At 37.9% G+C, this 61127-nt stretch overlaps 1 protein-coding gene across 2 annotated transcripts; it reads left to right on the top strand.

The window, feature by feature from the left end:
• The first annotated feature begins 18155 nt into the window (after positions 1 to 18155).
• ICE1 (interactor of little elongation complex ELL subunit 1) lies at positions 18156 to 54317 on the top strand. Of its 2 annotated transcripts, XM_041408271.1 has the most exons (20): positions 18156 to 18809; positions 19557 to 19615; positions 21195 to 21229; positions 21674 to 21692; positions 22445 to 22556; positions 23602 to 23678; positions 25485 to 25522; positions 27310 to 27392; positions 27649 to 27688; positions 27777 to 27833; positions 30119 to 30208; positions 36462 to 36814; positions 37957 to 41281; positions 41861 to 42399; positions 44120 to 44288; positions 47231 to 47391; positions 50027 to 50217; positions 51375 to 51481; positions 52398 to 52496; positions 53422 to 54317. In XM_041408271.1, exons 1-20 carry the CDS (start codon positions 18726 to 18728, stop codon positions 53601 to 53603), a joined length of 5820 nt encoding a protein of 1939 aa, XP_041264205.1. In that variant the 5' UTR covers positions 18156 to 18725; the 3' UTR covers positions 53604 to 54317. The 2 variants fall into 2 exon arrangements, with proteins under 2 accessions (XP_041264205.1, XP_041264204.1); XM_041408270.1 differs by having other exon boundaries at positions 37957 to 42399.
• The last annotated feature ends 6810 nt before the right edge of the window (positions 54318 to 61127 follow it).

Here is a 61127-nt window from a genome sequence, read left to right as displayed (position 1 = left end):
GGCACCCAGAGAGACGGAGACAACAGTTGACTCCATTCTACAGGCAAATGCTCATGGAAGCACAAGTACCTACAGCACAGACACCTACAATGACAGACTGGGCAGAAATCAGGAGGAAGACATTGAAAGAAAGACATTTCCTTATGATTGGCACAGGAGACATTGCAATACCAGTGAATTATGATGCACAGGGTCAAAATCCAAGATGGGAATGATTAGATCATGATTAGGTCATCAAATATCTAATCAAAGCAATCAGAGATAATGGACTAGGATCTTCATATTTAAACAGCTTTTAAAAAGAACCTTCAACATATATGATTTGACACCATATGATATCAGGTCCCTTGTGTCAATTATTCTCACAGATATGCAAGCCCTCGTATGGGACACAAGACGGAGAAGAGCTCTTTGTGAGCTGAGAGCCAGGTATCAAGGTGGGCCAAATGCAGCTATCACCATGACACAGTTGGCAGGTGATCCTCCTGATTACAATCAGCTCAACAAGCAAGAGTTCCATGAGGGGTGTTGAGCAACATCAAGGAAGGAGCATGAAAAGCAATTATGCAGACTGCACCAGCAGGAGTTCATGAAACCATTTATACAGATAGCAGGCAAGGTCCTTCAGAACCTTTCTCTTCATTCACTGACCATCTCACACAAGCAGTGGACAGGCAAGTAACTGAGGAAACAGTGAAACCAAATATCCTTCAAAGCCTTGCATTTGCCAATGCAAATCCAGAATGTAAATGCGTCATCAGTGCAATGCCAGGCCAGCCCTCTATGGCAGAGATGGTGGAAGCATGCAGCAAGGTGGGAACACCTCAACATGTTGCATCCATCTGGGGAGAACAGATGGAGAAAATCATCAAAGCACAAAATGAGAATTTCAAAGAAGTTCTCTCAACGCTTCAAAAGCATAACAACTCAGAAGGACAATGCTACAAGTGCAGGGCTCCATGTTTTGGTTGACACTTTTTCAGGAGCAATTTTTGCATCATTGCACACAGGAGAAACTGCACAACATGCCTGTAGACATTTTTTACAAGTATTTGCATCATTAGGGTTGCCACAAGAAATAAAAACATATATAGGTAAAGTGCTTGACAAATTTCTGAAAAAGTGGGGTGTCATGCGGTTGAACAAAGCTTTACAAAGTCGCTGTGACTTGGGCTTCATGGCACACATGTCTTAGCCCTCAATAACCTGAACTCACAAGAGTTTTTAAATTCCAGATTTATAACCCTCCTCTTTTAGGTCATGTTTGCCCTTTCCCATGCATCCCCATGCATCTTCTCTGAACTCTGAGGTGCTCATCACTTGAGATATAATGAAGCAGAATCTGGAATTCCATAACCACAATCTCCTTCTTGGCCTAATCAAGTACAATTTTTACAAAAACATATAATTTGCATTATTATTTAATACTTGGTTAAAAAATTTTAAATTTTAAAATTTTAGATTTTTGAAGGAAATGGTTTTAGTAACTAGTTTGTGTACAGTATGTTAAAACAGTTTTAAAACATTTTGTTGTTGTCAAGGAATGGGAATGTGACATAAAGAAAAGGAAATACAAAATTTTCATAAATTTACTTGCCTAATTCTGCCTTGTATTTAGAGTCTGAAGCATTAAAACTTAAGACCTTTTTTAGAATAAGTGTACATTAGGGAGTGTTTCAACTGTAAAGAGCACAGAGCTAATGGTGACAAGGCTGAGTGCATATGGGTAAGAGTCAGGGGGAAGGCAGACATCCTGATGGAAGTCTGTAACAGACTACCCAACCAGGATGAAGAAGCAGATGAAGTATTCTATAAAAGGCTTGCTGATGATTCATGATCCCTAGACCTTGTTCTTGCCAGACTTGCCAAGTACTTGTTGGAAACTCAACACAGCACAGAGAAGGCTTTCTAGGAATTCCATGGATTGTGTGGAAGAGAATTCCCTGACACAGCTGGTAAGCAAGCCTGTAAGGGCCCTGACAGGCCAGTGTACTTCTAGATGTGCTGTTTACAAACAGAGAAGGGCTCATGGGAAATAGGGTGGTTGTAGGCTGTGTTGGGCACAGTAACCACAAAAATGAGATGAGTTTTCAATTCTTGGTGAAGTAATGAAGGGGGTGAGCAAAACCTGTACCTTGGAATTCCACTGGGCAGACTTTGGCCTGATCAGGACACTGGTTCAGAGAGCCACCTAGGAAACAATCATTAAGAACAAAGGAGTCATAGAGAGGCTGGACACATTTTAAGAAGAAAATCTTATAGGAGCAGCAGCATGCTGTCCCTATGTGGCAAAAGAAGTGTTGGTGGGGGAAAAAAGGCCTGGCTGAGCAGAATTTACACAGGAACTCGGGGGGAAAAAGTTTATGATCTTTGGAAGAAAGGGCAGGCAACTCAGGAAGAGTACAAGGATGTCATTTGATGTAGAGAGGAAATTAGAAAGGAGAAAGTTCAGCTAGAATTCCATATAGCCACTGCTGTTAAAGATCATAAAAAGTGTTTATTACAAATACATTAAAAACAAAAGGATAGCCAAGGAAAATCTCCATCCTTTATTGAACATGGGGGCAAACATTGGAATCAAGAAAGAGAAAAAGGCTGAAGTACTTAAGGCCTTCTTTGCATCAGTCTTTAACAGTAAGACCAATTATCCTCAAGGCAACCAGCCCTCCTTAGCTGGTAGACAGGAATGGGGAGCAGAACAGTATTGCATACAGGCAAAACCTTATAAAATCAGGCCTTGGTCAGCTGAATTAACAGCTAACCTGTTAATTCCCCATGAGAAAGAATCATAAGAATGAAAATCAGTTTGCATAAAGTTATAGATGGATAATGAGATGACAGGCTCTTGTAATTAAGGGATGAATATTGTGTGAATATTAAGAGAAGCTTTATTGATGTATAGTTATGTTATTGTAGCTTAGATGTCCTCTGTTCTCCCCATAGTTCCCTTCCCACCCTGCCCTGTGTTGTTGCCATCAGACAGCCTGGGTTGCCTAGGACAGGTAGAGAGAAGACATGCACATGTGCCCCTTATATGGGGCAGTTGGGAATAGAAATGCGTGTTGCTGGGGGGGCTTGGCATGACAACACCTGACCCTCCAATCAAGTTACAGGAAAGCAGTCTCCACCAATAAACGGCAAAGAAGAGCTGACTGAGAGACTTTGGGAAGGGCCAGGGTTGGCTGATGCAACCCCCAGGGGTATAAAAGACTGAGCATCCATCTTGAAGATGAACTGGCCAGTGGTAGACAGCCACATGGGCAGTTCCCAGCGCTGCAATTTTTCCTTGTTTAATAATTTTGTAGAATTTTTGTTAAGGTTTAATAAACCTTTTAAAATTTTTGAAGTGAGCATTTTTCTCACACATAACAATCTATTCTTGTGAGAAAAACATGTTATACCTATGAAAAAAAAAAAGAGTCTATTCCATGAGAATCCACAAACAAAATTGTAAACACCTGTGTAAAGAGAGAGTCTTAGCACGTACATACACAAGCACCTTCTAACCAATGAACTCAGTGGCAAGAAATTTACTAACCAATTTGAATGAAACATGATGACTTGGAAAACTGGATAAAAATAGGCTGTAACATTAAAGGGGACTTTTTGCTGCTGAAACTTGGAAGTGTCATGCCCGTCTTTATTTGCCAGTATTGTTATAGAATAGCCCTGCTATAATTATGCTTCCAGAAGGAAGTAGTTAGTGACCAGCTGAACAACTTACACACTCATAAGTCTATGAGTTCAGATGGACTGCATGAGAGGGTACTGAGGGAGCTGGCAGAAAAGCTTGCCAAGCTGCTCTCTATCATTTATAACCACAACTGATTAACCAGGGAGGTCCCAGATGACTGGAGGCTGGCCAATGGCCCATACACAAGCAGTGTTGGAAGGAAGATCCAAAGAACCACAGGCCTGACCTTGGTGTCCAGGAAGGTTATGAAACAGATCATCTTCAGTGCAATCAAGGTGAGACTCTCCCTCCCCGCTTGAAACTGGCACCTCTGATACTGAAGAGCCATCAACCTCCCCCCTGCCCAGACAAAGGAGGGGAAGACATCCTTTCTCATGGTCATTAGCAGTTTATATTGTTGACTGAGGCTCTAGCAGTGAGGAGTAGGAGGAGCCCTTCAATCCAGGACCGATAGATTCAGATGAGACTGATCCATTCCCTCCTGACCCTCATGATAAGTGGCTGCAACTAAAGAAAAAGACTATTAAGGAGAGGGACGCCCAAACTTTGCTCCGGTGCAGGAAATCTCGGCATTTGAAAAAGGACTGTTTCAAAAAGGGGGAGGCCAGATCCAAAATTCCCGGTATTTTCCCTTGGTGCCATAATCAGTGTCGGTCCAAGTATGATTTTGAAGGGCATCCAGTATCGGGAAACCAGAGCCAGAGCGCAGCACCACACAAAGATACAGATGCCCCAGCCGATCCCTCAGAGTGGACCAAGCCTCAGCCCAGCTGCCGCCCCAAGCAGCCTTCACCAGACCACAAGCAGCCCTGGCTGGACCATCACCGATCAGCTGAAATGAATGGGCAGGAGATCTTTCTCCTTTTTAATGCTTTTATTAAAAAGAATCAGCTCAGGTGGGGAGAAACTGACAGGTTGCATCCATGCCACAGTCGCTCCCAGGAGTGGCACGGAGGAGGAGGGTGATGCAGCTTTGTCCGCTGGTCTGCAGGCAGAGCTGGGGACTCCACCCTCACAAGAGATTAGGAGATTCTGTCTTTTTGGTCCAACACCTTGCGTCCTCTCCCTAGTCAACATCTTTTCAGGTTAGGGTGAGAAGCAAAAAGGATCCAAGCAGGCACTGGACTACGCGCCCATCCTTAGACATCACCTAGGTCCCCTAGTTCTATGTTGGCTCATTGTTTTTAGGGGTTTTCCTGGAAAGTTGTAAAATTTGGTGCAATGCATTTCTTATCTGCATACTAGCTCTGATGCCACTCCTCTGCCCTGCTGTTTGCAGGGTTCCGGTGTCACTCCCTGGCAAGCACCAGGGGGACAATGGCTAATAACCAGCAATTAACAGGCAATTGAAGAAGAACTCTTAACATGAAGCTAACTTAATAGCAACTGGTCCAACCGGTTTTAACTCTGCAACCTTAAAAAAAAATAGATAACTTTTTATTCATAACATCAGCCACCCCAGGCAGCACAGGAATGGACCTGGCAACCTCCAACACAGTAACTTTGCTTGATTCATCTGTTCATTTGCTTCCCACAGGAGTTTTTGGACCACCTAGACAGTGTATGAAAACTTTGTTTGTTCTCTGTAATATATGTTATAATATAATTAATGATAAAGGAAATTAAAAACCACAGCATTTTGTGTACTATAGCCAGTGTCAGTCAACAAGCAGTAATAGGCTCAAACACTAGAAGGATGACTGTCTCCAGAGATGTATATTTCAAGGGATTTTTTCATCTGACAAGACCCCAGCAGGAGGCATTTGATAGGCATCATAAATAAGATAATATTCAACGCCAGAATTTTATCCCAGAAGATTTTCATCTGGCAGGATTTCAGCAATTGTTCACCAGTTTCAAGAAACACGGCAGCAAGAAAGAAAAAAACTATGATAATATGCTGAAGAAGGGCCCCTTCCAGAGCCCAAAAGACTGTATAAAACAAACCCCTTAGAAATGACATTTGGAGACCCATGGGGACTTTGGTGTGATAGAGGCCAAATCCTGGGTTTCCCCGACTCTGATGACCTGGCTCAGAGTCGAATTGCTTGTGGCTTTTTCCATTTATACTTTAATTATTTAATAAATTTCTTTAATTATTGTGATAAATATTAGCATAAATTTGTGCTCATATATATATATGTAATAAATTATGCTTGTAGAATATCTGTTACAAAAAGCATCAAGGTTTAGAAATCTTACACAGGGGTTGTGTAAGAGGGAAAGAGATTACCTCACTGGATTGTGAAAACAGGTGGTCACTGAAAATAGAGGTCCTAATTAGCAAGTGAAGGAGCTAGCTCCTAGAGAAACTCTGGGCGAGTCTTGGAACACCCAAGCCATCATCGGCCGAGTACAGCCCTGGACTCACATTTGAATGACTAGTTCCCTGTAAGTTGGAATTTTCATGTATCTGTTCCCGGACTCTATATTGTTTTCCCAAAGACAGCTTTGTCCGACCAGGAGACAGGATTTGTCCAACACAGGACAGAGGACAGAGAACTACATGAATATTTAGGGAAAAGAATAGAACAAAAGAAACTTTGCTCTGGGCAAGAAAAACAGTATACAGCCAAGGCTCACCAAATCGACTTTGTGAACTTGATAGGTCTGATGTGACAGAGGGTCAGATCTCTGTTCACCCAGTGTCCCAGGCTTGGCCCTTTGATTGTGGCTGTCAGAGATTGTATTTCAATTCATGAAATAAAATCTATCTTCTTTTAATCTTAATTTGGCTTTATCAAATTATTAATTCAGCCTTATTTGGTTGCTATCTATAACAATTATTAAATTGGAGTATTCATTTATAACATTCTCCCTGGAGCTATTGACTCTGACTCATGTCATGGACTCCTCAGCCACCCTGTGTAGTCCTGGCTGGGAGCAATATAGCCCAACTCATATTTTTTTCCATCAGCACCCCTATCTACATCCCTGATAAGTGAGAAGAGGGAGGGGGGTTTCGGTTCTACAGGGGTCCTGCAGATTTTTTGCTTCAACAGGTCTCAGCGTCCCATGTGCCAATGCAAAGTTACTCTGCAAGGCAGAGACACTTCTAACAGGACTCATTGATATGGGAGCCGGTGTGACAGTTATCTCAAAAAGCCAATGGCGCAGTGACTGGCCATTAACTCTCGGCATGGTGCGAAAACCTGCAAAGCCAACACTTGTAGCAAATAACAGGGCCTGGTGGGTGGATAGCTACAGTTAAACTTCTTGTGCTGTTTGTCCCCCTGGTTTTGTGGGGGAAGGATGTGTTAATGCAGTGGGGAATCTTTATGCGTTCAGATTTTGTATAGGAGTCACTGGGACACCCACACAATGGTCCCTGGCTAAACTGCCCCAGGCATTTGCAAGCATCGGAAGGAGCAGCAGCTACCAAAGAGACACTTGATACAGGCCCAAAGCCCTGAGGTGTCCCTGTCTCTCTGGGTGCCCCTCAAGAACCCCAGCCAGCCCCAACTCAGCAGACAGCTGGGGGGGCAGCCCCGACATGGCCGACAGTGGGGGGGGGGGGGAGGGGGGACACTCTCTTGTGCCCCGAGGGTACCAAAGGCAGCTAGGCTAGTTGCCTTTGCAGCAGAGGAGACGCTCGAGACATCGGCAGAGCCGACTCTTAGCAAGGGTTAATCTAAGGTTTTATTTGGAGCTCCTGGGAGCTCCTGTAACCTCAGGGGACCTCCTGCTGAAAGCTCTGGGAGAGGTGCCAAAGTTACATTTAAAGGGAGGGTGGAAACCAAAAGGAGATACCTTTGCTGACCGATAAAGAAACTTAAGGGATGGTGCTGTGTCCAGTGCCCCATGTGTGGAAACGCGAATCTCGACTCCATGTTTCAGAAGGCTGGTTTATTATATTATGATATATATTATATTAAAATATATATTTTTTAATATAAAATATATTTTACTACACTAAAAACTATACTAAAAACTATTACTAGAAGAATAGAGAGAAAATAATTCATCAGAAAGCTAGAAAGAACAAGAAGGAATGCATAACCAAGACTTCTGACTCGCAGAGCAGCAGCTCAATCTGTGATTGGCCATCAATTAGAAACAACCAACATGCCCCAATCACAGATGCACCTGTTGCATTCCACAGCAGCAGACAGTTATTGTTTACATTTCTTTCCTGAGGCACTCAGCTCCTCAGGAGGGAAAAATCCTAGCAAAGGATTTTTCATAAAATACCATGGCTACAGGATGGAGACTAAGGGAATGGACATATGGGATAGTGTATGGCATAGCACTTGGGGGGGTTGACCCCTGGCCTCTGAGTAATCACTCGACGACCAGGTACGAAAGTTCTAGATAGATGGGATGGTATGCTGAGTGACAGAGAGCCAGGGTGGGGATTTGGGGATGATCTCAGCAAAGGAGAGGGATTACACAGGTAGAGGGAGTGTCTACAATCCGGGGTAAGCCATTTGGGAAAAATAAGGGGATACAAAGACAAAACCATTACAAAGTATAAAAACACACTACAAAACTGAGGGACAACTAGCCCTGGTCAAACTCGTTAAAGTACTAGTAGCTTGGACTTTTTTTTAACAATGTATTTTGTTGTGAATTTTTTGGTACAGCTATTTAATACTGTGTAACTAAATCTGTTTTTGTTTTAGCCTTCAGTGTTTATATCCCATTACTCTTATTAAGCTAAACTTAAAATCTATTATTATAGATACATATTATAATATTGGCTTTTCACAAATATTAAAATAGATTTGAGAGGAATAGCAGATTTGTCTTTACAAACAAGCTGTGGGTCTGCTGGTAGATTTTTTGGTACAGCTATTTAATACTGTGTAACTAAATCTGTTTTTGTTTTAGCCTTCAGTGTTTATATCCCATTACTCTTATTAAGCTAAACTTAAAATCTATTATTATAGATACATATTATAATATTGGCTTTTCACAAATATTAAAATAGATTTGAGAGGAATAGCAGATTTGTCTTTACAAACAAGCTGTGGGTCTGCTGGTAGATAAAACTAGCACTGGGAGATAAAAGACACAATGGGAAAGATTCCACTGGTTGATGAATAGAAAAAGATATTTGTCTTTACAAATAAGCTTTAAGTTTGCTGATAAATGAAATTAGACATTGAAAGATGAAAGAAACCATGGGGGAAAAAAACCCCTAAATACTGTAAGAATTAAAAATTAAAAGGGAAGCTTATACATTAGAGGGAAATCTTCGGTATCAAGTGTATCGGGAAGTCTGTACCTCTCAAGTACCTCAGCCGATGGGGAAAGAGAAAAGGGAAATGCGGCCAGAAAATTAGGATAAAAAGGAGGCTGCGTCCTCCAAAACTTTTAGAGATCCCAGGGGAATGCCCCACAGTCTCTCCCTTTATTTGAATAAAGCCAAAAAGGACTCCTCTGTCTCCTTTTTGGACATAAACTTCTGGTGCTTGTGGATTAATTTTCCTAACAGATTTTATATGTGTGATGTTAAAGTACTTTGTTATAAAGATATAGTTTGTATTTCTCTGTTAATTAAGCTTAGACATAGTAGTAAAATAGCTATGCTTGTGTTAAAATGCCTGGTGGATAGGATAACATCCAATGAACACAGGACGGAGGACACCTGCTACAGATATGCCAACTATCAGGACTCACCATCTGAAGAAAGCATGGACCAAGGCCCAAACTGAAAGCAATAAGGAATAGGAGCTAAAACCACAGCCAAGAAATATAGCCATGATATTTTCTGAAAAATCCTTTTGCCAGGATTTTTTCTCCTGAGAAGCTGAGGAGCCTCAGGAAAGAAATGGAAACAATAATTATCTGCTGCTGTAGAATGCAACAGGTGCATCTGTGATTGGATCCTTTTCTTTCTATTCTTTTAGTATAGTTTTAATATTGCATTTTAATATAATATATATCATAATATAATAAATCAGTCTTCTGAAACATGGAGTCAAGATTCAGATCTCTTCACTTGTCCCGGGAGCCCCCGTCGGTTCAAACATAAAGAAACACGCATGCTCTAAAGAGGTGGACCTGAGGAGGGGCCATGTAAAATAGTTTCTGGAAAATGTAAATTAGTTTATGGATATGCATAAGGGTCCATGTATATGCAACAGGCAGATGTAAAGGAAAAGGTCATTAAGGGGTATCCCCAAAGGTAACAGTGTGATCTTGGCTGAGTGCCAAGATGCACCTGGCCATAATAACCTTTGCTTTATGGTCCTTGTCACCTACTGTCCTTTAATAAACTTTTAAAATTTTCACAGGAGAGTGAATGTGTTTTTCACACTATCCTATCAGCAATCTTTAAAAGCTGCTGCAAGGGGTGCAGCCCTCCTTGCCTGGCACCAACCAGTGTTGAGATTTACCTTCTAATTTTAATAAATTGTGATTTGTGATTTTTAACAGGATTGTAACTAGAAAAATTCAAAGGTGTTGGTATAAAGGTGGTGGGGTTCTTTTATATATTAGTAATATAGTAATATACCTACATAGTTCACCAAGAAGAATTACATAAGTTTTAAATTCAAGATTCTTTAGCTCACATTCAAGACAAACTTGAACTTTTTCTGCAGTAGTTGTTTGCGATTTAGCCATAATTAGTACATGAAACTTCACTGCCAGCTTTACCAGTTCCTTGTCTTTTACTCCACAGTTGTAGCAAAGTATTTTTGTTGTAAATTTTTCAGAACAGTTTTTGTTTACCTTGCTGTTTAACTGTTATATGAAAAATTTTCAGTAACCTTTTTGTAATAATAGAGTTTAAATAAGTTAATTCTCATTAAGATTGATTTTTGTTTAGTCTCAGTGATGTTAACTGTAAGTTCCTTTAGATATATTTTATTAAGGTTAGATTTTAGTGAAGCTGATTAAGTTTTGTTGAAGTAAATCTATTTGAATTATAAGATAGAATTCCTTTGCTATACAAGTGAATGACATAAAATCTGAATGAGTTTTTGTTAAAATTTGCTCATTTAATTTACAAGATAGCACTATTTTGTTATAGAAATAAGAACCATTTTTGCTATTGTATTTTTTATAAGTAGTACTGAACAATGAGTAACAATTTTATGAATTATTTAATGCTTTCTTTTTTACTTTTTTGTTTTAATGTCATATATGCATAAATGTCTAGGAAAACATAACTTCAATTTCTTAAGACAGTTTTTACTGATATATTATTAACCCTGATTATGTTTTAATTTTATAATTTGAATTCACTGACTTTTTATAACAAGCATTACTTTATTCTTTTGCTATATGTCTATGGCACGATTGTCTAACTGACAATAAATGAGAAAGTCAGCTACTTTACAAACCTTCTCTTACTGTTGTATAGCTATTTATAAGACATATATTATTTTTCTAACTACTATTACTAAGAGGTTTCTAAAATATATTAAAAAGACTCTTCCAGTTAAAAGCCTGAACCCTGGCCAAGTCCTGGCCTTAACTAGTAGAGAAATTCTTCTGCACCAAAATTATATTCAAGTAATTTTGACTTACCAAATTTGGACCTATAGTACCTAAACTTCATTTTAAGGTGAACTTGGAAATCTTACCTGGGAATGATTTTCCAAGCCCTCACTTTAAAAAATAAAGCTTGCCAATTACTGCAGACTCTAAGTAATAGTACAATATTTAAGAAATTGATAATGTATTGTTTTAAATCACCATTTTATTTTTCACATACTACTAATTCTATCTATTATCTGATTTATTTTTTACTTAGTATAAGTTTATTGTTTTATTACATATTCTTATGCCTTTATGTTACCTTCATGTTCATAATGAGAAACACACATGTTATTAAAAACCAAAAAAATAAGGGGGGAATATAGCTCATCCAAAATGTTACACTAATATTTACACTAACTTTTTGAAAGCAAACCACATCATATCAAATACCCTCCTGAAACACCCTTGGTGGAACCCCAAGAATTAGAATTCCTGGGTTCTGTGAAATTGGATTTTTGTGTTAATTTTAAATACATGGGAAGGGATCTGTAGCAGGCCCAGGGCCTGCAATGGCTCCTTGGTGGTCAGGAGTCTAAGCTAGGAAATGCCAAGTTATGATGACTGGACCTCAGAAGCCCCTCTCTTCTGCCTTAGGACTTGTGCTTATCTCACTGTAAGCCACTTTCCTTTGACCCTTACTGTTGGACAATTTCCAAAACCCCTGTAAGCTATATAATCCCCTACTCCTGCCCAGTTCAGTAGAAGAGCTGTCACTGAGAACCTTCATGGAAGACCGCAATAAAGAATTCTTCGGAACCTCACACAGCACTGCTCTCTCTCCCGGCATCTGCTGCGGCACCTAGCAAGCTAAAGAGCTGAAATCACAAAGAGCTGATAATCACTAAGAGCTGATATCATTTGAGCTTGCAAAGGTTGCCTGCGGCTAGGAGCTGCTTGGGAACTCAGACATGCTGTGCTGAGCACTATTGAGCTATCCTGGCCAAGGCAACCCACTGGCCATAGCCCGGCTGGAAGCCACCAATAGGAATCTGTTTAAAAATGTTTCTCCCTATCACCCTATGTATAAGAATCAAACCTTTTGGCACAATTACACTTCTGGCACCCTTTCTAAATCCAGTAATATGGCTGCCATCAGGAATGTCTTTCGTTTGTAAAGATCAAGCCTGAGCCTTTTAGTGGCTGGAGTTTTTAACTAAAAGATTCTTTTTAGGATATGTGGTAGGATAGGATATAGGTATGTATGTGGTAATTCTGATAATGATTGTATTAATCATGATACCTTTCTATCATGGCAGGTTCCAGCCGGGCTGCACCCGGTGGGGTGCTGTGGCCAGGATAACTCAGTGGAGGCACAGAACAGCGTCCGAACTCCCAAGCAGGTCCCAGCTGCAGGCAGCCAAGCAAGCTTAAGTGATTTAAGCTCCTAGTGATTATCAGCTCTCTGTGATATCAGCTCTTTTGCTTGCTAGATGCCACAGCAGCAGACACAGGGAGAGAGAGGAGAAGGCTGTTTGAAGATTCTGCAAGATTCTTTATTAGGGTCTTCCACGAAGGTTCTCAGTGACAGCTCTTCTGCCAAACCAGGCAGAATTAGGGGTTTTTATACCCTACAGGGGTTTTGGAAATTGTCCAATAGTAAGGGTCAATGGAAAGTGACCTATAGGCTTACAGAGAGATAAGCAGGGTCCAAAAGGCGGAAGAGAGGGGCTTCTAGGGCCCAGTCATCATGACTTGGGATTTCCTAGCTCAGGCTTCTGACCGCCAAGGAGGCTTTGCAGGCCCTGGGCCTGCTACACCTTTCAGTGTGTGCAGAGATTAATTAATAAGGTCATTAAAAGAGTAATTTTTGTCAAAAGGAAAGGGGAGGATGTTCGGATATTAGGGGACAAAACACAGATGATGGACTTTGGACCTGGTTAACATAAGAGATTTGATAACAGGATGCCTTGACAAAAGCAAACAGAACTTTGAAAATTAGACCTAGATTGCAAGAAGATGAAATCAGACAGGTTTACCAGAAAAAGAAAATCCCATTAAACTTTGCAAGCAAGAGATATTGTTATATGCATAAGTTTGTGTATGTGATTGCAACCTAATCATTGTAGTACACATTACTAGTCTCCCTAAAATAGTATCTAAGCATTTGTATCTCACAAATCAGATTCTGATAATTTAATCAGTCCATCGCCAACACAGGACAACCAAGGGCTCAGGCCCAGCCAGCATGGGTTTAGGAAAGGCATACTTGACCAAATTCATCTTTTATGACCAGATAGCCCACCTAGCGGATGGGAGAAAGGCTGTGGAGGTGTCTACCTGGACTTCAGCAAAGCCTTTGATACTGTCTCCCAACAAATTCTCCTGTAGAAGCTGGCAGCCCACGGCTTGGACAGATGCAGTCTTTGCTGGGTTAAGAACTGACTGGATGGCTGGGCCAAGAGAGATGCGGTGAGTGGTGCACATCCAGTTGGTGGGTGGTCACTAGAGGGGTTCCCTGAGGCTCAGTATTGGGCCCAGCCCTGTTTATTAATGGTCTGGATGAGGGAATCAAATGCACTCAAAATTGTCCACTCATGGACAACACTAAGTTGTTGGGCAGGAGTGTATGATCTGTTGGACAGTGGAAAGGCTCTGCAGAGGGATTTGGACAGGTTGGATTGATGGGCCAAGGCCAACTGTATGAGGTTCAAGAAGGCAAACTACCAGGTCCAGCATTTGGATCACAGCAACCCCATGGAACTCTACAGGCTGGGGGAAGAGTGGCTGGAAAGCTGCCTAGGAGTAAAGGATGTGGGGGTGTAAGTCAACAGCTGGCTGTAAATGCATTTTTCAATGTGCCCAGATAGCCAAGAAGGCCAATGGTATCGTGACCTGTATTAGCAATAGTATGACCAGCAGGACTAGGGAAGTGATTGCCATCCTGGACTTGGAACTGTTGAGTACTTGTGTACTGTGTCCAATTCTGAGCACCTCAATTCAAGAAAGCCATTGAGGTGCTGGAGTGTGTCAGAGAAGAGCAAAAAAGGTGCTGAAGAGTTTAGAGCATAGTCCATGGAGGAGCAGCTGAGGGAGCTGGGTTGTTCAGTGTGAAAAAAAGGCTTAGGGGGACCTTTATTGTGCTCTACAACTGCCTGAAAGGAAGTTGTAGCAAGGTGGGGTCAGCGTTTTTTCTCCCAGGCAACTAGCAACAGGACAAGAGGACATAGCCTTGGGCTGTGCCAGGGGAGGATTAGATTGGACATAAGAAGAATTTTTTCATGGAAAGGGTTGTTGAGGATCAGAATAGGCTGCACAAGGAGGCAGTAGTATCATCAATCCCTGGAGGCATTCAAGCAAATATTGGATCTGGCACTTAATGCCATGGCCTAGTTGACAAGGTGGGGATTTGTAAAAACTGGACTTGATGATCTTGGAGGTCTTTTCTGACTTAAATGATTCTGTGAAGTCTAAACAACCAGAAAATTTGGACATCTTTAATGTTAAACCAAAATTTTGGTAACATTTTCACTTTAAGCATGAATAGTTACAAGAAACATTGAATTCTTCTGAAAACATCTTATCTATTAATTTCTTTCAGATATAGCATTGTTTCTTTCTGCAGAACCTTGTCCTTAAGAAACTCACCTAATATAGTGCCTTGTTACCTGACCTGACTACAGCCCCAAATTCTCAAATCTAAAACAAGTAGTACTCAGCTCCATTCCCTTGGAAGGGCACTTCACATGGGAAATTTACTCAGCCCAGATGGTAAATTCATTCCAGTGACACTGACACACAAATTCTATTGTTATTCTAAAAGGCATTTTATTATACTGTTGTAAGACTCTCAAAGTAGAAAGAGAAAGCCTGAAATACTATGTTTCATCAGAGCACTTATGCAGGAGTTACAAGTTTCAATGTCTTCATCAAAGTCCAGGTAACTGTGCAACTGTATACATTACTGTTCATCAGAAGGAAGATTTAACATGGTCTTCAGAACTAGAAATGAATATCCATTCCCCTAAGGAACATGCACAAACTACAAGGAAGACAATAGTGAAAAAGCAACTGGATAAATTGTAAGCCAGAGGAAGTTTCAAGTAGACTAGAAGTGTAAGCTGACAAAAATAGGGCAGGAGATCTTTCTCCTTTTCAATGCCTTTATTAAAGAGATTCAGCTCAGGTGGGGAGAAATTGACGGGTCGCGCCCACGCCACCGCTGTCCCCAAGAGTGGCACGGAGGAGGAGGAGGGTGATGCAGCTCTGTCCGCTGGTCTGCAGGCAGAGCTGGGGACTGCGTCCTCACGGAAGAGTGGCAGATTCCTACTTTTCGGTCCAACACTTCGGGTCCCCTCCTTAGTGAACATCCTTTTAGGTCAGGGTGAGAAGCAAAAAGGATCCAAGCAGGCACTGGACTTCACGCCCATCCTTAGACATCACCTAGGGTCCCCTAATTCTATATTGGCTCGTTGTTTTTAGGGGTTTTCTAGGAAAACTTTAGCGCGGTGCATTTCTCATTTGCATACGTGGTCCCAGGCCACTCCTATTCTCCTGGGCTGCGTGTCCAGGTGTAGCTCCGGGGCAAGCATTGGGAGAACAATGGCTAAATCACCAACCATTAACGGGCAATTAAAGAACTCTTTACAATTAAGCTAATTTAACAGCAACTGGTCCCACCGTTTTTTTTTTCTCTGTAACCTTAAATAAAAATAGGTATATTTTTATTCATAACATAAGCAGCAGCATGTAGTGAATAAAGTCCAACACGATAAGCTGAATAGAAAAAAAAAATCACAAACTAATGTCGTTATAGAGCCCCACTTGGCACAAAGCACCAGGACTCCATCAGAAGGCTGTATAGATCTATTTATTAAAGCAACATGTTGCCTTTATAGTTTTACAAGATATTTACATTTGCTTAACAAACACATACACTGCCCATTAGTCATAAAAAGGAAACAATAGGTGAAAAGGAGCCATGTCACTCTGTGAGCCAACCAAAGTCCCTATCTTTTTATTTTTTCTCTTTCTTCACATTGTCATGGTGATAGCCTTGGTATCTTCCTTAAGAGATACAGGAGGCTTTCCTTATCTTCAGGAAGCCTTCGCTGGCTCACAAGAACAGAAATGTCTTTCCTACAAACTAATTTGCACTTTGTGCAACCATCTGTCCTGTCTGCTGAGTGATAAATACTGAGTGATTTCTATGTACCTCAAATGGTGACACAGCGTGGCACAATACAGTGTGAAAAGGACATACTACATGACTGGCTCTTCGCAGATATTAAAAGGAATACTATATGTGTTACGTTGTATTCATTAGTAGTACTGTATTTTTTTTAAGTAGTGTGGTAAATTTAGTTTAGGTTATAACATAATGTTAAAATAGAAACTATGCAATGTAAGATACTTTTTTAACTAGCTCAAGAAAGGGATGAGATAATCAAGAAATTCTTTGCACTGAGATAACAGCAGCAAGACACCTAAATCCCCAAGAGAAAAATTATTGCCTCCTTATCAGAAAAGACAAACTTCCTTCCACCACCTTCCCGACTTTGCGGAGCCAACAGGATTAAGGGGGAGAAGTTGATAATAACCAGAGAACACTCTTTGTTTGAAAAGAATTTATGCACCATGTATGAGATATATGAATACGCAACAGGCTATTGCTTTTAAGAGTTTTGTTAGTGTGTGTGCTTTCGGAGCTTAATTGCCCAGGAGGCACCTGGACTGTCCATATGTCTTTGTTTTTATTGTCCTTTATTGTCCTAACTCTGTCCAAATTCTTATTACTCTAATTTTTATTACTGTTTTTATAACCATTTTATTACTATTAAACTTTAAAAAACTTAAAACAAGCGATTAACATTTTCCACAACAGTAAGCAATTACTACTTTAACTTCTGTGTCTCTAAGTGATTGAAAGCATGGTCTGAAACACATAAGCAACCTGGTCTAACAGAACGTGTCCCTGCCCATGGCAGAGGCCTTGGAACTATATGATTTTTAAGGTCCCTCTTAAGTCAAACCATTCTGTAATTCTATAAAGTCTTTCCCAAGCATACTTGCTATGGAAAGACGTAGTGTAAGTGGTAAATGCAGGCAGTCATGACAAGCAATGCTAAATATTAAAAGTGTTTACAAATGCTTGGATGAAATAAAAAGCTTGATCTCTTCCCATAAGTATTATGTTTCCACAAGATGCTGTCTGAGTGAACTGGTATGCTCCCGTTTGAAAAACTAGGTGGGGGTGTGTGTGTCAGGGAATGGCAACAGCTACACATGCCCTTGTCTAGAAGGCAGCTCTAGCTTGGCAGCATGGGAGCAGAGAGAAGGCAGCAAGGGTGATTAGCTTCTGAGAGATAACACACAGAATATAAATTTTCAGTTCTCCTGAAGTTCCTAGATAGAGTTTAAAAACTAACTAGCAAAAAACCAAAAAAAACCCCAAAACAACAACTACAACAACAAAAACAACAACAACAAAAACAAACAAACAAAACAAAAAAAAAACAAACCCAAAAAACAAAAAAAAAACCACCCCACACCAAACCAAAAAAAACCCCAAAAACAAACAAACAAACAAAACAAAACAGGAAAAAAACACCCAAAAACCCCAAAACGAAAAGAATGTAAAAGTATGCACAAGATGATAAACGTGGCTAGAACCAGCGGATACATAGATTATGAGAAATATGGTGGGATTTTTTGGCAAAGTTATGTAACAAGAAGCAACAACGCAGGCCCAAAAAAAAATGTTCAAGGTAAGGTCATCTGTAATACTCAGTGAGTACGAGCATTAGAGACCCCTTTAGATGACCGTCTAGCACTATAAAAGGACTTCCAACAGGAGGCGGACGCGTGCAAATTAGTTCTGCGACAGTGAACTGTATTAGCTAGGAAGTAAGTTTTAATGAATATGTATGATCATGATAGAATTAATGCCCTGTTGTAGTTTCATGACACACATCCGATTAGAGGAGCTATCTTCCCAAAGTGTCCAAAGCTGTAATAAAGAATGCAGGCTTTCAAATATTTCAAATTGTGCTACTTTATTTTCCGGCCGATTTCGATATCACCTTAGGCTCGTTGCGGATCACCGAGACCACTGTCCGGTGATACGGCTGCAGGGGAGCTCGGCTTTGCCCGGCCTGGCCTCGTGGCCGCACTGTCACTGAACAGCTCCACTCGCGCGCGCAGCCCCACCTTTCCCCCCCACGCGCCGCTCCATCGGCGGCTCCGTCCCTCCCCTCGCGCCAGGTGAAAGAAGCTGCCCTATTCCGCACCTGCGCCAGGCCCACAGTAGTTCCCTTCCCAGAAGTGCCCGCACCTAAAAGAAGATAAAATAATAGTAGTGGTAGAAGAGCGTGGCTGAGGCCGTGCCTTTCAGTGGGCTAGGTCGCTCTCCACCAGTTGCTTTCAACGCTCAGTCTCTGCAGGGACCACTTTTTGCCGTCTTTTCTCCTGCTAATAGTCAGGCAGCAAAGGACAGCATTCTAGAGGAGACGAAGGCGAGCTGGGTCCTTGTAAGGCAGTGGCGCGGTGTGTGACGCATTGGAGCGGCGCGCCGCTCCCGGGGCCGGACGGAGGCGTGGGCACGATGATGCCCGGAGAGACGCCGCTACCGCCGGCTGGAACTGCGGCCGCCGGCAGGGCCTGCGCCAACTGTGGTGTTCTCCAGCAGGTAGGCATGGACCACCATCTCTGTGGCGCTGGAGTGGGGTTTTTGCTCACGGACGAGGTAGTGGATCAGCGCCGGGCCGCTGGAGGGAAGTGTCGGGTATCACAGTCACCACTCCCTGTGCCGTCGGGAACGGGGATACCGTGCGTGCTAAACGGGATCTAAAACCAGCAGCAGTGTCGAGCTCTAGCTAGGCGAAGTGTGGAAAAGTAGCTCGTGTCTCTGCGACGTGCCTAGTGGGATATGTCAGGGAATTTCTAATTGTGTGCTCTTGGCTTTGCTCCGGTGCAGTGTAAGGATTTAGAATTTAATTCCTTAACGGCATCTTAAGCGAGTGTATATTTTTATGGTATTACGCTTGGATAATTTTTGTTTTTCCTTTAAATGAAGAGAAGGTCCTGTTGACAGTTCATAGGACACACTTAGAATGAGTATGGATGAGAAACTGGAAAATCTGTAGACTCAAGTGAGCTAATGTTTATTGCTGATATTCTGCCAAAGGTCAATTGGATTTTGATAGAAAAAGTTTTAGGGATTTAGTGTAGAATCTACTGCAAAGGCAAAGTTTGAAGAGCTTTTGTAGCAAGGCCTCACTTAAAGATGCATACTTACTTGTGGAGCCTGCATTCTCTGCGTGAATGAAGACAGTTTATTGTATTTTCTATAAAATTAACCATTGGATTAGGGGTTATTTACAGTACTGATTTTTGGGGTGTAAATTCTTTACTGACTTGGGACTCTTCCTTACAGAATATGAATGACTATGTAGCTGCATTAATTGCACTGAAGCAAAAAATAATTGATGGAGAGTAAGTACAATTGCACGCGTTTTTGTTTGTTTGGGTTTTATACTTTAGTACTTACAGCAATTCAGGAGATATGATTTTTGGAATGTGGATATTTGTTTATGCACTATACTTAATGCTTCTCAAAATAAAAATTCTTCACAAACATGTCCTAAATCTCGACTGTAAGACTAATTTATTCCATAAAACATTTGTGTATAATGACAGTAAACAGGGCTATTGTGTACCTGTAATATTATTAGAAGTACTGGCTGAAGCGACTCTTTGAAGAGATTTATTTATTTAAGGCAGAAACAGATAATTGATGATATGTATTTATATTTATTTTGTTCATTTAGTTGTGCTTGTTTATTTCATTTTTCTGTGGAGAAGAATGTGGGAACTAAAAGCTGAGTACAGATATGAACTTTCTCATCAGAATTTAGTCTGATCATTAAGTTCTGAAATTCTGATGGGATTAAATATCAGAATGTGAAAAGTGAAGCTGAACATTGTTCAGAATGGTATGATTATAAAATCCTTCTTACAGTTTGGTTTCTTTTCTGTGCTTGCTTCCAATTCTTCTCAAAACCCATCAACATATTTTATGGAATAATATATCAAGATATGTTATGTATACCTCCATACTGTGGTCTAATATCTATGCAATGTCTCCTAATTATAGTGGTTTGTTTCTTATATATCCTTTCCTAGACACATGTCAATCTCGCTTTAGTGAATCTAAATGACAGTCCTGCGTTCTATTTCCAGAGTATTTCAGCTAGCACACACTGGGTCTCATAACTAGGATCCTTTTTTCAAAGCTGCTTTATTCTGTTGTGATTTCTTTTCTGACCTCTAAATTTTGTGTCCATCTTCTTTCTTCCAATGCATATATTTATTGTGCAAATTGCTTCTTCTTTAACTACTTGCAGCTCAGGCTTTCTTTTTTGCTTTGTTGGATTTCTCTTGACTATTGCAATAGAAAGTAATGCAACCCTCTCTGTATTAGGGTAACTCCCATGGTATTACTCTTTCTTGTCCTTTCTTTTCTCTGTTCATAAAAAACATAACATTTGAGGAAAGAAAGGAGTAGCTTTCCTTGATGCTGTCCCATGGTCCTCTTGCATCAGGGTAAGTGTTACCCTTTATGGCTGCTAGGAGAATAATATAAAGATTAAAACCTTTTAGGGTCTTTCAAACTATTTCTCTGAGATCTGTGTTCTTTTTTAGGAAAACATCCTTTCAAGTTTGGAAACGTGTTTTTATATATATCTATATGTATATATGAATATATATCCTCTAGTATATATATATGTGTATTATTTCCTTTGTCTGAGCAATACATTTTTTTTAAAGTTGCAATTGGTTAATGGCTACAACTTCATATAATTGCCAGTTGGTTTTTTTTTCTACTTAAAGCAGTTTAAGATTTGAATGGCTTAATGAAATCAAAGGCTTATATTGACTACTATCAGAAAATGTAAACCAATCTTACACTTTCTCTGTTTATCTGTAAAGCAAAAGGAAAGATACCCTAACATACAATTGTCAAAATCAGGCGAGAAAATGAGTAATGTCTGGGTTTTTTCTTTTCTTACAGTCGTTTGCTGACAGAGTATCAACAGAAATGCACTGATATCCTTTAGTTTTCTCTTTGTGTTCTTACAGGATTAGTATACCTAAAACTAAATAAAAGGGCTTGAGGCTTTCCATTTAGGTTATGAGATGATGTCTCTAATAAGGAACAAACTGGGTGGGTTTTGTAAAGAAAATAGGCCTTCGGAATTAAAACTATCCACTTAAGATCTGCCTGTTTCTGGTATATGGTTTAAGGTGGTCTGTTTGAAATCTGAGTTGCTGAGAATTACTCAATCTTTTTCATGTAACAGGATAAGCTCTTCTTACTAATTTCAAATGTATTGAAATGCATGTATCAAACAGTTCTGAAAGTCTTCGGGAGTTTTTTTTTTCTGTAAGGAAGTCTTTACTGGATGTTTCTTTGCAAGTGGCAGTTGGATTGAAATATACTTAAGGACATTTGATAAACTGTTTTTAATATCTACCTTAACAAGAGATTACAGCTTCAATTTGCTGAAAGGTAAGTTGGATTTATATTCTTTAGTAAAGATGTATTGCTATATTCTCTGTGTTGTGGTTAGTTTTAGGAGTCTGACAGTGTCAACGCAACAGCCATGGGTCTGAGCTGCACTTTTAGTATGGTACTTTTACTATGCTTCCTAGGCCATAGTTAGCAAAGGTATGATGAGGACAGAAATCTGTCCTTCCTTTACAATACATGTGTGGGATTCTTTCCTGGCCCTGGGCTAGTGAGAGTCCAAGTAGAGATGTGAAGCACATCTTTTGGTGGTGGTTAAGTGTATGGCTATTTGGGGTGTCCATATTTGTGTGAAGCATTTTGATTTAAGAGTTGTGTCTGTGCCCTTCCTTACTCTGTGATTATAGAGGAAGAGGCAGCATATAATTTTTATGGACTCCAACCTGCCTGCTGAAAAACACTGCATTTGGACTCTGCTCTTACTTTGCAGCACCATGTATGCAGAGACATTTATTACTGCCACTTTAGTGTAGGCAGCATACTTCTGTGGCACATGCCATCTGCTTGCATCTAGCTTTGGGTTCAGTGTAGTGTTTTTAAATCAGAGCTTGGATTTTCTTTAAATAGCTGGAAAAATGAGAACACTGAAACTCTTAAGGTTTTTAGGTATTCTCACAGCATTTTTTCCATAGGATGAAAGCAAAATACTGAGATGCTTGATTGAAGAATCAAAATACTGAGTTTCAAAGCATCCATGTTTTTGGCAACTTTTTTAATTGCACATCTAATTTCAGAGAGATCTCGGCTCTTCGTTGCCAAGTGGAGAAGATGTTACAGAAAATTCTGCCTCTGGAAAAATGCCAGGAAGAGTTGGGTTCCTTGAAGGCAGAGTTGGAAGAAAAAAAGGTGTGCTTATTTAAATAACTTGCACTTTTTCTGTTAAGGAAATGCATATTCCTAATGCTTATCTTAATGAAGTTGACTTGTAATGAGCTCTGTTCTTATTTCCAGCTCACTGGGACAGGTAGCTGTGGTGAAGTTAGGTGAAATTAATTAAATTACTTCAGGTTTCTGAGAGGCAATAAGTTTAGGTTGTAGTAGTTTTTAAAATTTTTGATCAGATAATTTGGTTATTTCCTCAATAAGGAAGGAATGAGAAACATTCAGACTCCTTTGGCTTTCTGCTCTGATCTTGTCAGATTATTGAATATAACTTGTACTAGTGAAAAGGTGCCAAGAGACAGGGTCTGTGCAGAATAGTGTTGTGCTTCTGTTACCTTTTTGAACATACGTTTTACATCATTAGCTTCTGAAGTTTATTCCTCATTTCTCTCCCATCACTTAGCTGAGATTTAGTCTACAGGAAAGAAGGTTTAGAGTGTTCAAATTACTTACATGTATGTATTTTCTAGATATTATTATAATTTCTAAAGAAAATACCCCACTTTCTTTCTTGTAGCTCTTTTATAATGGTATAAGAAAGATACTAACAATTGTCTTGTTGCTGTACCTAGTTAGTGTTCTGTGTTAGAATGGTTTTATAACTCCCCTTCCCTCAGCAAGCATTAGTAGCTGGATGTCCTGATGGCACTTGCTCAGAAAAAAATAGGATTACATGTATGGTGTATAATAGTTAAGATCTTGACTTCAGCTTCAAGTTCCTATCCAGCTAGGTGTTGAAGGCATGTACTCAAAAGATAGACATAAAGAGATTCATGTGTTTGTTTGTTATAACTTTTGCCTTTAAAGAAGGAAGATAACCTGACTTTCCAACTCACTTCTTTTCTTATTGAATATACTTAAACTTTTTTGGCCAGGCATTGTTTTCATTAGAAGATAAGGTGTCTGCGTGTTTTTTTTTTTTTTTTTTTTTTTTTTTTTTTTTTTTTTTTTTTTTTTTTTTTTTTTCCCCTCAGTATGGACATATTTTAACTGTGCTTTCCTTCTTCAGAGTTCTCTCAAGATTTATCAGGAGAGTCAACTGGAATATGATAAAATTAAAGAAGAAATATTAAACAGTGATGCTGTGTAAGTGATGCTTCTTTTTTTCTCAACCTTTCTTTCCCTCTCTTGCCTCTTCCGAAATTGATAATGTACCTTATCTAGTTATGCTTTCCATTTTGCTAAAATTTTTGTACTTGTGAACAAGGAGTATGTACTTTTGTACTTAGAACAAGGAGTTGATGGAAGAATGTTCCTAAGTTTTGTAGCAAGCTCTCTTAAGTGCATTGTTACTTTATTTATTGTCTTGTGAAGTGGCTTTATGTGGTTGTTTAATGAAAGTCTTCAAGAACAGGATGAAATTGAAAAAAAGCTGTAGTTTCTCCAGTTCTAAGTAGTTCTTAGTCTCAGCTTTTTGTTATTGCCATCCATTTCAGTTTTGCTGTTAAGTCTCTGATGGCAGTATAAGAATAATATTGCCAAAGTGGTCTGTACTAAAATGAGTCCTTAAAATAATCCTTTTAATGTAACAGCTCAGCAGTTCAGTCTGGCATGTCTGGAAATTAGCAGGAGGAATTTGGCACCAAAAGTGCAAAAGTAATTTTTGCTGCTGTAATACAGAGTATTCTGAAGCTGTGGCTTGGTAATTCCCAAAGTTTGTTTTTCCACTAAGCAGTCAGTTAAAGGTTTCCTTGACTGGAGCATATGTGTGTGTTAACTCTTACAGCTCTTGATGCATACTCTAATGGTCTTGTCTAATTACTCTTTAATTCTCTAATATTTTTAACCTTTAAATCACCTATATCAGTGAACTGTGACTTCTCAATATTGTGTGGGAAGGTACTCAAGCTCTCAAAAGAGAACCAGCTAATATATAGCAAGGTGTTACCTCCCCTTATTTTTTTCTGTGAAGGTATTTTATGACGAATTTTGCTGAAATTCTCACCTATGGCTTGACTGTCAAAGTCATCTATAGGAAAGTAAGTATGAACCTCTTCAGGCTGAGAAGGCACAGAATCCTTGGTCTATTACTTCATACTGTAAATACTTTGACTACTGAACGTGCAAAAGGTGCATTCATGAGTGGGTATTTGAATATATTCTGGTTAATGTCTGAGTGGTAATTAAAGCCTGAACATCTAGAAAGGCTTAGATGGCAAATCTCAATCTATTACACAGGTTTTAATATGGGGAATAGATGAACTGTGTTCTGCTTTATGAAAATGATCAGTGATCATTGGTAGAATTGTCTACTTATCTCAACAGTTTAAAAACAGTTTCTGGGATATTGGAATTTAATAGAAGAAAAGAATAGAAATGTTTATTTTTCTATTTATTATTTTCCAGTTCTTTGTGTTTTACATATAAGGTAGGGTTGGAAATGTTGAAGTCAAAATTTTTCAGATGCTTCATGTTTTTTTTCCTTTGGTTTTACTTTAGTCTAAAGCATCTGGATGTTCTGAACAAAAAGGTGTGAGACATAAGTCATCCTGAGGGCTATTCCTGATTATCTCATTGCTTAGATGTTATTCATTGTAGGCAAAGCTTGATTATTTTTAAGGAGTAAAGCTAACTTGTCTGCATTACATCACAGAAATGGAAAAAACAGAAACCAGTTTTCTGCAGTTGTATTTCTAATTCCAAGTTGTTGCTAAAGGTATATTTAGTGGATTGACTCTCTTAAAAGCAAACTCTGCCTCTGTAACTGATACAGCTGTGTGAGAATGCCACATGCCACCAATTTAATTTTTTTAACTTCAGGGACTTATTGGTCTCACAGGTCCTGGGTATAGGAAGTGTGTTTTCTTTGAATGGCTAGAATTTTTTTTCTGACTTTTCATGCAACATAGTTCTATTTTAAAAAATGATCTATTAATGTGTTCTTTTTAACAGGAGAAAGAAACTGGAAACTAAAGTGAAAAAACTTGAAGGTAACTTTCCACATTGAGTAGGACAACAGTACAGTAACATAATCTCTTTTTTCCTTTTCTGTCCAGAGGAATTGTGACTTTAACTTTGATGCCCAAGGAGCAAGGCAGGCCAGTAATATGTGGGGTGCTTAGTCTCTGATTTATATCATCCCTCCTGCAGAATATTTTCTGCTGAATGTCTTAGGCACATGACTCAGATGAATTTGGAAGGGAACTTCTAGTCATGAAATCTTCAAAGGATGGAGTGTTATCAGCCTCTGTAGGCAACTTGGTTCAGTAACATGTTGGAAACTCCCATGTTTCAGTTTACACCTAATGTCTACCGTACAGCAGTCTCATTCCATCTTCTTGATACCTCCTTGTACAGGAAAGTTGTTCTTTCTATGATTTGTTATGTTTTCTCCTCTGGCTGATTAGGTCTAGTTCTGTTTTCATAGGGCATGTGCTCCAGTGTTCTAATAATCCTGGCAGGATTCTTCATGTTTATGTTCGTATTTAAGTATTTGGTGTTCCTGATGCATGTTTCCTGGCTTTTAAATAGTCTGGCACTTGTATTTTAGTTGGTTAGTTTGTTTGTTTGCTTGCTTTTTTTTTTACATGGAGAAAGAGAACTGACTTCATGGCACTGTGTTTTTCTTGTTTGCGAGGATGAATGTACGTAAGACTTTTTGAGACTTTACTTGCTGTGTCATCAATTGGCAAGGCAGATAGTTGCATTCATATCACACATATTTTAACTGTGCTTACCATAGTTCAAAATACAGTGAACTGAGTGACATATCTTAGTGTTAGAAATCCCCTGAATCTTGCTGTAAAGTAGAGGTACAAGGTGTTTATTTTGATGAGAATTTTGGAGTCCCATTGCAGGACAGCCAGTCTTTTTACACACTTGCCTCCAAAATCTCAAATTCTGGCAGAACTAGAACAAAATACTGAGAGAGAGCCTGTGTTGGGTCCAATTTCAGTGACTGTTTTATCTGTTTTGGTTTTTTCTATGTTCATTTAATATCTCAAACATTGTACCTTTTGGCAGTGTGAAATTTTGCCATGATTGTTTTTTTGTTAGCCTACCACTCAAGGTTCCTTTTTAAAACCTTTTAATAGGCTCTCTTCTGATTTGATCAGCAGGAATATTCCATTTATTTTCTTTCCTATCCATATATAAGTCATCAAGCTGAACTCTTAGGAGTTCTCTCAGCTGACTCTGTCACCTGAGAATTTTCCTAGGAACCTTGCATTCAGTTCTCACCTACCCTGTACCCTCTATTTCCACCCATCTGCACTCTTGCCAGGTGTCTGTTAGACATGAAGAGATAAGGTCCTCTTCTCTATTAGTCTTGAGTGCTGTATGTATCTTTCTAATGCAGCTGGCATTAGGATGTGGTGTTTTCATCTTTGAACCAGAGCTCTTATAAGACAATAAAACATGTAAAAAACCCTTGCAACTCAATTTTATCTCCTTTTTTCACTTGGTGTATATTGTTCTACAGTACAATATCATTGTAATATGACCCACTCTTCATTCTTGCATATAATTGAGAAAACTAATAAATGTATTGCTGTGGCTCAAAACAGTAATTATACAGTAGAAGGCAAGATACTTGTATTCATAAGATGTTGTCTGAATTAACCAAAATATAACTTCAGTGAATTTGTATTTCACACTATCTGGTTTTTGCTGATAATTTTATTTGCAAACTAGGGAACCACTATACCAGCACCACTTAAATTTGTGGCCTCTTTACAGTGTAGTTTCTAAATTGAATTTTGGTTCTCTTTTTTTGAAGAGGCTGCAACAAAGCATACACAGGACTTCAGACAACTGAAAACTGAAAAGAAAAGGCTTGAAAAGGAGCTAAAGAAAGCACAAGTAAGGCTTTCCTTGTCTTTGTGTGAAACTTCTTTTACTATTTTTGGGGGAAAGAAAGAAGCTATTGGTGTAATAGATGCTGAAATAGTAAAATCACATTTTTGGGTGGATATTGAATAACTAAACATTAGCAATTCACCGTAAGAGAGAAATTTTCCAGCTTCAGAATTGTTGATATAGATTTCATGCTCTTTAGGACCTGATGCTCTAAGAAATATGTATGGCATAAAAATTCTGTACTTCTTAATTTTAACAGGGAAAACTTGATGGTGTAATTAAAGAGAAGTGCAGAAAACGTAAGTGCTTACCTTTGAATGCCTTCAAATTTGTATGTGGTATTGTTCCATTTGAATATTTTCTTTCCAACTCTCCTCTTTTTAATAGTTAAACATGCAGAAACTCAGAGTTCAAGTGAAGATCTTGCAACAGATATAGACAAAGGTAAGACTTTTTGCAAGTCCATTCTCTATGTGGAAACAATTGTTATGAATTTATTGCAGTTCTTCAGGAGTTGCAATTTTGGAAACAGAGGATACTGCCAAAATGCTATAAGAGCAGATGCAGTTGATACAAGTAGGTTACAATGATGAAGGGCCAATCTAATAGATTACGATTTTCAGTTTTTCAGTAAGGAAAACTCTTGATTCATAAAAATGACTAGTCTACCCTGTGCATATCTGAAATCAGCTGATGTGCAATTATAAAACAAAAATGCAAACACTGAAAAAAATACTAACAATCCCTCTGAAGCTTACTAAAATCATAAACCACCAAATAGGAGAGTAATCTTGTAAAATTTCTAAGTGAGATTTGGAAAATCAAATAGAAATACAGGAGGTATAGCTGTATCTTATCTTACTGACTTTTTTTTGCTCTAGTGATCTAAAATCTATGCTGCAAATTACCTGAATCTAACTCTAATGGAGCAAACTCCTTGAAAACTTCCTCTTAAGTATTAAGACCAAACTTTATGCAAATTCATTTTTTGTATTTTTTGCAGTTTTTTAAAGTGCTGATACTGCTTTTGAACTGTTTAGGGATGCTGAAGGTTGTTCTGAGGCAAAAGAACTTCACTGTTCTATTTCTTGCTCTGCAATAGGTTTGTTGCGGAAATTAAATTTTTTTGAAAAAGCCACACCTTGTCAGTTTGTGTGTGTCTTGGCATATTTTTTACTTTTGGATTGTACTGAATTGATACCAAATTTATTCCTTTGATTTTTAATTAATGGCAAAATAGGAAAATTAATATCTGAGCATTAATTTGAGCTTCAAATAGCAGCAAGGAGTTATTAGTAATAAGTAAATGGTAGTGTTGTTAATAGCTGTTCAGCAAAATTTGGTAGGTTTTCCTTGTATATGCTGACTGTTTTTTAATATGCTTCTTCATAAAATAATAGCAGTTTGCCATGGCCTTTGACTTACAGAATTTGCACAAAAACAGTGTCAATTCCTGTGCCGCGCTGCTGTCTGAGATTCTCTACTCCCCTAGGTTAGGGGAGGAGACTGCACCGGCTAAGCTGAGGCACAGCAGCTAGCAGCGAGGGGGCACTACCCAGATGCTCCAGGGGCGTCCAGGGAGCGCCTCAGGAGGAGGCAGCGGTGTGCAGCAAGAAGGCGAAGTAGAAAAGAGGGACTCCTCTTGGGGGCAAAATCCAGAGGTTTATTGCTTCCAAGGGAGCCAGCCAAGAGAAGACCTCGTACAATACTATATAAAGGGGGTGGATCAATTGGGTGGGAACAATACAATAACCAATGAGAGGGAACTTGGGCGGTAACATACTCATGACTGACACATTGGCTAGCTAATAAGGAACATAGTAGGGAGGGACTCTTGTTCCTGGTCCAATCACCCACCGTAGGGAGGAGAACTGAGCTTGGGGAGGGGTTAACGGAAGGAAACCATAGGAACAGGGGAGGAGGCAATAAACTGACAGCTCTTCTAACTGGGGGAGGGGCTAACTGGGGAGGGAGGAGGATCCCAAGACCGAACCATTTGATACATGGGGAAAACGGAACATACCAACTCCAACTAAATTAACACACTACAACAGTTCCTGATTGTTGGATTTATGATACTTTTGGCATAAGTAGATAAGGTGCTTATGTATTTTACTGAGGTTTTGAGTTTTTCTTCCCTCTCCACTTCTCTTCTGTCTCTGAAACTAGGTTGTTTGACATCACATAGCAATGGTGCTGCTAGAACTGTAGACAGTCTTCTAGTATTGTGGCCTGATAATTAATTCAGAGACGTAGTGTATTTCATGATAAAACTAAGATTAATTATTACTGAGTGAGCATAAATGTGATACACATCTTCATAGAAGAGTTTCTCCCAGGTTCATGTAACTTGATTTGTTTTACAGAGCTGTTTAATTTCGCTAATGCTACATTTGAATGTGTTTTACCTTTTACTTTGTGAGCTGTTACAACTTTTTGCAGTACTCCCTATAAAAAGGAAAAGGTGTAAAGCATGGAAAAGGTGTAAAGCATTCTCCAGCTGTTCCTTTAGTCTGCTCTGGGGGTATGGGCAGTACAGGATCTATTCCCTAAATGGCATCTAGCATTTCTCTTTCACTGAAACTTGTGCCTTGTTTTAATTTGTTGTGGGTATTTTGTATTTAGTTGTAGGCATGTCTGTGTTCTGAGTAAAATAAACACAAATTCTTAGTTCAATTTTATCAATTCATTTAAAATAAATATATATATTTATTTATTTATTTTAACAGGAAGAGTGAAGCTCTTATTAGAAGAACTCTGGATGTGCATTGACAGTGCATCAGGAAAAAGAGAGAATGAGAAAAATGATCCTGTCTTAGGTACAATGGCATGCAAAGTCTTGAAATTTTCTTGATGCTCTCTCTTTTTCTGACCAAAAGGCAATGTTGGTATTTTCTTTCAGCTTCTATTTGGGATAAGGAATGGGCTAACAAAAGAAGACTAACTGTTACAGAAAGTAGGTTCCAGTTGGGTAGTGACTGCGTAACACTCTTTTGAAAGACTTAAATACTTTCCTTGATGTTTGACTGGTCAATTACATGTGTATAATGTGAATGATGGTGCATATGGGCTCTTTTTAGTCTGAAACAAATATGTGGTAAAATAGTTGAATTATAAAGTTTAAGAAGCTGTTACCTCCATTTTCTTCTTTGTAATGTGATATTCAGATAATGATAAAAAATAATCTGAGTAGTTATCCACATGTACATTCACAGCAAACTTTAACTGCTTTAACTTTACATAGCAGATATTTTCTTTCTGCACTCAAGAGTAACAGATGCCTTGAAACTGCATTAGTTTTTGTGTTGCATCTCTGGAATGTTTTTATTAAGCTTTATTAGTTTTTTCAGTTTCTCTACTACTTTGATTTTTCTGTAACTAAAGGTGTACAGATATTGCCTGGGATAAGTACCCAGCAGCATTAAGAGCTTTGAAGATAATCTTTTCAAAGACCCTCTTAAGTTTAAAAATTTGCTGCTAGTGTAGATCCCAATGAATCTGCCTTCAGATGTGTTCCAATGGAATCCACTTAAGAGGTGCCAAAATATAAGGACCAGCTCATAACAGCTGGTTAGTCAGCCTTACTTCCATTAGTTTAATGCAGCAAATACATGGCTTCAGATCTAAAACTGAGCTAGACACTTGTGCCCTGCAATTCTGAATTTAATGTCTTGATCGAGGGTAAATCAAGTGACAAGAACAAGCACAAGAAACTGAAGAGTTTAAAATATATGTGATTTTAGGGGTATCAGGTTCCAGATAATCCTTTTGCCATCCACCAAAAGAGGAACTTTAGATTCCAGAAATTGTGTCCCATCTTTCCTATTCATGTCTTCTCAAGGAAACGACAGTACTTTCATAGAAGGAAGTAATTATCTCTAACAGTCTCTTCTAGCCAGTCCTTCTTTCTGCCCACTTCAGTGTGGAGAAAATTCTAAGCTTAGACCATGTTTTTGTTGGAATGGTTAGATTTCATAGAAATACGGCTTTTGTCCTGTTACTGGTTTGGTTTTTTCCCCTCTTCAAACCTAGAACAGCCATCTTGTTATTCAGCCTCTTAGGAAACTGGCCTTTACTTTGAATTCATAATAACAAAGTGCTTATGTTTACAGGTGCAATCTTCTAGGAAAAAAGGGATCTTAATAACTTTGCCATGATTTCTGGTCCCATATTATAATAGTTTCAATCTAGAGGGCAGATCAGCTTGATGGTAGTATCTTTTCCAGAGAATGTCAGTTCATCTGTTGCCTGGATCTAGCCTTTCAGAAGTGTACTTATTATAACAGATTTCTTGGTGTATTCAAATGTGCTGTAAAATACCCAAAACTTTGCGTTATGGATCAGTGTCTTTTCTGTTCTGCTAAGGCTGATACTACTTTGAATGGTTTTCTTGAAGAATGTGTTAATATATGAAAATTGGAAGACTCATGAGGCTTTCCAAATATGATGTTGTGAAAGCCTGATAGGATAATGGAGGTTTGCCAAACTTAATTTAAAAGCATTTGGTAGTACTGTTACAAATCTACCAGTAATAAAGTTGACAATACCTGCATCTGACCATGAGACCTTGGGCCATAATCTAAGGTTACTAAGACATTGATAGTATTTTAGTCTTTGGAAAACTTTATCTCATATAGTTGGGACATAAAATCACCTACATTGTGAATAAACATTTAATGAAGCATTTGAAGAATCTTGCAGCTGGGTGCTGAATATTTTGGTAAGTTGGGTTCTGTAACATGCTCTGTTTATATGCTATGGTGAGATGAACTGAGGGAACATGGTAAAGACCATGGCTCCTCCCTGTCTGGGAGGAGCCAAGCTTCTTCAGGAGGTATTCTGTAACTGGGTTTTGAGCTAAATTTGGCTTACTATGGAGCTATACCCATCTTACCTGCTCATCTTTTTGTTTGGGGATATAGGATAGGGGAGAAGCTGCATGTAGATCTTAAATGCAGAGATGGAAAGAACTGCACTTTAGTTGCCTGCTTTAATATCAGATAATAGGAGATGAACACAGTGGTATTATATGTAAAACACAAAGATGAGACTGAATCCCCAGGGATATGTGTGTTTTATGGTTTTGAGATTAAAGTCCATAGCAAATGAGTGTTTTGAGAAGCAGACCTCTTTTCTGTCTTGAAAAACAGATGAAAATCTCAAGGTAACACCTATATAACAATGTAGCATTGCATATTTAGTTTTGGGTATGCAGTTCACCATAGTTCTTTGTTTCATATAGTGGAATATGCGGATTTGCTGTCTCAGAAAACAGAATATTGTCTGTAGCTTCAAAGAATATTTAGTGTATGACCCATCCTGAAATTCACATAATTGGAGACAGGTTGAAAAATTCTGCTTCATTGTCAGGGCATTAAAAAATTTCTGTGGAGGAATTTCTTTTCTCAGAGAAACACCACTGTTCTTGAGAAGTGTGCAGTTGCTACTGCCAGGCATCTGCAATCACTGTGCTGATGAGGTTTTCCTGTAAATCTGATGAGATTCTATTACTAGATTATTTATTTTTATAAAATACGACATCTTAATCTGGTCCTTCTTGAGAGGAAAAAACCACAAGACTTGTTTCAAAAAGTTGCTTTGTTGCTTGGAGTGAGGAGAGGACAACTTGCAACGGTGAATTGCCTTGCAATGTGCCCAATCAAGAGTAAAGTTTTGAGTTGTAAAATTCAGTTTGTTTAGTACCAAGGCAATCAATTTTAGCATTGGATCACTTATTTCATCTCTGCTTTTTTCTCCACTTGGCATGAAGAAGGTATTTCAAGTAGTACATGATTACTCTGATTTGAAAACATCATCAAAATCTATCTTAATCTTCTCTCAGAAGTGAGAGAAGGCAGCAGTGTAAGGGGTTTGAAGCTACATGAGCTAGATTCCAGATTGTAGATTTCAGGAGAAAAATTTTATCATTTCACTGATTCACATAATGAAGAAGAGTGCAATTCCCTGGATAGAGTAAAATTTGTCTGCGAAATACAATCTTTGAGAGGATCCTTCCAAGGAAATGGGCTCAATATTAATAAGGCTTTTCCTGGATCTGAGGTTCAGGCCAAGGTGCAAAGAGTTGACACTTCAAATGAAGAAACTTGCTTATACTGAATCTTTAAAAATTGCTCTGACAACTCTTCTTACAGATAATTGGGTAACTATAAGAAAGGTATCTCATTACCAAAGAAATGCAGTTATCAGTGACTGGGTTGGAAAGGGATGAATAGAGAAGTTTGGAGAATCTCTTAGTTATTCAGAAATTATGTCTTTGATCCATTGTTCAGGGGAAACATTTAAATGAATGATATGTATCAATATTCTTGGACTTTATGTAGGTGCATGACTGATTTTGAGATTATAGAAAGGATGTAAAGTTCCTAGTAAGTCAGTACTATTGTGTAGTTCACTGTGAAAAGTAAACTTCCTAATTGTCTAAATGGAGTCCTTATAGGGGCAAAATCTGTAACTGTGTTGCTGCCTGCTTCAGTGCAGGGTAAATTCTGTGCTTTGAAATGGTTGGCACAAAACAACATGAAAAAATCTAAGAGACATCCAACTTCTGAATTTTTCTTATTTTCTTTGTTTCTGCTTCTCAAAGAGCTCCTTTTGCTTTGGATTGGAACTCAAATTGTAAAAAGAATGTAGGTTTGTCCTGAGAAACTTTAGAACATCCTGGAAGCTCTATGTGACTGGTTTGTAAATGGTTTTATAAAACAATGTATTGTCGTAATACTTATAAGATGTAAAGGAAATGGCAGAGCTTTCTTGTCTTTGGTGAAAATGATGTGCTAGGGCCCTTCAGGTTGATCAGTTTCTCCCTCCTCCTGGTGTCCAGTAATTGAGACTTTTTCATGGAGTTGCTACATGAAGTGACTGAGATGGATCTTTGAAATGATGTTATTGATAAATTTTTCTAATTTACTCCTTTAGTGGTGCTGACGTATCAGAATGTGCTTAAAAGTTTTTGATCACTGAGGAGGCTATTTTGACCTATCAAATTAATATTTTTAAATATTATACTACCATTGATGTTGCTTTGGGAATATTTGTGCAAGTTCTAGTAGTGGATTGATACAGAGAGCAGTAATGAAGCACACAATTTTTTTTCCCCCCAACAGAATGCAAGTTGTGCCAGTTAAACTAGTACATCCTATACTCAAAACCATTTTATGCATGTGCTGTTCTTTGTACTGTGGGATGGTGTTGTGACTTGCCTTTGAACATTTGTTGCTAAAGGATCCCTTGGGGTGGATTAAAGTAGAAAGCTGCTAAATAATTGATATAACAACAAATTTTATTAGAACTGCTTTGAAACTATAAATGGAAAACACTGTAATGGATTGGAAAGGGGTATATAGCTATTCTGAAGTGTGTGATCACCCCAAAGAGGAAGACTGGAAAGAAAAAAGATAGAGGAGAAAAGACAAAGATAACCACCACCTGTGGCTCCAGTGATGTGTGAGTGATCGTGGTCTGTGGTTGTGATACGCAGTAGGAGTCCGTCAGAGGTGGAGGCCCGCATAGGCATTAAAATTTGGGGTTTTTATAACCCTCATCTTTCCAGCAAACACCCCAATACCTCCTCCAGGAGGAGTTCTGGACATGTACAATCTTCTTTCTCGAAGATCATGGAAGTCCGGCGGTGTCAAGCAGGGGTGTGAGACTGTGTGTTCAGGGACTGGACAAAGTTTCTGTACGAAGGTTCTAAGTAAACTTTCAGAGTTTTGCAGCTTATGGTGCATGAGAGACACTGTCATAAAAAACTCCTTACCCTGCCTCTGCAGTTAAATTGTTTAACAGCAGTTTCTCCTCTAAATCTAAACTAGCTTTTTTAAGGAAAAATTTAGTCACAAAATTTAATTAGTTCACTGTAGATGGCATACTCATGTGTACACAGAATAGGCTTGATCTCTTGCTTCAATACTGCTGATTTGGTGTCCAGTAGTGTTTGTGAATACTATAAACAAGATCGCACATACAATGTCATATAAGAATTGCAAATACTGCAGAGTAGATTTTAGTTCCATATGACACACTAGGGTTTGGGAATTGTTGATTTCTACTGTCTTATTGGAGGTAATATTTTTGTTTTATAAAATCAAAGAATTTAAATTTCAGGAAACTGGGCCATCTTTTTCCCTTTTTGAAGTATTTAGCATAATTATAATAAATTTAAATTATTTGTCTTTAGACTTTCCTGGATGAATGTGTTTTGTCTGCATAATAAATGAGTTACTGTGTAATAGTAAAAACTGTGATTTGAAAAGTAACAAAACAAAAGTACAATGCAAAGAATCACACAGAGCATTTGGACATGCTTTCTTGTTGTTAGAGTAACTGTAAAACTGTACAGTTGACATCTTGGAAGGGTCGTCAGCTGCTCAGTATCATTATCTTAGTTGTTCCAACAACTTTGTGCATAGGATATGTTGTGATGCCTTTTTTATTAAGGGTTCAGAACTGACTAAATAATACCATTAAAGCAAAATCTTGTGTGATTAGACTCAATATTTAAATTTAAAGAATTTAAAAAGAATTTAAAGAATTTAAAAGCATATGTATATTAAATCATAAACTAGAAATGTAGCTAAGTGCTTCCTTGTTGTATTTATGGCAGGATATGATTGTAACTTGCTTGGAAGTACACCTGCTGGCTCAAACCTGCAGGTTGCTTTAAGCTGAGAATTACAGCCTGGGTAGGGAATGTCTGTGCGTGGTTGTCCTGCTTTTCATGGCTGAGTTACTGGGCAAAGACCGAGATAAAACATATGGACTTTCATTCCTGCCAAGAATGACCCTTCCTGATGAGAAAAATTGGGAATGTTTTAATGATCTAAGTCAGACAGTTTGGGGAAGAATTTGCACACACATATGCCTTTTTTATTAAAAAATAATTGTGAATAACAACATCACATCTCTATAAGGAAAGCATTTTTGAAAGTGACTAAGATCTTCCATGGAAATGTCATTTGAAAATATAGTATTACATTTTATTTACTATTGCATATTATCTCTGTAAACAAAAATGGGAGGGCAGAAATTCTTAACAATATTTTTCTGTTTTAGACACTGTACAAATCCAGCAAAAGATCAAGAAGTGTGATGGCAAAACACTACCTTGGTGTTCTTCAGGGGAAAGTGCTGTAAAGCAAAATTCTGTAACAGCAATGATAATTCAAAGAAGTACCGAGCCTTTTGGAGATGATTGTGCTGTGAACAGGACTGCTGAAGAACAACTGCACAGTGGTGAGGATAAAAATGTAGATGTGATAATACAGACAGGCAGGGAGCACAGCACTTCAGGCTTCTCCACTCAGGAGCAGAGAGACCCAGGTGGAAATGTGATGGATATATTGAATTGGGCCAGACCTCTTCCTGCTCTACTTTCTCCAGTACAGCTTTCACCACTGACTACACAGGTGAGTTTCAGGATGCATCTGACTTGGCATTTAACTTGGTCTTAAAATTACTGAAGAAATAAAGATTTTATATTCCTGGGCTTTTTTTTTTTTTAAATCAGTATTATTTACTCATGCACTGAAAAGGTCTCTGTGTGCTTAGATCCATATGGATACTTTAACCTTGTAGCATACTGCCTGTGGAAGGGAGCAAAAACATAATCTTCAGAAGTGTATGTGTTATGATTTAAACCCAGTCAAAAACTAAGTGCCACGCAGCTGCTTGCTGACTTCCCCACCAGCAGGATGATGGGGAGAATTGGAAGAGTAAAAGTGAGGAAACATGTAGATTGAGATAAAGACAGTTTAATAGGAAAAGCTGTGCATGCAAGCAAAGCAGAACAAGGAATTCATTCACTCTTTCACATGAGCAGGCAGGTCAACAGGGCTCCATCATGCATAATGGTGACTTCAGAACATAAATATCATCAGTCCAAATGTCCCACCCTTCCTTCTTTCCCTCTCTATGTGCTCAGCATGATGCCATAATGGTATGGGATGTCTCTTTGGTCTGTTGGGGTCAGCTGTCCAAACTGTCTCCTCCCAACTTCCCGTGCACCCCCCAGCACTCTCACCAGTGTGGCAGTAGGAGAAGCAGAAAAGCCCTTGATGCTGTGCAAGATCCACTCAGCAATAATGAAAACATTTCTATATTATTAACATAATTTTCAGCACAAATCCAAAAAATACCCCCCTTTCTGTGAAGAAAATTAACTATCCTAGCCAAAACCAGTATACAGTCACCTATGTCTCAACTTGCTGTCATACTTTTCCAGTGGTGCAGACTTAAATCCCAGTTTGTGTTCAGTATAAGCCTGGCTTTCATAGCAAAATTCCAGAGCTTGAAAGTTAAATGCTGCTCAAATGCTCTTTTCCAGTAATTTTAGAATGCAAGTAGGTAGATAAAGAAGTCTCCTAGTTTTTACAGAGGTACTTTCATTCACTATGAAGAGCAGTGATGGAGAGGGTTGTAATTTTGTTGACTGGCCTTAATCTCTCAAAACCATTGCATGTCAGGGCCTTAAGTGTACTTGTTTAGAAAAGTAGGTCCTAAAACTGATACTAGGGTTTGGATTATTAACTTTGCTTTTTTTTAATTGAAGGATATGTTCTTGGGAGAAGTCACAGGTTCCAGTGATGAAGAAGATGATTGCAGTACTTCTGCAGTGGAGGGTATTTCACAAGAAGACAAAGTTCAGCCTCCAAGCTGTAATGTAGTCTACCCTGGTGATGAGTGTAACAGACAGTGCAAATCATGTGAACATGGTTTTGATGAAGAAATCTCACTTAATCTGAGTTGGAATGAAAAGAATATTCATATCAGTCCTAAGATATCAAGCAAGGAGAGAGATGCTGAAAGAAAGCAAGGTGAAGGTGCCATTCTAATGACAAACATGGTAACTAACAAGAATTGTTTGGAGGAGAATTCTGGGGATGTGGGAACTGAGAACAGAGAATTAACTGGAGCAACAGCACAAAAATCAGAAGACATAGAAGAACAGAAAGGAGATGGTGAGGACATGGACAGTGAAGAGGGAGATTCTTCAGTAGATTTTATGTTACAAAGTTTCAAGCCTCAGAATCAGACGGGAAAATGTAGTGTGATAGAGCAAACAGAGGAGAATGTAACCTTAAGTAGAGCTGTTGATAATGAGGGTACACATGAAAAATGTGGTGAATTAGTGAATGCAGAGAGAGATAAATTAGTAGCACAGAGAGAAACTTCCAGAGAAGCATCTGTTCTGCAGAGTGTAACTCATTTGCTATCTAAGCAATGCATTGTGCTTCATAGAGAAGATGCTGAGGAAAAATCTGATGTGTTGATAGAAAATGAAGTGGTTGAAAATAAATCAAAAAATGTAGTCATATTAACTAATATGGCTGAAGCTATTGAGATCTCTGCACACTCTCAGTGCTCTGAAATAAAACATGACAGTGAAGAGATTCTGGAGAAACAACATATGCAAACAAAAGACAAAGTGAACAGAGAATGTGAACCAGAGACTGTTAAAGTCTCTAGGCATTACTTACCTGTATCTGCTACTGAAGGAATCAGAACTTTGTCAGTATTTCCAAATGATGAACAGCTCAAAATTGAAGACGTGAATATAACCAGAGCTCCATCTCCTGAACTAACTATGAAATTTAACAGAGGAAGTGTTCTAGAAGTAGCTGAATTGTCAGAGCTACTCCATAGTGCAGAAAATGTAAAACTAGTGGATATAAAGGAGGTGGTAGGTTTACGAAGCAAACCACATCACGAGAAAGATGGTAGTAATTTATCTCAAAGGAAGTCAAACTTAGAAAATATACTTGAACTACCAAAGACAGCATGCATTATTGGTGTGGAAAGCAGTGTAGCTAAGTGTGAATCCTCTGTGTTAGATTTTACAGAAGTGAAAGGTGAAATAAAACAATCTGAAAACTTATGTGAGAAATTAGAATGTGGGCAGTCCAAATCTCAAAACTTTAGACTGTTTGAATCTCTAGAGTGTGAAGTCAGCGTTAATCCAGAAGATTGCGGAGGGGAAAGCAGTGAGTTGTTAGCAAGAGGGGATACAATTAAATCTATCTTAATAGAAAGTAATCCTATGTCTCAGGAACAGTTTGCAAAACCTCTGATTCAGCTCTTGATATCTGAAAATATTAAATGTGATGAAATAGAAGGGAAATTAAATAAACAAAGCAAGGAATTGGTGACTGAGACTTGCTCCAGTTCACTGAAGCAGGAAAAGAATGTTGTGAAGAAAAATAATACTTCAGAGATCATTTGCCAGCCTACTTCAGAAATAGAATGTAGAAGTGGCTTGGCTTTTTCTACTCAAAAGGACTTGGAGAAATGCTGTATAAATAATGAGGAAACCAATTCTCCTGTGCAAGTGGAAATTGGCTTGGAATCCACAAGATCTCCTGATCTAAATATTAGTCTTCAGAAAGTTGTTGCTTTCCTTGAAACCAACTTAGCAGGAAAGGCTGCTTTTTCCTATACCTGGGAAAACAAGGGACATACAAATTCCATTATGAGTAGTACATTTAACTCTTCTTCAGATAACTTAGAAGAGGGTGCTGAGTTTCTGACTACTGAAAAAGTTAACATGGGCAAAGAACTGGGCTGCCCTGAGAGAGAATATGTACATAAAAATGAAGAGAAAACTTCAGATAAGGAGCAGCCAGTAGATAAAGAACCTCAGGCACCTGTTAAATCACAGGTCATGTATGCAAACCCTTATAAGAATGCTTTTCTCCTCCAAAAGTTTCATTGCCAAGAATCAGGATGCAGGACTTCTACGTGGAAGGTTAGAACAGATCCTTCTAGAACTAATCCACTAACAGGTGGGGAAGAAAGTAAAGAACTGAATGGTTTTGTGGGTTCTGGGAGAAATGCCATAATAAAGTGTAAAAGTGATTTTGATATGCCAGAGCAAAGCAATGACTCTGAAGAGAAAGACTGTTCTCTACAAAAAGTTAAGTGTTCTGAATGTGTTCCAATGTTCAGAAACAAACTGAGATCTTCCAGCAGAATTGCACTGGATGCCCTGGAAACTGGTGCAGTTGTTGATGCTGATTACCAAGTATGTGAGCTTCATTCAATGAGGCACCCAGGAAATACTTTCACAGTTAGTCACCTAAAAGCAGACACTGTCTTGGATATGAATACACACTGTGAACCAAACAACTCTGGAGGTACTGCAAATGAGTGGTCAAGTGTGACTGGGGAGGGTTATCCTGAAGACTCAGCCTCTTGGAAAACCGAATGTATATTAGTAACCTCTGAAAATACTGAGAGTGCTAATGAACTCATGGAGTCTAACACAGCTGGATGCATCAGTCACAGTGAGGAAAGTCTATTAAAATCTGGAACATCAAAAGAAAGCCCTGTGATGCCAAATGCTTCAAAAAATAGGTTGCCACTATGCAAGATGTTAAGCAGATTCTCAGAAAATTGCAGGCTGACTGTAAAAACCAGTAAATTAAATGCAAGAATGTTAGCACTTGCCAATTTCTTAGAAGAAAATGATTCTGCAAAACTTCAGTCAAATGGGAAACAAGATTTATTACACAGTGGTGATATGGGAGTCTCAGTGTTTGAAGAATATAGTAATAATAATCAAACTTACACTGCTTGCAATACAGGAGAAAGCAGCACTGATGTTATCATAGATAGTGGTACAAAAAAAATTTTACTCAATTATCTTCCAAATCCAACCCTCTCTGATGTAAGGTGCAGTTGTCAAACAGCTGGTCAGGTTTCTGAACCACAAAAGACAGTATTTGAAAAGTTACATATGGTGGAATCAGAGTCTTGTGCTCTCAAGAAAAGCAATAAGTGGAAGTGTAAAGAGCAAGAACCATCTGAAATCTTGACTGTTTCTACCAAGACAGCTGTCGACATAATGCATACCAAGCTATCAAAGAAACTGTTTCAAGGTAAAAGAAAAACAAAGACTCTTAAAGTTACTCAGCCAGTTCTTGCAAATGCTAATACTTCTGTGGCAAAAAAATGCTCATCTGAGATGATAAATAAAATCAGGGAAGAGATAGGTCCTCCTCTGCCCCCCTTGCTACTGCCTTTGATTGCTACTCCTCCAAAAACTGCCTGTACTGTCTCCCCGGTAATGTCTTCAACAGGTCAATTCTCTTTGCTTTCCCCTCTTGATGACCTGATATCCCCACTATGCAAAACTCCTGTTCTTCCTCTCATGTCCCCATTAACAGATACTCCAGCAGTAAAATCTGCTATTTTATTTTCTCCTCCCTCACCCTCAGAAATGACAGTAGGTAGAAGGATTCTCTCCTCACCTTTGAAATTTTGTACTTCCATTCCAAAGCATGCACTTCCTGTTCCAGGAAGATTTCCTCTCTTTGCAGCAGTTAGTGCTGGTCCAGACGCTCCTCAGGAGAACTCTGTGAAAATATTGGACACTATGTATCCAGAGCTGTCTGCAAGGGCAAGGACACTAAACATTCTGAAAGGCAATATTCAGCTTAACCGATGTCCTTTTTCAGACAGCCAGAGTTTGCCAGGACCTGTGTCTCAAGCAGGTGGATTCAAAGCAATTGCATCTACATCAACTGCTTTTGTTAAAGCTGGGAGCAGTTTGAAATCTGATAGTAGCAAAGATGAAGACAAAGATGTGCAAAATCAGCAATTGTTTTCAAATAATTTTGGAAAAAGGACACTATTGCGGGTATCTATGCCAAGAAGTGCCAAAAGACTGAGGCTGGACAGTGAACTGCCAAGGATGGAGCCCAGTGATATTACTGCTGTCAGAAATACTAAAAATACCATCTCTGAAATGCAGGAGGCTTTCCATGGTAAAAGCTATGAAATCGGTGATTCATCACAGCATTCCAGTTTAGAAGAATCACTCCCAGTAAAGAAGGACTGCCAGAAAGTTTCTTTGGCATTAAAGAAAGTTGCTGAATCCTGTTTTGACTTGTTACCAGTTATCAAAGGTCATGTGTATGCTGGTAATATCTCACAGATTCCAGTAATGAGAGATGAAGAGAGAGAAGTTGTCTATGAATTTGGTATAAAAAACAAGGTAAGCAGCATAATTTTAAATTTTATTGTTTAATTATCACTTCTGTGCAGACAGAAATAGTGTAAGTTTGTATTATTTGAATTCTCAGTTGTTGTGGCACTGTCCTGTGCCAAAGTGTAATCTTGAAAGATTATTAGAAATCTAAATTTTTATAACATAAGAAAATACAGAACTGCACAAGAAATTACTGTTCAGTGGTGTCCAAGATGCAAAACTGCATTTATAAATACATATGCTTTCTGATGTATGCATAAACCACTTTATTTTTGCAGCATTTTTTGAAGTGGACAGTATTAACAGTTGTAGGAGTTTCTCCAAATTTCCTCTATTTTTTTTTTAATTGAAAAATATAAACTTCAATCTATATACTGGTATATAATACAGTTCTATGTTTACTATTCCACATCAGGTTATTAAATTTAATTCTGTTGGAAAATTTTTCCCTTATTTTATTTCTCAGAACTTCCTTAGCATCAGTGCTGAAAAATTTTGCTTCAGTTGCCATCTTTCTCATAGATGTAGAATTAGAAGAGCAATTCACCAACTGATACATGGCAGCATTTTGTTCTGTTACAGTCCTGATACATAATTAAGTTCTCCTCAGAAGTTGCTACCAAGATCTCAGGTCTCTTTGTTAGGAGTTGTTAAGTCTGGTAACTTCATAGAAGTAAGGCTTGTAGCTTTATGTTTTCAGGTCCAGCCAGTAGCAAGCCATACTCCTAGTAGAGAGACATGCACACAGTACACACCTACTCTTATTCTCTTGTCTGGTTAATCAGGTTGAAATCCTGGCAGAGGAGAATACTTTCATATATATACAGACAATATGGATTCCCCTAGCAGCTAACATTAGGCACTCAGTATATCCAGTAAGTGACTGATATTCTTCTCACTTGTCTCATGCACTGACAAACTTAAGAGACACAGAAGTGTACACACATTCCTCCAGCAGCTGGTCTGGACTTGTGTCTGGACCTCAGACTTGTGGTCTTTCAGGTAGCTGGCTTAGACCTTCTGATTCCTCCCAAAGCTAACACTCAGAATCCCTGTTGTCCACAGATACCCAGTCTGAACTGTGTACTCTCCCGTGCCTGGCTCCTAAACCTCTCATTCTACTCTCCACTTTCAGGTCTCCCTCTAAGCATTCCCTAATAAGTCATGCACACTCTGCACAATCCCAATATTCTTTTTCCTTGCATCCCATGTTACTACAGGCAGCAACATCTCCTCCCCATCTCTTGCAGTGTGTACAGTGATCTGGAGAAAGACTGCTGTTAACTTACCTAGTAAATCTCACACCTGAACAATGGGCTGTTTGTCCTTCTGTGGCATCTTTGGAAGTAGCTAAGTCAGGGTGCTTACATTTGCTCTGTTTAGGTTATTTGGGTTACTCTACCTGTTGTTATCCCTCTCTTCATTCCTTCTACTTGTCATTATTCTCATTCTTTGAGGCAGACTGTTGTTAATCACATAACTAAACAATTATATTAAAACAATAGTAGCCCTGTTCTTCATTTGTTTATTGCATGTTTATTTTGGGAAGTTGCCTGCTCTTTTTTCTTTCACTGGTTGCCTCTGATTTACTTTCCTGCATTTTTATATATATGCAAACAGTATTCTTGCAAATATGGTAGTAGTTCTCATTACTTGTTATACGACTACAATGTTGTCAAGTATTCTTCAGTATGTAACAGTCTTAACAATATATTTTGTCTTATAGCATTTAGCAGAGTCCTTGCTTCATGTAATTCTCAATAAGCTGAAGGCTCAGAAGAATGCCACAAATTATAATTTCAGTCAGGCTCTGTGTCGAGTATATGCAGGAATTTGTCGACAGTTGGGAGATTTGGAAAGAGCCCGCCTTTTCTGCTATAGTCTACTTAAAGAAGGTATAGTTTGGCTTAGTGGCCTTTTATCTTAAATGTGCTGTGTGTCTTTGCTGTAGTTTGTCAGAATTATTATGTTTGTAAAAACAAACAGAAATCCTGTTCAAGGGTTGTTTTCCTCTTCAAGGCTTGTTTTCCAGAATTTTTTTCTGTAATGCAGAAATATAGACTGTTCTAGAAGAAATTTCCCTTCTCATAGTTCCAGCACATCTGTATTGTAGTTTTGTGGTGACCTGGGCTCTTAGTAGTCTACTTATTTTTCCAAGGAAATATTTCATTTAGGACACTCTGCTTTCATTTCCCTACCATCTCCAAAATGATAATGTGATTTCTGTGAATTTCGTCATTTTAGCCTATTAGTATTTTCTTATTTTAATTGAGTAGGTGTTGATTCATAAAGTAAGTGTGATTTAAAACCAGGTATTTAACATAGTATCAGGAGCTGGACAATACCTTGATCAAAACCAGGGTATTTTTATAATATGTCCTCTTTAAAATCTTTTTACTTCCTGTTATCCAAATTCTTGCTTTGTTGAGAAGTTTTTTCCATTTTCGTTCCCTTCCTTTACTCCCCTGCCTTTTGGTCACAGAAATAAAGGTAACACGTACATACTATTGCTAAGTTAAGAATCTTAGTTTTCTAAGACTAAAACTCAGTAAGTTTGAAAATAGTATACTGGTATCTGTGTTTCACATTAAAATAAAATTCAAGAGCACTGACAATCAAAGTGCTAAAGCTTGAGATTGTTTCAGTTACTTGCTATCTTTGATATAAAATTCCTATCTTTTTTTTTTTTTATTCTTAAAAAGGTTTGTGATTTCATCTTGTTCTTAATTACCATTTTTTGAGGGGGTGTAATATTTTTATTTGAGTTCTTTTTCGAATTCCTGTTTTCCCCTCTGTTTTTCTATCCTTCAGTCTGTTGTAATTCTGCTTTTACTTCTTTCATGTTAATAGTTTTAATACTGCACCATGTTAGAAACTGTTACTTGTCAGATATATATTTTCTGCATCTAAAATAATAATTAAGATTTTTGTTTTGCAGTATCTTACTGCTTTTCTTTTTGTGGGTTCTTGCAAATATTAAACATTTCACCTTTTTTCCTCTCTTTTTCCTTTCTAAGATCCAAACTTTAACAGCTAAATGCAGACTTTTATTGGATGATTTTCTCTTCTATACATTGAATTGCATAAGTTACCTATTGTCATTGTTCTGTGGTTTTATAGTTATCTGTTGAGTGGGAACAGCTGTAAACACATCTTAAGTGCTGTTTAGGCTTTTTTAAAATTTGTTTGGTTTTATTTGATTACTATGCATTTATTTTTGGGTTTTCTCTTTCACGTCGTTTCACATATTCCCATCAGAATTATGGCAACACAAGCTACACAATTACCAAATTCACTATAAACAGTCAGTATTACTTCTTTAGACCAAAATCATTTGTTGTCTTGATGACTTGTCCATCGTTTTTGTTCTGTTCTCCTTTCAAGTATTCTGCCTTAAGCGACTATAAATAAAATGTTACCTTTGTAGTTATTTTTCCTTTTATCTCTCCTTTGTTCCCTCCATTTTTTCTTTTTTTTTTTTTATTTTCCTCTTTTTTTATGCCCCTTGAATTCTTACTTATTGTTGAATTAATTTTGTAAGTATTTCAAATTCCTGAGTAGGCAATTCTAGTTGTCAGTAATTCTAGTTCACCAATGGTCCTGATAGAAAAAAGTTCTGATAGAAAAAAGTGAATTCTTCTCATGATGAGCACCTTCAGAGTAAAAGGTCCATCCAAAATACCTCATTAAAGTGTATATCCTTTATGTTCATTAAAGCTTCTTGATTTGATATATTTTGATATGTTTTCTAGTACTTACGATCTTTCAAAAAATGTAGAAGTTATGCTGAAGAGGGAAGGTCCATTCAGCTTTTTAGACTTCATTGTTTTTATATAGTGTTTCAGGCATATGCATTCCAGTATAGCATTTCATGCATGAAAGTAGTATCTGCTTTATAACTTATTCCAATATATTTGTTATTGCTTACAGTCTAAACTGTAAGCAATTACAAATACACTGGAAGTAAGTGAAACTCATTGTAAGTCTAACTCATGTTTTATCTTAGTATTTTGCCTTGGAGCTCTCACCTTTAGTATTCAGAAGGGTCTTTTGGCTTCCCATTGATGGCCTGGAACTGTCCTGTCTAACTGATAGTTGTCAGATACTTGCTCTGAATTACTTTATTGAATGAGGATTCTTCAATTATATGGAGTAGCACAAACCTTTACATCTGTGGAAGTATAAATAGTAGCATGCTCACGTACAACTTGCATAATGTGTAATTTCTCTGACAAAGTCTGAGAAAACTGCAGAGGAATATCAGATTTGAATTGTGTGAAAGTTCTTTGCAAGCTTATGTATACATCCATATATATAACTACATATAATTTCACAGGGGTATGGGTGCAATGTATTAGCAAGTACTGTAGATTATTTTTTTCTTTGAACTAATTCTAGTTTGGCCCAGTGATCAGAGTGCTTATTTGTGACTGGAATGTATTAGGTGGGTTGTTGGAGTGCATCTTCCAGTCTAATTTAATCCTTAAAGAATGCAGTTTCAATGCTGTAAGACCACTCTCCTTAGTGAGCTAAAGTGCAGTGAGAAAGATGAAGGGAGAGGGAATAAAGTTACAATGGGGGAGGTGGCTTAAGGTTTGTTGGGGTTCTGTAGGTGTTTCTTGTTTGGTGTTTTTATTGGATCTTTTCTTCTTATTTAGTCTCAGGACTGAAATGTGCTAGTATGACTGCCTTTCCTTAGGCTTCAGTTGTGATGTGACTTCTGTAACCTTTTTTCTTAGTTACCTTGCTGAATGTATTAGCTTTTAACGCATGAATATATTCATTTTTGTGTTTTAAGATGTTAAAAATTTACTTAATTATTTCTTTTTTTCCTTAGACTATCCAGACTCAGAAAAATTGATTTTATTTATCACAAATGTATGGTCTGACATATTTGTCTTCCAAGGTGCAATTAACAAAGCTATGCAATTAGTTGTCAGGCAGAGTGCAAGCAATGAGATGCTGGCCTGTTTAAGTGCTTATCTCAACTGGGAACAGGTAATGTCTGATTTCATTGTCAGTATCAGCTTTTGTCTGCATTGTTCTCTTTGCTGGCTGAATCAAATCAAGCAACTTTCTTTTCTAATGAAGGGTGTGAGTATCCCATGGAGGCTGTACAGTTGCACAACTAATGCCGCTTCAGGCATTTTTCTCCTAGTTGTCTAGACCTTACTAGAATACAATACTTTTCTTGTTTTCCCATCTACTGAACACTAAAAGTAAAGGTTGTTTTTAAACTTTTAACTAGAGCATTGTTGAACTAGGGAATTCTTTCCATCTGTGGAATGTTATGTGAGATGTTTCTTTCTTTTACTTTATATTGTTGCTTTTTAAAATATGTATTTGTTTTGTCTTTTGTAGTTCTCTGTGTAACAGGTAATATGTTACTACAGTTAATTTCAAGATGAGCCTGTCCCTTTTTACTCATGATCTTTTTGCAAGGTAGACTGTAAATACTTGTTTATCGCAAAAAAACTTAATTACATAAGCAGTTGGTGTTAATACAAAACCATTGATACCAGGAGAAGGATGATCAGTGAGAGCTGACTTCAAGTCGTTGAGCTGTTCAGAAAATCATTTAATTTCTATCAGTTTTCAGCAGGCACATATTACCGTCCTGAAAAGAATGTTGCAAGGAGGAGAAATTGAAATAATTGGGAGCAATTTTATATCATGCAAATGGAAAGCCAGAGGTGCTTTGCTTCTAAAGGAGTTCGTGTCACAGGCTTGTGTGTCTGTTTAAAGGCTAGGGCCCCATATATTTGAAAACTCCATATTAATTCCGGGCTTGCTTCCTGGAAATAAAATAATGTTGTATATATCAAGTGAACAAAATCACATTGATTCATAGCTGTCCTAGTTCTGGCCACAACAGGGTTAATTTTTGCAGTTGCCAAAAAGGGGGGAAGGCTGGGACCTGGAGGTTAATTCTGTAACACCTGGTATCATTAGCAGGGATATGGGGAATGGAGTCTCTTCCAGGGAGAATGAGTCCCTTCCAGGCCAGCATAGTGTGATGGAGGGAGAGGTTGTGTATTGTTGTTTCCATGTGAATTGTTGGTCTCTCTTTTGTACCCTCCATCATTAGTATTCATTGTTATTACTGTTTGTTGTCTTATCTCATTGCTGTTTCCAGTAAATTGTTCTTTTCTCAACCTGTGATCTTTATATTTTGTGCCTCCAATTCTCCTCTCCGTTCTGCCACAGAGAAGAGGAAGGGAGAGGAGGGAGGAAGCTAGCAGTGCTTGCTTTCAGTGGGAGCACTAATTTGGAGAATACAATTCCTAAACCATGACAATAGCTCATCTATTCCCTATCCTAACATGCTGCTCTACAGCTGCCTTGAGGAATGCAGTAGTCTTACTGCTGTCATCATAGCCTTTAGGTGTTGTATGATTTTTTTTTTTCTTTAATCTCTGAAGCCAGCCTTGAATTTAATTTGGTATCACTGAAATTACAGCCCCCTAAACCTCCTGCTTTAGTGCAGGAGTGAGTTAATTTGGCATGGATTTGTATCTGTTTTTTTTACTATTGTATCACAGTTGTGATGTAGCATTAAGCTGTGGTATTCAGTTACGCTGTACTGCAGTCCCTGTTCAGCAAAGAATTTGTATTCTCCATTCCATTAGGTTAGAGCTTTTAGTATCATGCCAGTAGAGATGCACATAAGAATGTTCTAGTAAATGTTCCTGGAAATATAAATTCTTTGCACTCACACTACCTACTTTATTAATGGTTCTCTGAAATATGAGAGCTGCTGCAGCTGGGGAGAAATAGAATTTTCTATATTGACGATGTATATAGACGATAGGAGATGACATCATCCTGTCTGTAAGCTCTGTTTTACTTGGGTAGAAATACAGATAAAAGTTTCAAGTAGATTGTGATTAACAGTCTGTTACACATATAATTTTAGGAGAAGATTGTTCTAAGTAAAGCTCAATTGGGATGGGTATTAATTTCTTGGTCAAAGCATGTCATTTTAGTGACTAGCACCATGGCAGAACTTGCCAATTATATGAGGTTTTGTACTGAGAAGATCTGCCAAGCACCCATTCTGTTTATGTGATAAGCCTAGACTTCTTTTATGTGTCAGATATTCAAAAAATGTTTGGTTTTGAATTTCCTTTCTTCCCTTGGCTGTTTAATTAGCAGAATGGTTTCACATGGCGTATTTATTTACCTCAACTATTAAAAGTATTTGCTTGCAAAGTCGCCCCTAATGAAGAATAAAGAGTAACGAATTTTAGAATTATCTATATTAGACTAATTATTAGACCATATTAGACTAATCTTCTTGCACTGGAAAAACACGCTTCTTACCTGAATGCTGCATTGAGAGAAATAAAAATCCCCAAGTTGTAGAAGGAGATGAGAGAGTGGGTGTGAGATTTGTGTTTTATCTTGTTTGGGTATTTTTTTCCCAAACTCTCCTTTTAGTAAAAGCATCAGGAAAAGTACCTAGTACTTGAAGGTTTTGGTTTATGTACTCTATTTGTTTGTGTTAATTCAACCCAAAGTTGGATATATGGCGTAAGATGCTGTAAACAGTCAGTATCAAATATTTGTAAAGAGTTTGGTTCTGGGCTGGTAACTTTTTATGCATTAAGATAATTACCTTCTAAAATTCCAGAGTTCATCTTTAGATGCTGGTATTATGGTCTCAAACCTGCTTTTAGAAATGCAGTCATGTACAAAAGTAGAATTTCACCTGAGTGAACAGTACGGAGAAGATCTCAGTGAAGATGCTTGGCAGTATATATTTGCTGTTGATCTACTCTGCTCTCATATGAAGTGGGATTGGACACATGATAATGTTATAAGGTATTGTGACAATCATGTCTTTCAAATATTTTCCTTTGTGGTTTTTTCTGTGGTTTGTTTTGGTAGTGTTTTTTTGTTTCCCAAATTCATTATGACTTAGCTTTTAACATAATAAAATGTTGCATAGGTATTTAGAAACGAGGATGTTTCAACCTGATGAGACTTAGATTACTGTGTATATGTGCATTATTTTAAGATAGGAGGAATGATCAATGAGGAAATGTAGTATTTTATAGTATTGCCCCAAGAAATGAACCCTGTTAGAGCTAGTCTAGTAAAGATTTGCTTTCAAAATAGCTGTATAAGATTTTAAGATGAATTGTCTGTCAGTGAAGCAAAGTGATTGTCTTCTTCTGAACTTACTTGTTGAATTCCCCTTCCCCCACAGCAGAAAATGAGGGTGGAATTTCTCATATGAAAATAACACTGCTTCTGGGCTGAAAGTGAAATATATCCATACTCATTAATGTATTATCTTGATTTCTGTCTGATTTTAAATTATAATACTTAGAGTCAATATCTTAAATTTTCTTTGAACCTAAAATCCAGGATATGGACTGCTACCATACTTAAGCTTGTTTGAAAGACTCCATTTTGACAGCTACACGGATCTGACAGCCTTGATTTTCTATATAGAGGTTACATGACTTAGAAGACATTTGTTTATCTGTGACATAACATAATAAGTGATACTTATAATCGTCGTCTTGTATATAAATATCATACCTTCATATAGTAAAAAAGGTTTTTCTGTTGAAATACTTTTAAAATTTATACAAATTAGCTTCAGTGAAACATATGTAGTCTTAATTAAAGCCATAGCAATGTGATTGTCTCTGAGTTGTGATGGTAATAGGTAACTAGGTCTATTAGCATAATTTTAAGGATTAAAAAAGCCTTACTTTGGGTCATTTTAGGTTTAAAAATAAGCATCACATCTTACTTGTAACATAAAAACTGAATTTTCAGTAATATAAGAAACTTACAAAACATATCAGCATGACATTTGAAAGCAACACGATTTCATATACATTTGTCAAGTCAGTCTATGTAAAGTTAGTAATAAACAAAAGAGTAATTTGCCTTCATTATTGTATGAATACTATAACCACTCCTTCATGCAGTATGAGATTTTCAAATTCATTTTTCTTTCACAGCAAAGTGCTTTGGCCTTCTATGGATAACTGGATAAAGAAGAGAAAGGGGCATGAAACTGCTCAGTCAATTCATGATAGTGTTATAGCATTGACACTCAGGCTAATTGGTAAGTAATTTAAATTCTTGGTTGAACTTCTATTTTGTATAAGTATGTCTTTATGAAAGTGTCGGGCCTGTCTGGAAAGGGGGTTGAAGTATTATTGAATTTTATTGGATCTTTATGCAGGTATTTTCTGTTCATCAGCCTGTGGAAAGAAGGTACTTAAGTTTTCAGAGATATCATATTGATTCGTGATAAGAGATACCAACATGTTTTATGTATTTAAAATGAAATAATCTGTAGCCACATACAGAATCATAGAAATCCTGAGTTGAAAGGGACACACTAGGTTCATTGAAGTCCAACTCCTACCCTGGACAGGCCAGCCCCAGAAATCACACCATGTGCCTAATGCGTCTTGAAATCAGACACAGATTGGTGCTGTGACCAGTTCCCTGAGGAGCCTGTTCCAGTGCCTAACCAACCTCTGGGTGAAGAACATTTTTCTAATAGCTAACCTAAACCTCCCGTGACACAGCTTCATGCCATATAGTTTCCAGCAAAATGTATAAAATGCGGTTTTTTATGCAACTTAATACCATAATAAATTTAAGTTAGATTAATTTATTTGGGATCTAGGTGGCATTTGGTGTAAATATATATAATTTGAGTTTCAATAAATATTTTCAGTATGTAGGCTATATGACATGGTTTATTGAAAAAAATTGCATTCTTTCTGAGATTTACACTTAAAAATTGTAAAACTATAGGAGGCTGAATCAATCTGATGAAAAATGCCTTGGGGTCTTTAGTTACACAAGGAATAAGATAACTGTTGTTCCCAAGACAACATGGTAACAAGAATTTTTTGTAGTTAAAATTTGCATTTTCTGTTGATACTTCAACAGAGAGCTGGGAAGTATAAAAGCTGGGAAGTTGACTGTCTAAGTAGTCAGATATGTAGTAACTCTTTTTCTTTCAGGTCGATTAGGACAAATAGGTTTGAAGGAAGGCTATCTTGCTGCAGTGAAGAATATTAGTTCAGTAATTGGACTGTTTGTACAGCACGCAAAAGAGGAAGGTAATGTTCTTTTAGAGGAACTTGAGTGTAACGTCCACAATGTGAAGTTTTGAAATGCCAGAATATAAATTAAGGCACACATGGCAAAACAGCCTGTTCTTGCAGTTTTCGTTAGTGTGTAACAGGTGAAGCAGTTTTCAGTTTGAGTCTCTTTCTGTTACAAAGTTAATGAGCTTTTAACAGTATTACCTTCTGTTTGAAACAGAGAAAAATTGTGAGATGGTTTCAGACACCTTGGAATTGGACTATTTCATGTAAGAGCCTGTCAGCTGCATTAGAGATCACTTAAAGGGTGATCAAGTTAAGATCACGTGAAGGGTGATTGTAACTTGAGTTAATTTTTCACCTGAACAATTTATGCTGAATCTTACTAATAAAACTGTTGTATTAGGAGAAAGACAGTTCAAGGTACTGATGAGATGAAACAAGGCAGTTAGAGCAGCAGAAATCCACATTGTTAAGTTACTCTGGATGTTAAGTACATTTTGCAGTGAAGCATTTGTTAATGTTTGGGAGCTGTTTTGAACCACCTGTATAACTTATCTTCTTTGCAATCTCAAGTTCTAACTTGGTAGTGTATGGTGTACAGTGTGTGTCTGTGTTTCAGACGCAGTGTAAACTTGACTGCTTTCTTAACTCTGATTACTCTTAGTGACTAAAGTCACTAGATTCTCAATTCCTGTACGCCCTTTGAGTACTAAAAAGTTGCTGAATTGAGAAAACTGGAAAGCGTTAGTATAAAATGAGATGTTATGAAATTTGTGTGAAGGTTGTCATCTTTCTATGTTACGGTGTTAGGCATCACAACTGTTGATGTGTTTTATTTTCAGTTGTTGAATAATAGTTTCTATAGATTCAAGATTCCCTAAAACATTCTTGCTTGTCAAAAAATTTCTATAAGCTGATTTCTGTTAACGTTTTGCAGCTGTTCCTTGGGGTGTGCAGCTGGCAGCCGTATATTCACTATGTGACTTGGGTACAAGCAATCCAGAAGGTATTGTTGAGGCCATCCATGCTTGGAGAGCAAAAGTTCCTAACAACATCCCTTCTGCTATCACAAATGGCATAGCTGAAATCACCTCGCTGTGTGAAATGGAGCTAAACTAAAAAGTAGGGAAGTGGACTGATATAAAGGAAGAAGTGCCTTACCAATAAAGCAGTAGTTGGTTCCAGTTAAAAACCATACAATGTGGTGTGTCTTCTTGTATTTCATGCTTTTAATCAGAATGTCTGATCATGCAAAGCAAGGTCAAATATTTTATCTGGCTTTTCTGTTTGAAGGAAGAGTTTTTAAAAAAAATAAACAAAAATATTTGCTTTTCCTAGTAGCTGATTAGTGATCTGGAAGTGAGTGCATCTTGAACTCCTGAAATATTTCTGGTTTTATGACAATAGAAATCAGTAACAGTTTTCATTTTTCTACCTACATCAGTTTGGAGTGTGAACTATTTGACAGAATATTCAGCATGACTTGAAAACCTGGTTCTATTATTTTGTACTATTTTTATAAAGTAACCATTCAGATTGCAGAACATTTCCCACATTCTGCTGTATTTTGTTTGGGTTGTCTTATAAACTTAATTTAAAATACTTGTGAAAAACAGGTAGGAATTGACTTTTTGTGTAGCCATCATGTATGAAGTAACAGATACTAAATCTCTAAACTTGTATATACGGTGTATTCTGACATATCTCAAATTTGATATTGTTCCACTTGGAGAATTTTGTGTATGTAAATAGAGAGTTGGCTCAACAAAAGTTCATGTTTCTAATGATAGCTTCGCTACACTCTGTTTTTGTGTCTTTCATAATAAAAGAGACAAATACCATTGTGTTCTTGTTGTCCTTTTAAATAACCCAGAGTTAACTGTGTTTCTAGCTTATATAAATACTGTTTTGGGGGGCAGCAGGAAATTACCAGTTGAGATAATTTCACTGAATGAATTGTCCATAACATTGCAGTTATTGACATCTCTCCAAAAGTTTCTGGTATGCTTTGGAGGCTTGAGAAGTAGCTTTAAAAAACTATTGAAAATTTGCATTTTCACCTGTGGTTGTGCCCATGTGAAGGGATGAGCTTTGCTAATGCAGATTCTTATTGTAATGGGACCTAGCTTCTGACAAACTTTTGTGGTCTTAATATGCATTGTGATTTTTGTGCCTCTTCTAAATATGACTACCAGTGCACTCTCCTAGCCCTCTGTGAGTTTCTGTCCTCTGAGGTGAAACTGTGTAGAGCAAAGCGGCCATTGATTTCAGTTGCACCTATAGCTGCTTGCACTCTGGACATCAAATTGACCTTGGTGAGCTTACCACAGACAATTCAGTCAATGAAAAATAATCTAGTAGTATTGGTGATACCTGTGCACAATAGGCATTGCTACAGATGTCTATCATGAAGGCTTCCAGTAGGGATTCATATAAATTAATTTGCCTCAGGTTGAAGCTGTATGATGTCTGAGACTCTGAGCATTTTGGTGATTGTGAAGCCTTTGGGGATTTTATGTGTAGCCTTCATTTATCCTTCTTGCACTAAAATGAGCACAAAATATCTGAAGTGGAAGAAGTCAAAAGAAAGCACAGGTTGAAAATAAAAGAAATATGGATCATAAATCTGAAAACTAAAGGAAATGGGAAACAGAACAACTAAAAAAAGCAAAGAAAGAAACAAAGTGAGTAGAGGATCAAAGATGCTTCAGTAAAAAATATTGCAACCCAAAAATCTTCACAGCAAATAGAAAAACCTATTTCCTTCAGAATTTGTATATAAAACACTGTCATTTGAATATGTGAGATTCACAAGAGAAAAACCAGACTTTTTCAATGCAAAAAAATCTAAAACTATACCAACTTGGAAAATCAAATGAAAAAAATAATTTCAACCTACCCTCAAACCATTTTCATGAAAAATATTCTGCTCATGTAAGTGAAAGAAAAAAATTTGTGTGTACTGGAAACATAAAACTGATTTTAATTCTGTGTTCCTCTCTACTGCCCAATCAAACTGCATTGGAATAAGTAAAATTAGAATCATTAATACCCTGAAGGTGTTTGCTTCTGTTAAATACTAATCACTCATCATTCATTAAAAAATACTTTTAACTCCCACACACAGTGTCAAATTTACCATATTTTAAAAGCTATAAAATGTTGATATCCATAAAGGATAGTAATTTTCAGTATATGGAATGCTTTATTGATCTCAATATCTGTTCCAAATACTAAAGTCCCATTTAGTTCAAAATAGCCATTAAAACAGGGATTTACAGGTTTCCATCATCATTTGCAGATTTTTGCCTTTCTCTCCTTTTTTAAATTTTTTTTTTTTTTTTTTTTTTTTTTTTTTTTTTTTTTTTTGTTCTCACACAAATACCGAGCATGTGGCTTGTCAAAAACTATGTGTATCAGGAAATGTTCAAGTCTGCACTTCCTCCATGCCTTCTCATATTCCTAAATTAAAACATGAAAACTGCTAAGACATTATTGTCAACAGCCTAAGGCTAGACAGAATGCTAACAGTCAAAATTCATGTCAGATTAAAATACTCAGCTCTAGCAGTTCTCCTGACTCAAATACAGGAGACAATAAACATGTATAATAGTTTATTTATAAGGGTAATTCTCACTATAGGCTTTTGAGTTCATAGTGGTATTATTTGATATTTGAAAAATCCCTGACATGTATTGACTCCAGGAAAAGAAACTTGTCATAAATATTGGAGAGCAGTGTAACTTTGTCTATGTGTAGATGAACAGGATGCTGGAATAAGTTGTTAAAGGAAAAATTTTATTTATCTATTTTTCTTGTTTAGTTGCTTTCATACTAAAAGTTATTTTTAGAGTGTCTGAATACTAACGTTATACTGGTAGAATTATTTGATTATTTACTCAGTCATCCCTTGCTGGAATACAAATTTTGGACATACATACCTTTTATTTAACTTTTTTTCTACAAAAAGTAGCATCTTTGGGCTAGACTATGTGTTATGCCACTGGGGTATTTTCCAGGATGATTTTGACTCTCTAGGTATAGTACGAAATATTTTTGAGTGTGAATTATTTCTTCATAAAATAAAAAATTGTTGGACTCTAGACTGCTTAAAATTAATCTCTAGTTATTTTATCAAACCTTCTGAAACTGATGTATGGTCTGTCCTAGCTTCTGCTTTCACCTGTCTGTTTTGAACAAAAAGGTTTTCTGATCTGGACACTAGAATAAGACCAAACCTGTTGTGAGTTTTCCAGTTTGAAATGACTAATGAAATTACATGCTGTACTCTGTTGTAATTGATGAAACTGCATGTATGAGTGGAAACCAGTCAAGAAAACCTGAAGATTGGTTATAAAGAAGCTGAAATTAAGTGGTTAAAACACTTTGGAATATCACCATTTAGCTTACATTCTTCCCACTATACCTTATTTTTCACTTCAAGAAAAGTCAGAGACTACTGTCAAAAGATGGACAAATTAGCAAGAAGGATTTCTTCAGAGACAGGCTTTGCAATTACACTGTTACTGGCCTGAATAGGCTGAAGTCTTGTTTTGCAAAATTCTGAACCTGGTTGAACTGTTTAGGGGTTTACAAATCCATGAAATGTTAATGATTTTGGGTGCTCTGAGCCATCTATTGCATTCAATTTAATGCAACTCACATTACGAAATTACTTTTTGGACTATTTAAGTTGAAATTTTGAAAAAAACATTCTGAAGATTAATAAAACAAATAGGTAGGTAATGGGAGTTAGAAAGAAAATTAAGATATTTATGCAAATTACCTGGGTTTTGATTATTTTCTATTTTAGTCTCAAATGGCTCAAATTCCTTCAGCTGCCACGTCATCCTAGAGATGTCTAAATGTTTGCTACTGAAAATGGCCTGAGTTTTCTAAGTAAAACCTGCATCTTGTTGCCATGCTTTGACTAGAACAGAATTCTGACATGGTTTAAGCATCAAGTAGGAGAAAGCCGAGCACTTGGCGCAACTTGTCTCCTTGGGCTTCACATACAGTCACAAGCCTGTCTCCAAAAAGCTTTTGATGATCACAGAATTGTCGGAATTTTTGATGATCACAGAATTGTCCTGGAATTCCTCTGGCTGCCCTGGATGGCTCAAGCCCCTGGCAGGGGGGCTCAGAGACCTTGGCATGGAGTCATAGACACCTGTGCCTTTGATTTTAACCCATGGAGAAAATTACCAGCTTTGTGTGAAGATTTACAAGCCACAAGAGTTTAAGTAGAATGATAGTTAGTTTGTCACAGGGTGAAAAGGTAGAATTTTGGGGTTTTTAGAATGGGGGTTCAGGAGGCAAGATGGAGGGATTTGGGTGTGCCCTGCCCTTCCTCTTTCTCCTTCTTAGCCTCCATCTTCTGTGTGATGGTGGCACTTTAAATTGGTTTAGAGTAGAGACAGACTGTCTAACATAGATTATAGGTATTGAAAAATTATTGCAAATAAAGTACACATAGTTCTTAGTATAAAATGTTAACACCACCCCAAGTCAGTGCGCCATGAACCGACCTGTTGGACAGACCTCAGTGGGTCAGAAAAATAATGTATTAGAGAAGAGAAAATAAGCACCTTGAAATCCAGAGACAAGGAATCCTGACTCCTTCTTCAATCACGGGGCTGGGAAAAAGAGACTTTCTAACATCTCGGGGTCATCTCGACCGCAGAGACTCCGACACAGAATCACAGAATGAAAAGGTTGGAAAATACTTTTAAGATTATCTAGTTCAACCTATGACCTTACACCTCCTCATCAACCAATAAGTGCCATCTCCAGTCTTTTTTAAACATGTCCAGGGACAGTGACTCCACCATCTCCCTGGACAGACAACTCCAGCACGTAATCAGTCACTCTTTCAGTGAGGAATTTCTAACATCTAACCTAAACTTACCTTGGTGCAGCTTATGACTGTCCACACATTCTGTCAGTTGTTGCCTGGGAGAAGAGACTGATCCTCACTTGACTACAATCACCTTTCAGGAAGTTGTAGAGAGTGATGAGGTGTCTTGGGTTGGCTATATAATGCCAACCCAGTATCCCCAGTTGTCTGTTCTGTTTATGCTGGATAATAAGTTTTGCACCTTTAAGACTGGTTCTGAGAGTGAAGGAGGGGAGAGAAGAAGCACGGAGTTTGTTTTCAGACACTGTACTCACTCCTCCATATTACTGTGGCTGGACTGTGTTGTCTGCAGATGGACAGACAGCAGGACAGAGCTCTCCTTTGCTTTTAGTTAGTTTTAGCTAGCTGAGGCAGCGAAGTTCCCTGGACTGTGGTTTGTCTTTTCTTTGGACCCGTTTAAACCTGCTCTGGTCAGAACACCCAGAGGAGCACTGGCAGCTCACACCTGTGGCCCAGGGGGCCGGGCCTGGGCCGCGGCATTTCCAGCACCAGAGGGACTGATCAGAGACTGAGTGAGCCGAGCTACAGCCCATGAAGGGGACTTCTCTGAGTTTGTCATTTCTTTTGAAGCGGCAAGAAGTTTTATTGTTGAATATGTTCATTTTTTTGTACTAGTAAATGCTTTGCCTGTTAAATAAACAGCTTTTTCCACTTTTCTCCAAAGAAATTTTTTTCCCAAACCAGTTGGGGGATGGCCTGCTTGAATTTGCTTTTTAGAGGAAACTCCTTTAGGGGTTTTTCTCCCAAAATTGCCCAATTGCCTAACCCTAAGCCAAGACAAATACAATTATTTGTGGGGCTCCAGAAAATGTACTGTACTGATTGCATTTTAGTGGTACTTACTCTATATTGTGATAAAGCAGTCAGTAACCATGTTGCTGAAATTCATAATGTCTGTCAGGATGGAGGCCTTCATGTATTTCTGATCCCTAAGCTTTTTTGAGGTTTTAATACCTTTCTGGTCCCTAGGATTATTTTCTTACCCAAAAATAACTCAAATATTGCCCCTAACATGTAGTTTTTACAGTACAGGAACACAGATTGGAATAGCTATTTTGCTAACCTCAGTGATAATGATTTATAGAGAGTTTACAAAGGTACCAGAGTTTGGTCAAGATAAGTATGACGTATGGTTTATTTGTCCTACACTGAGTCCTAGTTCCAATAACATGTTTTAGGGGTTTATTAGTAATTGCACCCAGTTGGTTAGAGGAGGAGCAGGGAATGAGGCTTTTCAGCCTTTCCTTTCCTTTTATTATTTCAAATCTGTTAAGTCACTTTTTAAGAATATTCCATTTCCCCTAAATGTTAAAGAAACCACCTTCTTAATATTTAATCTAATAAACTTCCTCTATATAGTTTACAGCTTGTTTAGAGTGAGGGCTGAGATGTCCAGAAGAACTGATGAGACCTCTGACGCAGAAGTAGACCCAGGTGTAGAAAATCCTGAGTGGTGTAGAGAATGAGAGAGAATGGGTTGAGCTCTGAAGGAATTTTCTGATCCTCCAGCCGGGAATTTTCACATTAACAAATTCAAAACCCGCATGAAGTATGGAAATATCTAGAAGAAAACTGTCATGATGACTCTAAAGAGAAAAAGATCATTGCAATAAACTGGGCCCTGGCCTAAGCTTATCACACACTGCTAGATACTGTAAGGCAACAGATAGAGGCAAAGAGCAAGGAGATAAATCAACAACTACCCCAGTCACTCACACTACAGCCATACACCCCAGCTACTCAGGTTGTAGCTAAACCAGACAGTGAGCCTAAGCCTGCAGCTAAACTAGACAATAAACCTAAGCCCACAAACTAAACCAAACAATGAGCCTCAACCAATAGCTGTTGCTCCTCTCATGACAGGCAGAAAACACACATTTAAAACCAATCAACCAATAGATAATGATGATTCAAAGAAAAGACCCTCAAAACCAAAGAAGTCACTCTTGAGTCCCTTTCCCTATAAGACCTTCATAACCTAAGAAATAATTACACTCAATGACCTGATAAATCTATAATTGGTTAGTTAGTCCATCTTTGAAATGCTGCAGGTGAGGTGCATACAATTCTGGATGGTACTGAAGGGAGGCATTTGGGATCCCTGTCACATAATCCAGTTATCAACCAGAGAATAATGAAGGGAGCTGACCCTCACAGTCTTGGGCACAGATCCTGAGAAGTGTGTCACAAAGATATCTGTGTGCAGGTGATCTCTATATACAACCAACCCAAGAGAAGACCATAAAACAAGAGATTCAAGGCATGAGAGAAATGGCAGTAGCAGATACTGTCTTCTTAAATAACCTAGATACTGTAAATCCAGATTTAGTACCTATACATCCGTGTAGGAATATAAAAAGGTAAAAGGCTAGAAATTGCAAAAAGGCCTCAGAAAGTAGACACAAAGCTAAAAAAGGCTGGGAAATTGATAGAAAAAGTTTCAATCTTAAATAATGGATTATTGTGTATTGCTTGAGGTCTATAAAAAGCCTACTGTTAATGTTAAACCCATGTGGGTCCTTTTCTTATTGGTTAGAGTATAACAACTTACACCTTTTCTTTTATGCTATTGGTTCAAAGAATATGTAGAAAAAGGCTTTGCATAAGCTGCCATCTTGTCTTTGATTCGGATTTGCATGGATGCTGTTATTTTCCCATGTCTCTTGCTTTTTGCTTGTATGATACAGACTGATAATAAATCCTAAGTCTGCAGCCAGTCAGAGTCC

Source organism: Onychostruthus taczanowskii, unplaced genomic scaffold, assembly GCF_017590055.1.
Source record: "Onychostruthus taczanowskii isolate IOZ18803 unplaced genomic scaffold, ASM1759005v1 scaffold299, whole genome shotgun sequence".
In the NCBI taxonomy this organism is placed as follows: Eukaryota; Metazoa; Chordata; class Aves; order Passeriformes; family Passeridae; genus Onychostruthus; species Onychostruthus taczanowskii.
The sequence above is the reverse complement of the archived record's forward strand: the minus strand, read 5'-3'. Positions and strand labels throughout refer to the sequence as shown.

Excerpts from the sequence above, each read along its gene's own strand:
- ICE1 (XM_041408270.1), top strand. The coding sequence starts at position 18,726 with ATGATGCCCGGAGAGACGCCGCTACCGCCGGCTGGAACTGCGGCCGCC. Across the intron at positions 51,482-52,397 it reads ATTGACACTCAGGCTAATTG|GTCGATTAGGACAAATAGGT; the intron begins GTAAGTAATTTA and ends TTTTTCTTTCAG. Across the intron at positions 52,497-53,421 it reads ACAGCACGCAAAAGAGGAAG|CTGTTCCTTGGGGTGTGCAG; the intron begins GTAATGTTCTTT and ends AACGTTTTGCAG.